The sequence below is a fragment of the Aplidium turbinatum genome, chromosome 3 (genome assembly GCF_918807975.1).
Source record: "Aplidium turbinatum chromosome 3, kaAplTurb1.1, whole genome shotgun sequence".
Classification (NCBI taxonomy): domain Eukaryota; kingdom Metazoa; phylum Chordata; class Ascidiacea; order Aplousobranchia; family Polyclinidae; genus Aplidium; species Aplidium turbinatum.
In genome coordinates, this window is record NC_137474.1 from 39,733,467 (window position 1) to 39,796,576 (window position 63,110).

Sequence of the window (63,110 nt, forward strand, 5' to 3'; positions counted from 1 at the left end):
AGGAGCAAATGACTTGTGTGAAATAAACTGGCAATATATATTATTAACCTTTAAATATTAAAATATAATATATTAATATTTAGATACATGAAAAATGTCAAGGCCTACCGGTAGTCATTTGTTAGAAGCTAACCAAAAACAATCAATATCTACTGGCATGACTATTAGAGCTTGGTTTGAATAAAAAAAAGTAGCCAAATCTAAAAAATATTATTGAAATTGCCTGGGTACAGCTTAAATTCACTAATCACTAAAAACATTAGGCCTAACATGTAACTTAGAATAGCCTAAATCTTAGCCTTCATAAGTTTAATTCTCAGAAGTCGAGCAAATTGCCTAGACATGCCAGCAAGGGCATAGTCATGGGGGGTAAAGGGGCAATTGCCCCCCGAAATATTTTGAATAAAAATTTTACACTCTCTCTCTCTATTAGTATTACATTATTTCAGGTTTTATTATTGATTTAAGCTGAAATTATCCTCAGAATGGGTAATTTAAGGTATTTTTTTCAAAACTTTCTAGGGGAAGCACCCAGCTTAGGGTGTTGCATTTTAAAAAAAAATTTTGATTTTAACTTTGGAAATATAAATGGAAGGTGGGAAATGGCCAAAATATGAGGTAGAAAAAATTTTTCAAAAAAATATTAAAGTTTAGGGGTCCCACGCTCATCCCGAAATTTTGGGGGGCTCGCGACTAGTGAAATCTGGATATTTTAGTTAAATATGTATTTTTTGGATTTAATAGGGTATGCAACATATTGCTGCGATCAGAATTTTATGAGGAATAAACTGATGTAAAAATAACATTCACTTTTAAATGTTTAAAAAAAATTTATTTACACATGCCACAATTTTAGGTTATAAAAGTGCAACAACAATGATATTGAAAGTCGGCTATTCAAAGTTTGTTAGATGAGCAACCAGCAGTCAAGCATTATAGTTAAAAGATCACAGTTATCAATTCCTAAAGCAGTGGTTCCCAACCTCTCGTCTGCGGACCCCTGTATGTCCGTGAGAAAACATTACGAGTCCGTGATTACCTTGATGAATTTTGGAAGAAAAAAAAAACGAAAAACAATCTTTTTACTTTCATTTTTCTCATTAAATTTGCTTACATTGAAAAAGTTACGGCATGCCACTTTGGGTCACCTTAATATTCAAATACTGGTGACATTCCTTTAACAATTCATTCATTTTCTTACTTGAGCAACTGTTTAACCTGATATTTGCCGCAGGAGTCATAGCCGCAATGCAATATGACACAGTACAGTAGTTGAGAAGCATAATTATTACAATAGTCAATAGTATGTTAATTGAGTTTCAGGCAAAATTTAGGTAGGGGTCAGCAGAATTAATAATTTGTCTAAAGGGGTCCGTAACAAAAAGGTTGGGAACCACTGTCCTAAAGGAAAGTGAATAGCTAGGGCACAATTATTGAGCCTTGGAAAAATATTCTTCACACAAATTATGTTATTTATTATCATGTTTTCGAAAAGTAAAGTGATGACTCCAGAAGCTGTTAACATTGCGACAGCATCGGTTAATACAGAAAAACTACTTTTATCCAATCCTGCATTCTTTGACATTACCAGTCAGTGCTCTCCTTGCCTTTCAGTTGGTTCACCAGGCCACTGGATGTCTTTTAAAGACAATCAAATGGCAACTGAAAGGTTGATAGGAAATTTGACCAGATGCATTCAAAACAGAAAGGTGAAAGACAGCGACGATAATATGACAGATGCTGAGATGAAAGCAACAGACAATAAAGTTAAAGCATAATTATGTTCTCACTATGACGTCAGAAGCAAGTCATAAATACTGTGAAGACTGGAGACACTTGATAAAACTTGTTTTTAACACCTTTCTTAGGACTCGCTTTGCATTGGATCGTGTATTTCGTTTGTTTAATGTAAGTTACAATTTTTTACAACTTTTACAATGGTTAGCTGGGTCCCTGTGTGTGCTCCGCCTTGTTGCTGGGCTCACTGGATGCAACCTAATTCGTACCATGAACAATTCGTACCGTCAGTTTGTACCTTGAAAAGATCGAGGGAAAAATTAAAAAAAGCCGAAGTCGCTGATCGGAGTTTCCGCAAACAAACAAACTGAAAAGATCAGATAGAAAAAAATTGAACAAAGCCGAAGTCGCTGATTGCAGTTTCCGAAAACAAACTGAAAAGATCGAGAGAAAAAATTAAAAAAGCCGAAGTCGCTGATCGCAGTTTCCGTTTTTCCGCAAACATTTTAAAATTTCCGATATTGATCCTAAGAGTTTGCCGAAGTCGCTGATCGCAGTTTCCGCAAACAAACAAAAACTCTTAGGATCGTTACCGGAAATTTTAAAATGTTTGCGGAAGTTGCGGAAAAACGGAACTGCGATCAGCGACTTCGGTTTTGTTCAATTTTTTTCTATCTGATTTTTCAGTTTGTTTGTTTGTGGAAACTCCGATCAGCGACTTCGGCTTTTTTTAATTTTTTCTCTTGATCTTTCCAGGGGGAAAATTTTAAAATATTTGTGGAAACTTCGATCAGCGACTTCGGCTTTTTTTAATTTTTCTCTTGATCTTTTCAAGGTACGAACTGACAATACGAATTGTTCATGGTATGAATTAGGTTGCACCCGGGCTCACTCACATCTACAAAATATTTAATTGCCCCCCAAAACCGTAATACGTCTCCACAAAAATAAGTTAGTCCGATTAGCCTACATTTTTTCACACATTTTCAAGTTTTCAAAATCTTTACAAAGGGCCATGCTGCACGATACAACTTGATTGGGTCTTCAGCCTGCCCCAATAACTCAGTTAGTTAGCTCGTGTCCGCCTCGTGACTTCTGGAACGAAGAAGCTTCAAGATCAAGCGGTGCTGATTCGACTCTCGGGGTGTGCGCTTGAGCAACGCACATTAAGGACTGCTCTCCATTCAACGGCACACCTAATGGATGTAATAATTACCTGGCAACAAGACTTCAACAATCGAAAAATTCCCTCTATCAATCTCGGTGACTGGGCTTGCGTCAGTGATTTAAAGCCTCTACAAGTATGCGAAACTACCAGGATTAAGCTCTGCAAGAAGCTTTCCCAGATTAAGGATAAAGATTCAGTTAATCAATCAATTTCTTCAATTTAGCATAAAATAGGCTACCGGTACCTTTTCATTAGCAACCACCAACAGATATTTACTTTAAGAATCATGTTTACTGGATTGGAAGTTGAAAAATGGTGACCAAGATTAATGTCATGAAGAGAAAAAAACTACGAAATCAACTACAAACTTCATTCAATTGACTTACAATCTTTCCCTTTGTTTACGCTTTATAGTTCCCAGCATGAAGAGTAGACTTTTTAACTTTAGTTAGTCACTTAGAGTTGCCAGATGTTTTAGAAATTTCTAGCCAAATACTAGCCCAAAAATAGCGCAATCACTCCATGCTAATCAATCAATCAATGTTTTATTTGTCAGTAACAGGAACATAGGTACATGTTTGAAATATGCAATATACACAATACAAAAGTTACACAAGTTCCCATACCGACAGGGAGACAACGAGACGACCATACGGTCTACTTGTCAATTGCCACCCTACGGAAATTACGATTTTGCCATTTAAAGTAAGCTTACAAGAGAAAAAATAAAACGTTGAAACGTTCCCGCGCTTCAACAACAACATACGCAGAAAAAAAAACAAAAAACAATAAAACATATTGATGATAACGTAGGCCTAAACACAAAATTCCATGAAGCAAGCAGAGAATAATCAAGTTTCCGAAGAAACTGACAAGTTGGTTTCCATAACATATCACTTACGATGCACTGTAGCTTTGTAAAATTAACGTTTTGATCTCTTTTTTGAAACAATGAAATGATAAGTTTTTTTAGCCTACTTGGAACCTCTGACCAGAGCATTGGTCCCAATACCTGCATGGACTTTTTGCCATATTCTGTGTTAGATCTATTTATAAAATAGTTGTTGCTTGTTTGATATCTTGTGTTATGCTGATGAATAGATGAAGCATTTGTAAATAAATCACAATACGTAGACGGATACTGATTCATATGAACTTTGTACATATGTTTTTTTATTTCAATGTTATGTATGTCTTTTAGTTTCAAGATGTTCATTTTGAAAAATAAAAAATTAGTGTGAGCATAGTAATTTTGTTTCGTAATTATTCTTATAACCTTTTTTTGTAATTTTATTAATGGATCCAGTGCACTGTCACAGGCCTTTCCCCAACTTGAAATACAATATTGCAAATGACAGTAAATCAAAGCGTGATACACATCTTTTAAAGTGTCTGTGTTGACATAATTTCTGAGTTTATGCAACGCCCATGAACCTTTTGCTACTTTTCCACAAATTTTATCTATGTGATATTTCCATGTTAATTTGTTATCTATGTAAACGCCAAGGTATTTTATTTGGTCTTTTTGTTGAATGCTTGTGTTACCAATGTTAATGTTAAAATTTTTTAATGTGTTTTTTATTTGTTATTAGCATGTAGGCTATTCAGTTTTAGAGAAATTCAACGATAATCTATTAAGCTTCAACCAGTTGTAAACTTTTTACATTTCGGCATTCACATTGTTCTGCAAATTTATTTCACATTTGTCGCTCATGGTAAGATTGGTGTCGTCAGCAAATAGTTTAACATTCATGTTTGTTGAATTTGGTAAGTCATTTATATAAAGTAAGAAAAGAAGGGGTCCCAATGTCGATCCTTGGGGCACACCGCAGGTAACCTGTCTTGAGTTTGAAGAGATTCCATTGACGACCGTGTGCTGTAGACGATTGCTGATATAGCTTTTTAACAATTGTAATGGAAGGCCTCGAAAACCATATGTTTGCTGTTTCTGTATGAGAATAGTGTGATCAACTGTGTCAAAGGCTTTTGCTAAATCAAGAAACACAGAGCAAGTTGTATTTTTATTATCTAGGTTAGTTAAGATGTTATCACAAACGTTTGACACAGCTAACGAAGTGGAATATTGTGGTCTAAATCCATACTGATGTGGTGTGATCAAGTCTTTTTTTGTTAGATAATTGAACATTTGTTCATATAGGCATTTTTCGAATATTTTGGTGAAAGGGGACAATAGTGATATGGGCCTGTAGTTGGAACAATTTTTCCTGGAACCACTTTTGAAGATTGGGGTAACTTGAGCTAGGTACCTTTAGTACATCAGGATATACACCTTTATCGATACACTCATTGAATAAGTTGGTGAGGAAAGGGGCGATTATTGGTGAGGATAGTTTGACAAATTTTATAGGTATTCCATCGTGTCCTGTACTTTTAGAGACAGAAAGATTATTAAGATGTTTTAATACTTCTTCTTGAGTGACAGGTTTTAGGAAAAAGGAGAATGGAACACTTTGCAATTTCAGTAATGAGCCAGGAGACGGCAGAGGGATTTTAGATGCCATGGAAGGACCAATGTCTGTGAAATAATCATTAAAACAGTTACTTATTTGTGCAGGGTCAGATATTTTTTCATTGTCAGTGCTAATTATTTCTTCTGGTATGTGAGCTGTGTGCTTATGTTTGTACCTGATGATGTCATTTATGGTTTTCCATATTTTTCCAGTGTTGTGCTTGCTTTGCGTAATAAGAAAACTGTAATGCATTTTTTTGCTTGCTCTTTGGTATGAGTAAGTAGGGTAGGTGCGGGACCCATGGGACAGATTTTTTTATTTGTTAATAGCGACTCCAACATAAATGCTACGTCGTCCATTTTTTCATAGTTTGTAGATCCACAGACTTACAAGCTATGATGTAAAAATTATTGAAATGTTATAATTAGTTATTGAATTATTCAACATTTTATCAATGTTGTTGGTTGTCCCATGGGTCCCATACCTATGGGACCGATGGGACAGTGTTATGGGACCGATGGGACATATCTAAAATTGCACAAAAGAAGTACAAAAAATGATTCTATGAACTGAAATTGGTTATTTACATTAAAAGTGAAAAATCAACATGAAAAGTCAAGTTCCTTTGTCAATGTTCGTAAGCAATTGCAATATCCATGTATAGATTGTCTATACAGACGAAACAATCTCTGAGAAACGTAGAACGCCGCTTAGGCGTGTTGTTATATCAACTGGTTGTGACCAGGATTATTTTTTCTATATCTTTTTGAGAAACTGAGGCAACATCCTCATTGTTTGAAAAAACAAATTAAAATGCCTATTTAAAATGCCCTTGTCCCATCGGTCCCGCAATCAGCAATTTTGAGAAATATTTTTCTGCTGTCCATGCTGTTGACATCTGAAACTCCATTAGTATCACAAACCTTGCTTCTTATATCACTGATTTAAAACAACTTTATTGTCAATCATTGTTATTTCTGATATTTTCCACAGATTTTTTTTAATCCTATAGCTACAATTTATTTTAGGGTCTTAAAATTAATATTTTGCCGCTATTGTTTACACAGTTGAGCTAGATCCTACTCCTTTCACGTGCGCAACCTGAGATACATATTTCGTGTCCAAAATCAATATTGCTAAAAACTATCCACTAGAGGGCAAGATATCGCGCTGTCCCTTCGGTCCCCGTGTCCCATCGGTCCCGCACTTCCCCTACATTTCTGTACTTTTTGTATGTTGCTTGTGCAGAAGTGTTTGTTGGGTCTTTTATTTTTAAGTGATATAGTCTGTTTTTAGTTTTGATGGAGTTCAAAATTCCTTTTGTTAGCCATGGTTTGGTCTTGAGTTTTCTTTCTCTTCGAGACAACAATCGTAAAGGTGCATGCTTGTTTAAAGTTTCATTAAAAGTATCGATTGCTAATTGCTAAGAATTGTCTTAAAAAAGAAATATTTGCTGATTTGCACAAATTTTAAATTCAAACTGACAGCTCAGTTGGTTAAGCACTTGACTTCACAAATGAACAATCTTCAGGATCAAGCGGCACGGGTTTAACTCTCGGGGAATGCGTTTGAGCAACGCATTTTAACAATTGCCCTCCATTTAGCGGCACCAATTGGATGGAATAAATTACGGACAACATTTCAACAACAATTGGAAACTTTAATCTTTCAATCTCCGTGACCGGCCCTGCATCAGTGGTTTAAAACCTCTATATAATGGCGCTGCTGAAACAAACTAAAATAAATTGACTTGACTCTACAAGTAGCCTACTGTATGCGAAACTGCCAGGAACAAGCTCTCAAAGAAGTTTTCTCAGTCCTGGATAACGATTAAATCAATAATCCAGTAAACTTTAAACCTTACAGCTTGTAATAAACATCAAGTTGTTCATGTTATGCGTGATACAACTTGATTGATGTTCATAAAATAAGTTCATTGTCTGATTGATGTTCATAAAATAAATATTAATGCCGGTCTATTTTCTGGAAGAACAGTGCTATTAAAAATATTTACCAAAATGAAATTAGTATTCTAACTTCGTATAAAAGTTTGCTGTATTTAGCCCACTTTTCCCGGCCCATTACCTTTGTCAAAGCATATCTAACTATTCTGAGGTTGTTTAGTTGTAACTACACTTTCAATAAAAAAACATGACGCCACACGCAATCCAAAAAACTAGCCCAAAAATCGCGACCAAAATCAAAACTAGCCTAAAAACCCGCAGCCCACGACTTCTGAATTTTTCCTTAACTCCGAGGCAAAACAAGCCCAATTCTGCGGGAAAAAGGCAGAAATGGCAACTTTGTAATCACCATCTCGTGACGTCCATTATATATTGGAATCGACTATTGTAAAGCACTAACCACAGGAAAAAAGAAATTGAAGGGGACTGAGGGTTTGTGGAAGATGTGATCTTTTTACTATCCTATAATTGGCAAAGTTGATCAGAACTGGGATGACAGGGAAATACAGTTAGTAGTCTAAATTAGAGAGCAACCAGTGTTTGGTTTTACTTACAAAACTTTGATAGTTTGGTTTCTGTGATAATTAAAATCAAGCGACAAAATAGCTTGTTTGTGACAAAGCTCATGAGCTTAAATGCTTACAAGCTGTGAAAATAAGAAAATTGTCCACTAATGAGGCGATTTTGGCTAGAAAAATTCTCTACACACATAATGAGGTTAAGTGCTTTGATATTGTTCCATGCCTTCGATGTGAGTGTGAAAAATCGATGATTTGGACAGCTTTATGTTCCACCCTTCAAACTGCTTTGCATTTAACCGTGCATAAATTGACTGAGTGAAAGAGTAAAATAAGCGATTCAAACTTCTTTAAAAAAAATCTCCACCAATAAAAGCAATTATTTAACTTTTAAAGTAGGTTAGATCTAAGTTATTTCAAAACTTTAATGTGAAATCAAAAATTTAATGTTGTGACTTGCGCTTGTCATTCAGCGATGAGCAGCTAAAGCAAATTGTTCAAAGAAGTTCCTTGTGGTGAGATGTGAAAGCTCTGGAACGATCCTCGAAAGGACGGATACGACAGAAAAAAACTTAAATTGATCATGAAAACCCCTACTTCTCACTCGGGATAAACATGGCAAAGAACCTGTTATAAAATCCAGAAAAAACAACAAGACAGCCATTTTCCCGAGTAACTTTTTATATTGCTTGGTTTTGGTTGGTTGGTTGATTGGTTCTTGACGCTCTTGACGCAGGACCGGTTACCGAGACTGACAGAGTGAAGTTTTCGGATTGTTGAAGTGTTCTTGCCGGGGAATTATTCCATTCACTAGGTGCCGCTGAATGGAGAGCAGTCCTGAAATGCGTTGCTCAAGCGCACACCTCGAGAGCCATACCAGCGCCGCGTGATCTTGAGCCGGGCGCGTAACCACTGGGCTAACGGTAACCACCGAGCCAACGGGATGATACAATCCGATCCCCTGGACAGACAGGAATATAACACAGATCCTAATGCAAAGAGCAACGGGACGTTTTCTTTCCTAAACGGAACAAATAAGTTTGAAAAATCAATGGAAAAGAAATTCTGATTGAAAAGTTGATGTAAATTTCAAAGTTTTTTCTCTATTAAAGTCATTTTTGGGTCATTTTTGTATTTCTCACATAAACTCATTTTAATTTTATTGATGTAGCCTAATGGTTGAGTCTTCGTGGCATGCCACATTTATGGAATAGATTAGCCTATAGACCGCTCCACTGCAACTACAAACTGGAAACTTTTAGTCCCTATTCAGATCAGACTTGGCTCATTGATTCATTCATCTAAATTCTACAATTTTGTGGTAACCTGGCAAGATGCAATTTTAAATGAAGCTTCGTCGATCTACCAATCTGGTATTGAAACTTTTTGAACGTTTTCCAGCCTTCTAAATAATAAAGAGCCTATAATATGCTTCAATAGAAGCTGATAGTTTTATAAAGATTATAAAAGTTTCTACTAGCAGCACCTGAATCTACCTAAAGTTGCTACTTGCAGGGGCGCCAGAAGCGGGGGGGCAAGGGGGGCGGATGCCCCCCTGCCCTCAATTTTTCTGCAGATGGAGGGGCAGGGGGGGCAATGGTGCCCTTTTAAAGTCATGTAAGCTACTGCACATTTTGCAATATAGCCTAACAATTTCTGATATTCGCTTTTAGCCTAATTATAATCTTTCATTTTTGCCTCAAAATAATATTTACGGCACAAAATTTTGCAACACAGTACAGGCCTTAAAACTCGTTTTTTTCCGGCAGCCATCGTGGCCTACCGGGAGCTCCTTCTCGGCGGCCAAATCTGCGTGCTTGGAGGCCAAAATACAAAATAAAAATAACGATAGCACAAGTAAATAGATTAAACTTGTGGTCACAGCGGTAAACCATAATCTCTTCTTGGGAAAATTTTAACATAAAGTTCCCGAATCCGTTCGTCTGTATATAATGACCGAAGAAACACACACTTGAACTTCTTTTCAAACAGTGTATTTCTGTAAAATTAGCCCGAGGCTATCGAAAATAGGTGTAACGCCTACACCTCTAAAAAAACTGTCACTACAATACAGATTAATTGGATAAAAGACGGAACCTTTGTCCAGCTAGCAAGCACTAAGCCAACAGTTAAAAGTGCGGCCAACTTTCAAACAATCATTTTACGAATGACCAGAATAGATAGCAATATCTCAAATTCACGTATGCAGTACTGTGACGCAATAATGAAAGACAATTATGAAGTCATTCCAACAGGTGTTTAAAGCTGATGTAATATTTCCTGTTTAAACAGGCCCAAACAGGCCCAAACAGGTTTGACACAATTCTTATGAACGCTGGTGCAATTTTGGCTCATGTTTTAGGAATTTCCATGACGTAATATTCAGTAGACTTGAACGGTTTTTATATGACGTTTGATTTGGTGAAAATTGTCGGGAACAACTTGCAACAATGCTAAAATGATCACTGAGCGTTGTTGAAGTTTAGGCCTGGGCGACGTCCTACAATAGAATCGTTGCACCACGCAATAACTGCTTTATCGGGATTGTAATCCAGTACTGCGGGACCATCTAACGACACTCGCACGAGTGTCTCCAATGTGGCTGATTTTAAAGAAGTTCGCCACTCCCCTAGAATTCTGTTTAGCAATGAAAAACAACGTTCGACATGTGTTGACGATGACGGCAAGGTAATAAAATAGGTATTTCAATGATGTGAAGGACATTACTAAAAGAAGCATAATTTTTGCAAAATATGATCAAAAAATGTTTTCCCCTCGGATGTCAACTAACCTAGTTCTCCTTTTTAACAACGATTCAATGTCCGACAACATCGAATCGACATAAAAACGACAATATTGCCAGCCGATGTGAATTAGCACTTCGGATTAAGACTTTGTTAAAATAAACGTCGGGAATTACAAACAAGACTTACAGCGCTGGTGATCGCAGATGAATATATTCCATCAATAACAAATATTCCTGCATAATGCAACAGTGGCTGGCGATTATGACGCGCCGACCTAGTTTTGCGTCACTTTTTGATACTACATATTTTCGACAGCTAATCCACGATCATTCTATTGCGAAATTAAATAATTGGCTAGAAGAGACCGGCGGCCAGACTTGGCCGATTGAAGAGGTAGCACCGGCGGTCATTCAAGCACTACTTAGCGGTAGGCTTACCATACGTCCCGTTTTAGGCGGGACAGTCCCGCTTTTTAACGTCTTGTCCCGGTGTCCCGACCGGCCAGCCAAACGTCCCCCTTGGGCGTTCAGCCAGCCAGCATAATACACGAACATTACCAATTAGCATGTTCTCGTTACTGTTGTTGCTGTGTAGTGTGTAGCCTACTTGCTAAAGGTGAATTTTTTCCATCATGAAGAGCATGTGGTCTGAGAGCAGAAGCAGGATGCTGGAGCAGAACGTGAAAGCAGTTATCACATGTAAAATCAATACTGATTGATCCTGCTCTGACTTTTACGAGAATGTAAAATTGAACAATGTCTTTTTGAAGAAGGTGTTATCTACAGAAAAGTATGATTGGGCGAATAAGAAAATTCGCAAATGCTTGTACGCAGTGTTGGGTAAATTCAGTGCAATTGGGAGTTACTTATCGACTTGAAAACCGCAGGCTATTGTATTATTCTTTCTTTCATTTTGCTTTATAGAAAAAATCTAAACTCGAATTATTTTGTATCGTTAACGTCAATTTCTTTCTATTTTTCGAACTGAAACCGATATTTAGACAGAGAATATGCGCATGAACTCTCGATGACAATACGGTTAATGAAGACAACCGGGATGGCTATGTAGGCCTATGTAATAATATCGGAAAATGTAAAGTTAAAAAATCACAGCTAAGTGGTCTTGGTCTTTGGAGGCGTCCCGTTTTGAAGTCACAAAAATACGGTAAGCCTACTTAGCGGCCATGGCCGCAGGCTGCTTTAAGGCTTGACAGTAGGTTACATCATTATAACATAGAATGATGCCATTCTTTGTATACCGGACACTTGTAGGCTATCATTACTCAATACATAGTGAGCTGATAGATTAGCATTCTCGCTATATCTTATCTTAAAACTTTAAAAAAATTGGCCTTTTAGTAAACAAAAGTGCCCTTTTTTCGTAATCTTGCCTCCCAGTCAAAAATCGTTCCGGCGCCCCTGGCTACTTGTATCTGGAAGCTTGTTGATAAACATGGTTGACATTGACATAATATCTTTGCCAACGAAAGCTTCTACGCATTTCAACATCTACATACTGTTACGGACAATCGCTCCCCATCCCCAGATCAAATGTCACATAAAACTGTTCGACCATTAAACCTGGCGTCTTACGTCATGGAATATTGCTAAAAAATGAGCAGACATTTCATCATCCTTTTGTAACACCTGTGAAACATTGCATAATCCTTTTTAACACCTGTGGAATTGACACCACAATCATAACGACTATTACGTCACAGACGAAAGATATGTGGTTTGAAATAACTCAAGTCAGTTTCGTCATTTTAGAATTGTCGATCGCTAGAAAGGTCGGTCGAATATTAAAACTGTTTTGCTTGTGCTTACCAACTAGACGAAATTTCCGTCTTTTATCCCAGAAATCTATTTTGTGTTGACAAGTTTTCTACTGCGCAGTGCATAGCCTACGTGTTGCACTAATTTGTAACAGCCAGTGTTACAGATGAAAAGATTCGGGAATTTTATGTCACAACTTTCTCACGGAGATGTTATGGTTTTTCGCTGTGACCACATAGGCCTACAGCTCAGACAATTAAAAAAAAATTAACATCAGTTGTTGTTTTTATCAGAGGTGGGCACCCGCTACTTTTAAAGTAGCGCGCTACCCGCTACCGCTACTTGGACCAAAATAGCGCGCGCTACCGCTACCCGCTACCAATTTACAAAAGTAGCGCGCTACCCGCTACCGCTACTCGGACCAAAGTAGCGCGCGCTACCGCTACTTCTACCGCTACTTTTGTCTAAAATGACACTAGGAAACACTGTTCAAGTCCCTAGTGACGAAAAAATGACAGTGTAAACGAATGCTATTAGTCGTTTACAACGAATGCTATCAATCGTTTATACTGTCATTTTAACGTCGTTATAGAAAACACATAAGGGAAATTTATTGTCTTTCAGAAACAGGAGCATTTCAAAGCAATAACACATCTTTCATAAACACGAGCATTTCAAAATGGGTGTCACTAAGTCCTGCCCGCTTTGGCTTGAGCACATCCTTTCCAACAGAGAAAAGTCTCTCCACCGCAGCACTGGAAGGAATGGGGGTGTTGTACTTAATGAAGAGACGTTTCAAATCGGTATTCGAGAAGTTCATGGACTTGCTCCTGTCCGAAAAAAAGGTGTCAACGATTGCTGTTTCCTTCTGCAACGACGTTTCACGGGATAGCGCCAACACACCAAAAAATTCATCTTCGGATTCGTGACTGGTGTTGGTGTCACTCTTCTCGGTTTCAACCTGGCTTGATGTCTCTCGCAACAGTCGAATTAAATCCGTCTTGACTTTTTCTCGCAGTGCGTCAGCATCATCCGTGGAAACGTAGTGCAGAAATTGTAGCCACGACGTCTTGAAGGAGGGATGAAGACATGATGCCATAACGCACTTCATGTCGTTGAAGCACTTACTGAAACGTTTCTTCACTCCTTCAAGGACTTTCACTCGCAATTCCTCACAGGTCACAAGATCACTGATCTCGGTCAACTTCTTCGCGCAAATTATGATGGTTGGAAGCAAGACTACGAGTATTATTATTACGAACAAAAAAACGAGTATTATTTTCACTTTAAATTAAAAAATAGCGGGTAGCGGGAGTGCGAGTGCGACTGAAAAAAAGTAGCGCCTCTCCCGCTACCGCTACATTGGAAAAAAAATAGCGCCGCTACTGCAGCCGCTACTCCAACTAAAAAGTAGCGCCGCTACCGCTACTTTTACCGAAAAAGTAGCGCCGCTAGTAGCGCGCTACAAAAGTAGCGCGCTACTGCCCACCTCTGGTTTTTATAGATAGCCTACTGTGATAGACTACGGTACTTTATTTTTTAACATCAGAAGCGTACCGGAAAGAGTTTCCTACAAGTGAGCAGTCGTGACCTGAGCAAATGACAACTGAGCTAGCAGTAGCCTATTTCAGCAAGTGGGTAAATGATGAAACTGAGCAAGCGGCAACTGGGCATGTCACAAGTCAGCATACGGTATTTAGTTCAACAAGCGATAACCAAGCAAGTCCGATGCGAGGTGAAAATCTCATTTGCTGACTTGAACAGTAGCTGAAATTTAAATGTTGAGTTGAAAAACTTGCTGAGTTGTCGCATGGTCTGACGAACTACCGGGAAGCGCAACTTACGCCGTCTTGGTTCTGAGAGTTGGGTGTAAGCATAACAAGCCTGTTTTGCAAATGTTGCAATAGACTCATCAAACAAAAACTGGTATACTATTGATATATTTAAATAGTATTTTTATGTCAAAAATAAGTAGCAACACAATTATCTAATGTGCCCTATACTTTGCATTTCGTACTTTTGGAACTTAGCCTACTTCATCAGTGTCTGGGCAAGTGGTGCGAGCACAGGCTTAATCACCTGGTTGAACCTGAACATGGCGTTTGACTTCATTCGCTTACGATATACCTGACTTACAGTATATCGTCAGCTACCGAACAGAAACCTGGATAAAAATAACCAAAAAAAAAATAGACCAAAGAGTAGGCTACGCTTTTTTAAATTGTCAATTTTCCCATTACCAAAGTGTTCGCTTTCCAAGTGTCTACTGCACACTGTCTATATTTCATTCATATTTCATACGGAAAGCTAGTTGGACAGAAAAAAAAATTTTTTTCTACAAGAGGCCTGCCTCTCAGAAAGCGTGAACCGTGGAAGTGTTGGCGATGCCTCAACCGCCTAAGAACTGGCATTGGCAAGTGTAAAACTTTGATGCGGCACTGGGGATATTCCATGGGGAGCACAAGTTGTAAATGCGAACAGGAGCAAACAATGCAACATCTACTCGAATGCCCTGACCTAAAAGAAAGGTGCTCTGCACAGGATTTGGCCGAGTTCAACGATTAAGCAACGGCACTGGGGATATTCCATGGGGAGCACAAGTTGTAAATGCGAACAGGAGCAAACAATGCAACATCTACTCGAACGCCCTGACCTAAAAGAAAGGTGCTCTGCACAGGATTTGGCCGAGTTCAACGATTGAGCAAGAACTTGCGTAATGCTCTGGGCTACGGCCGTGTGGCACACGACGAAAAAGAAGAACCAATATTGCGCATTTGAATATTTATTTTGAAAGATTTCGACAAGCTGACGAGCAGGCTTACTATGGCTAGATACATAAAAACTTCATTTTCTCACAACATTTTCAAACATGAAGATTTTCGGTATTTATTTTCATGCTCGTCTTTCACATTGTAAACAAGGTGCTTGCCTACAACAAAGCAGAGTGGTTAGGAACAATTAACAAGGCATGCATGGATATATTGTGTAAAACAACAAGTACTATAATGCGTGCTTTAGATAAAAAATCAGCTTTGGTGACCTTTTTAAGTTCTCGGACGCCTAAATCATCCCCAGTCAAAAAGGACCCCTGTCAAAGCTTACTGATCACCACTTTTGGTGTAAATAATTCAGCAATCATTTCTTCATAATTATATTCACGGACCTATTAAGTTTGAACTGCAAACTAACTTTTACACGCATCAATTTAAATTTATAATTAAAATTTCTCAAACATCTTTTCAGAAGGTTACAGTAGTGATAGATTACGAATAAAAACTTATAACTTTACTATACAACACGAGAAAGATTTCATTACATAAACTAACATTGAATTCGCATAAAAAACGTGTTTTCATTCAACAAATTCATGATACCAATTGAGGTGCTTTTAAAATACATATCGACACCTACAGTGGTGTTGCCAATGAAAAAAAAAACAAATGTATAAAAATAAATACAGGCTGTTACAAAAACAACCTAAAGAACAATTGAAAGAAAGCAGAGAACCAAGCAACAGCGAAATACAACGCAGAGCTAAACAAATATAGCGTACACATCTTTCGCAAAACAAAAACAAGAGAAATCTTGCTTTTAAAAAATATAAAAACATACAGCTCATCATTGCGTTAACTTTATTCAACCAAGGAGATACAAAGCGTCTCTTAGTGAATATAGTTTTGTAATACTTTTACAATAACAAAGCATATCGTTCATTACATCTCGATTTAAGGCAGGTTCGCATGCTTGTTGAAGAGGCTTTGTACTTTTGCCCAAGGCGGAGATCGAACTAAATGCTTGTGTTTTCCACTTGCACTATCGTTGAATTCATGAACTGGGTGGTAAGTCATCATAGGGCGGTCATTTTATGAAAACAAACTACAGAACTTGTATATTATTGAAAGCATTGAATGTAAAACAAAATGGACAGCAAAACTCTTGTATTTTGATTCTGACTTGTAATCGTGTGACGATTAAAGTTGCATTGTTTTTCGTAATTTTTTACTTTGCACAACAGCAAATTTTAATCTTGGTTGTCTTCTCCAGTTGCATCAGATTTCATGTTCTTGCTGACTACAGGATCTGTCTCAGAAGGTTCATTTTCGGTCTTATCACACAGCATAGTAACAGCTGTGGCTGCCGTTTGAGTTTCGAAACTGTTCTGATTTGAGTCGTGTTCGTTTTTGTTTGTTGTAGAGCTATTTTTACGTTTAAAGATGGAAATACCGAAACGCGCCAGCAGAGAAATCCAAGGCATTCGCTTGGACAGGCTTCCTCCATCTTGTGAAGGCGGAGAGCTAATCGAGCTGTTGCTCTTAACAGTGGACCAGGATTTACGCTTGAAATTGCGGCTATTCCATTTTCCTGTTGATTTTGCTGCGTTTCTTTGCAATGAGTTGTTCCTTGAAGTAGAAAAATGACATGAGGTATAAGATCCGCTCTTCGATTTCACAAACGTGGTTCTGGCACTGTAGGAATTGCTTCTGGGGCCAATAGACATAAACTCGCCACGATGGCTCTCAGCATCCCCATCAACAAAGACTTGTATCGTCTTCCGTCTCTCCTCCTGTCTGCATCCCATCTCCAACCTCTTTTCAAGCATCTTGCTCGTGATCTTGTGGCGATCATCTCTCTTGGAGCAACAACGCTTCAGGGATTTTACAAATGATTTAACGTCTTTTCGGAAAGATCTGAAAAAAACACCGATATTCATTGTCAAACAATAACTTACGGTAGAGTAAAATTTCTTGGTTATATATTAGTAATGTTCTTAATTTTATTAACAATCATTAAAATAAAAGGTTTCTGTAAAACTGCAATCAACTCAACAAGATAAATCGGAATAAAAATTACAATGCCGGACATACGGCTGTCATTCTTTTTTGCATTATTCACGACTTTGCAAGCTAAATAACATTTTGGCTAATACAACATAACAACTCTTCTTCCACAGTGGTTGATGTTAATTTTTATTTTAAATTTGTTTAAAGGGAATAGATTTGTCTGTCTCGTACGCTTCTTACTTATTTCAAAAGATTCAAGCTTTTAAATGTCAACCTACGAATCACAAACAACAAACAAATTCGTCGAGGCTTACTTTGTCAAAATAGCGTATATGAACGGATTGCAGCAAGCGTTAAATGGGTAGCAGGCGATCAGCACTATCTTTGCGGTCGACATGGACACCAAAGGAAAACCGGCAAGTGCAAAAAGTGAAAAGAAACATATAGGGAAGAAACAAGTAAAGTCGGTGAAAACGAGCACAGCCATTCTTTTGGCAACCCTTGCGTCTATGGTTCGGTTGTCGTTCGCTCCATACCCGCTGCTTCTGTTTAAAAAAGATGCTGTCAAGCTTCGATAATGCCATCACAATAACAACAAAGCAACCATCGTGATATTTGGCCTAAGAAGAGAAATGCAAACTACGTAGCATAGCCTATACTGTATAATCAAAAACTGCAGTGTAGAAATAAACTTCCATCTGCAAACCACGAGACATGGATGGTTGATTAAATTGAAGATACAATGAAATTATCCTGGAACTGAAAAAGCGTCTTTTGAAGCTTTATTCTGGCGGTTTCGCATGCTTGTAGAACCTTCGACTCAATGACCCAGCCTCGGCTACCCAGGTTCAAGTTAAAGTGTTGTTGTCTGTAAATTATTCTGTCTATTATACGTATAGGCTACCGCTGAATAAAGAACTGTCATCAGCGCACATCCCGAGGGTTCAGCCAAGTTATACAGCAAATAGGCTACATAACATCTTGCTAATGCTATGCCGTATGCCACCGCGTAATAGTAATTACACGACAATGTGCCTGTACTGTTACAAGACATGGCGACTGGCGTATGCTGTTAAATTGAATTACCGAGGGTTTTAGAAGTCGTTCTGGAGTAGATTAACACGATGCATATAGCAACCTCAGAGCAGTGCACTAGCAAAGTATTTTAACTGCACCGAAAATGCTGCCAGTGAGCACAACTTACTTATTTTCCTCTGTGACTCAAACCTCTTGTCACCCTAATGATAAAGATTGGCTTAGGTTACATTGAAAATTAGAGAAGAATTGACAACGCGACAAATAGTCTGAAGTGTCTTACCCTCTCTTGAAACTTGATTTATTATTATCGTTCCCGCTTTTCTGTTGCAGTCGAAATACTTCAGGTAACGTTCCCCGTCTTCCACCGCCAGTCCTGACAATCATATACATCGACACGTAGCTACCGACTACCACAAGAAACGCCATGATGTCCAAGGAAAGAAGAAGTGCCACGTATACCTTTCCTGAAAAGGAAGTCGCATGTTCAAGATTATACAAAATTTACAGTACCTTGTTGCTTAATGAAGTAAGTACCAATACTTTTATTTCGATGTTGGTGAAATTTTAATTGCTTATGAAAGCATTTGGCAAAGTATTTCTTAACTTTACCAACTAGAAACCAAAATTATTGAAGAATTAACGTTATTCTTGCGATTAAAGACGAAAATCTGAAAAATTGCGTCAACGAATAGAAATCTACTCAGCTAAAAGTCAGTCTTTTTACATTTATAAGTTTAACGTCTTTTGTACATTAGCAGACGTTGAATCATAGAAAAAAAAACGACTCACCTTTGGTATCTTCCACGTCCATAGGAAGACAAATTGCCGTTTTCTTGTAACTGTTGACACCTGCTAGTGGAAGCACAGCCAGAAGCAAGCAGATGCACCATCCAACCAACATCACTATCCCCCCGCACCTCAAAGTCAAACGCTTATCCAACTGTATGGCGTAACGGATTGCGTACCTAGAAAATAAAGCCAAGTTGAATGGAAGCATTTCACGTTGTTTTCGGTACCGGTAAAAATATTGCTTGTTAGTTTTGCCCAGCCACAATTCTCAAACAAACGGAGTGTAGTCTTCTTACGCAGGTCTACTAATAAGACAACGTGAAATTTTTGCACTTACGAAACGGACTAAATTAGAAAAACAAAGATGGCAACACCTACCAGCGCTCCAGGGAAATGACACTCAACGTGTAGATCGACAATTGCGAGGCAAAGATTGAAAGGAAGCCCACCCCATCACATCCTCCTCCAGTTTGCCACTCGACTCCGTATTTGTAATATTGCTCACTGCTCACACCGTCCATGACTGACAATGCAAGAACATAGATTCCCATGCAAAAATCAGCGATCGCCAGGTTCAAGATGAGAAATTTTGGAACAGAGAGATGGCGCTGTTGAGCGCGAGAATCGTCCAACGTGTTGGCAATCAACATAAATATCACAAAGAAGTTGCCCAGAACAGCCAGCCAGGCGACGATCCATGATATTGCCACGAGGCTTTGGCTCCCCAATAAATTCTCACAAGGACTGAACAGATCAGCGCCTGGGGTGCACTTCAAGGTGTCTTTGTGAATCAATTCTCTCAATTTTCCGTCTTTATCTTTGTAACAAAGACGCACTGTGACGGAGAAACTCCCATCAGAATCGAAACCTTCCGATTGTGATTCGTTACTAAAATACAAAGAAATATTTATGTTATAATAATGTACATTTACAAATATAACATTTATTTTTTTTAAACTGACTACTTAAAATTTTATACGTTTTGGTCAAAAAACCTTTACAAGCTGTTTTACTTCACAAGGTTGCTGAAAACAGAACATCTGCTTGAGATCAGTCGTCCAACTCGTCCATAACTTGCTATCGGCCTTATCGTGACCGATAGTGAAACGAGGGCTCCGTTGACGTTTAAAGTATAAATATTTAGTCCTTTTTTGTTCACGCTTTACACCAAGACAACAATATTGAAGCTTGCGGCTGGTGTTGCAATTTTAGTAGTTTCCTTTTTGTTTTCTTTTCTTGGACAGAAACTTTTACTTGTACAGTAATAATTTGACGTTCGAAAGGGCGTTGGTTCGAAACCGCTCAAGAGCATGAGGGTGTGTCTTTAGAAAGACACTTAAAGGCATGCCTGAAAGTGGACACGAAGATTGGTTTCCTTGCCTTTGCGTACACTCAGTGCCGGTCTTTGGGGTGTGCAAACCGTGCGATCGCACAGGGCCCGCAAATTAGGGGGCCCGCAATTTACTCAGAAAATGCAGTAATTTTGTCATTTCCAATGGAAACATTCAACAAGTGAATTCAACAAAGGAATTATCAACAAAAAAACATAGAGACTCAACGAGTGCAACCTATTTTGTCCCCTGAACATTTCGTATCCTGAAAAGATCGAGAAAAAAATACAATATAGCCGAAGTTGCTGATCGGAGTTGCCGCAAACATTTCAAAATTTCTCTCGATCTCTTCAGGGGACGAAATTTGATTTTGTTACACGATTTCAGGGTAAGAAATCGGGGTACAAATTTTTCAGGGGACGAAATAGGTTGCATCCAGACTCAACATAGAGACATAGCTTTATTTCTGAAAAATGCCAAAGAAAGCATGATCTTATCCTTTTGCTATGCCACCGGACAGCAATATTTTACAGTAATATTCACACCCAAATTTTTGTTGAACATGCTCTCAGAATGCCCCAAATTCAAAGTAATTTTTCAAAATTTTCTGGGGGAGGCCCCCCAGACCGCCTGCCGCTGGGTGGCGCATTCGGCGGTCACGCCACCACCCCCACTCCCCTTTCAAAATACCTAGCTACGCTACTGAATTGGATCATTGTCATTGGGGCCCGCAAAGCATATTCCGCACAGGGCCCGAAATACCCAAAGACCGGCACTGCGTACACTTAATCAAAATCTTCAACTACGCGGCGTAAGCCTGGACACGACAAAAAATGTATACAAAAACAATGCGAATGTACAGTAAGATATATTGGTAGAAAGTATTTTTTATCTACAGCGAACTTACTCCGCAACCCAACTTGAAGTGTCATAGTTTGCCGGGTTCTCGTCAAAATTGTAACCTTCATTATAATCTACAATTTCGTTATAATAATGTGATCCAGATGCTTCCTTCCCGTATTCATACAGACCAATACCCACTGTGGTGTCTGAAATAAATTGACATGTATGTTAGTCAGTGCTGCTTGCGTCTAAGAGGTCGTAAACTACTTTCGAAATAGGCCAAACTAACTTTTACCAATAATTAAAGTAAAGCCACTGAAAATATTAAAAAATAACTTCAGAAACACTTACCATTCGATAAATCAATAACACCATCGTGGTAATAAGAATCTTCTACATATTCTACAGGTGGCAGAGTCGCGTGGTATTCAAACGATTCAGGGCGCATTTTGTTTTTGGAAGACCACGTGTTCTTCGTTGACCTGAGCTCTCCGGTGTCGCAATCGTAGATCTGTGTCGGTGTCTCTGTTATGTCCGGTAGAAAAACTTCTCCGAAGCCATATCGTTTGTTCAGCGCACAGCAATGGTACGGATAGGTCAAGTTGGCCTCTTGCAAGCTCGGAAGATGATCGGAACGGGGAAAACGGACCATTGTTGGCACTCCACGAGCATTTAATGTCTTCAGTTGATGAAGATTTGCCGTTGGAAGTGATCTTACGGCTGTGTTTTCAAATGACCTATACACAAAGTTTAAACAGTAAATACAGCTGCTTCAAAACTTACCGTCAAATAACAAAACAATAACAGGGTTAGAACTGATTTTGCTTTGCAACAGATAAAAATAATTGTTTAAATGACTGTAGGCTACGTTTTCAAGCTTGTATCATTTCGACAACATCGTTTGAGATCAGCGATAAGCAATTCTGTGCTACAAGTCTAACATAAGATTGAAATATGTAGTAAATAATAAAAATAAACGACAGTTTTTATCCATATGCGCAGTTGGCTGTTAAAAAAAAGCGGAAAAGTTAATAATCTCTTGGTTTTTATCATTTACTTCCCAGTAAGTTCAGTTTTATTACGCAAAGGCTCAATTTGTGATACAAATTCCTTGAACCTGAAAATTTTCCCGATTCTAAATTCTGGTCCCCAATGACCTTGATCTTTCCTGTCTGGCGACATGCATTTTAAAAGAATCAACAAATTCATGGGATGTTTTGTTACAAAACAAAGCTTTGTGACAAGCATTAATGAGCATTATTTTGAAATAATGCTGGTCGCGAATGAATAAAATTCCCCTCCTGGTTATACAATACTTACAGTTTATGAAGAGGCTTCATTCCTGCAAATGCAAAAGGAGACAAGACGGCCAAAGCTGGATTGTCGTCAAAGATCCTAAAGCAATTTACGTTTTTTTAGTGATTTTCGATGCTATATCCATATTTTGATGCTACAAGGTAAATTTTGCACTCAAAATGTTATATTTAAGCCACGTAGGGTCGTAGGCCTATTAAAAGTTAATGTCAAATCACCACGTTTTACTTTTATTAACTGAAGTACACTACAAACAGCAGATTCTCACAAACACTCGTTTGATCATCAGGAATTTTTAAAGTGAGAATCACGACGTAATAACTTAGAATTACATCATGTACGTTTAAACACTGCCAAAGTGCAATTTTGCATGTAAAATTGCAGCAGCTATTCCATTGACCTATATATACTTACAGAATATCTAATTGACTTTTGTTAAACGCGTAGTTTTCAACAACAGCAAGAGAAGGGTTCCATGTAATTTTTCTGCAATAACAATATTATTATTGGGAAAATGTAGCTAGGCCAATTTACAAGAACAAACAAAACATTTGCACAAATACAAAAAATTGCCACAATATACTATTGTAGAAATTGAGGCCCTAAAATCTAAACATAACCCTTGAGCTCCTGTCAACGTTAATGTTGATAAGCATGAGTCCAAAAGAAATAATAAAAAGGTTTTAATGCGATTTTAAGCATTTTATTCAAAATAGAAATCAAGGTTTTGCCTTCGCGAGACCATGTCCACCAACTCTATCAAACTCAGTGACCGTTCTGCGTCAGTGGTTCAAAGCCTCTACGAGTACTCGAGTAGGCTATGCGAAACTGCCAGGATTAAGCTCTCAAAGAAGTTTTGTCAGTCCGAGGATAAAGATTCAACCAATCAATCAATCAACTACTCACATCATGGATACCCGCTTGGTCAGATTGTTAAAAGCATTGCTTTGGATTTTCCTCAGCCATTGGTTGTGGGAAAATGTTCTGGAAAGTTAAAAATAAACGTCTTATGTAAGTCACACATAGAAATCTGTTTCCGATTGGCCAATAAATTGCTGTGTGAATTGGTAAGAATACATTTGATGACGTAACGCGTCTGAAAATATCAATTCAAATGGACTGGAAGTTAGCAAAAGATTTAAGAGAAAACTTCTATTTCGTCTATTGTATCACCCGTACATGCCCATGACTGCAGAGACTAGCTACTGGGGACTTGGGAGAGCAATCGCCCCCTCTCCCAAATAAATTTCATCATGACGCCTAAAAATGGGTTTTTAATACTATTACAACGTTTTAATGATATTGAATTAGCCTACATGCTGAACGACGTTTTATAAATGTTTAGCTACTTTCAGCCGATATATTTTTAAACAAACAGTTTGTTTGAAATACTAAAATGTTTGCCCCCTTAAAATTTCTTTTTAGCTATGTCACTGACATTATGCATGTAATGAACATAGCACCATAAACAATTAAATCTAATGAACATATAAGTTACAGTGTAGAAAGCAGCAAAGCATGATAACAATCGCAGGCTTGGCTGATTCTTATGTCCATATCATTGAACTTTCAATAAAAGTTATTTTAAAACCGGATGCCCTTTGGAAAAGCATTTCACACATACAACCACACTTTACAGTCGCTTTTTGAGTATCGAGTTCCACCTTTTGCAAAAAAGCTAGCAATGATAGGCCAAATGTTAGAAAATAATTTGAAATTAAATCCAACAGGATAAAATGTCAGAAAAAAAAAATTGTCTGGTATTTTGTTTAGATAAGGTCTAGTCAAAATCGACATATTCAAAACAAAAATATGGTTTGCACTCACATAGTTAAGTGGGATCCAGTTGGTTCCCCTATGTCGCTGAAGCCTTGTACATAATTCAAACCTGTTCTCTTGATAATCCTGGAACAGAAAAGACTCAAACATGAAAATAACCAAGCATGAATAAATTCTGTCATTCAGTGATATTTAGTGAAAGCCAGTGACATGTGGTAGCAAAACGTAAACAGCTATTCCTCTAAATTGCAGAACTTGAGATTATAAACAAGACATGACAATGAAACATGTTTAAAAATAGTCGGAACTGGAAAAAATGAGCACGGAACAATAAATTCACAAATTAAAACAAAATTGTACTTGGACTCCGCCTAGCTACAAAACACATAGAGCAAAGACTTCATTGTCATTGAAACTAAGCTCCATAATTTCTAAACCAACAGAAAAGCATAATACAAAAAATTAAGTGATTTTTAACCAGCATTGTAATTACATAAGCTAAAACTAAAGCTGTAGGCCTATTTGCAAAGGCAAGACAACTCATAGACAAAGTTTACATCCATTTCATAGTCTACAAGCACTTGGTCGATAGTTCGATTCCAGAACAACTCAAAGTTTATTTTTTGCTTGATAACATGAATGCTGTTGATTTTTTTTATTTTTGTTCTTATGGCACAGCTAGCAACAGAATTTATAGGTTATTTATAGAAGATTGAGAATTGACTAACAGCCCAACAGCAACTTACAATGTTCTCAACTTCGGCAAGCCGGAAAAGGCGGATTCGGAAATGAAAACCAAATTCCTCACCGAATCCACATAACTGCAAAGCGGAAAAAAGTTAGTTACTCTCTTAGTCATCCATTGCAATTTGTGATCGATAAAAAATCTCAGGCTTTTCGAACGTCGTGTTCAAGGTAAGATGCGAAAACTTTGCGTAAGTCCGTCACTTTTATAGCGGCCATTCGTACAAATTCTACCAACCGTGTTGCAATGAACAACTCATTGCTTTTTTTTGGAAGAAGCTGCAGTGATCATCTAATGTTATTAATTCAAGTTTTTGCTTTTAATTTCTAATTATTGGAACTGACACTGTAGCCGCTGACAGAAAAGCAAACAAATTTTGATAAGCATCTCAGTTCTTCACATTGAAAAATGATGTTAAATGCGGAAAAGGTTTAGATTTTTAAGCCAAGAATTCAAACTTTTTCAATCAGGGCCTTCTCCAGGAATCATGTACTCAATGAAGTCTTACAACCTTACAAAATATGTTGACTTGATAAAAAATAAAGTTTTCATTTGTCTTCATCTCAAACAAATATACCGACCTTGTGACCCCTTCCAAAACAAAGTTACAATATCAACAAAAATTAAGGTCCTATGTTGAAAATGACTCAATCAAGAATATTATTGACTCCTACGCGTTGTTAGTAGACCGTCGTGGGCCTACCCAGCGGAGTGAGAGCCAGTATATTAGTTCTCACTTGACGAAGGTTTAAGTTAAAACAATGCATACTTTTTTCTCGTACAAAACTAAGTATCATTCCTGTTGGTCATGAAAGAAACTCTTTACAACAATTATATTCGTTGACAAGATAGATAACAAAAACTGCAGCAGTTTTTTAAGGCTGAATGCATGTTGTGGTGCCGTCGTACTTTGACTCTGGTGGCATTGTGTTTACAGCTTTTTTAAGTGGTATTTTTACGTAATTACAGTCCAGGTGCGAATGAGCAAGGAATTTTGTTAATTCTCTTCATGCCGTGTGGTGTATATGTATACAATGAGTTTCATATTTAGTACGGAATGTCGCTCGGTCCGAGGCTAATCCTTATACATTGCAACAACACCTTGTTTAGGATTTTTTCACTTAATTAGACCTTCTTGTAGCAGCTTGTTCTGTTTTGGCCGTCCACAAATCATCTGGTAGTTGCGTTAATATACGTTATTTCAACAACACGGGACGTCAAATAGACGCAAAAGGTGAAAAGTGGTTAAGTTTAAAGTTTTGATGTTGATTAGCAAGTTCTGGAAATGTCTTGTGTGATAAAACGAAACGGGGTCAAGCTAACGCAGTTCTAAAAGTAGTAAGCAGTCAAAACTCCATATGCAAGCAAGGATGTGGTCATGTATGCATACAGCACAAACCAGACTCTCTTTCTGATTCAGTTGTAACTTAAATCTTAATTTGCTAACGAAAATATCACGTTTAAGCTTGTTAGTTTAAGCGTTTGCATCCAAAGAGCGATCTTTCTGATGCTGTTTCATAGTAAAAATACAACTTTTGATACCTACTTAATTTACAGGATGTATCCAGTAACCAAAAACCCGGATGCGATGCATTTATTTTCATATCTCGAGATTAATCGCGCAGATGAGTGACGCAAAATGTTGTAAAAGCTTGTTTTCTTTCAAGCGAATCACGAAGACTTAGGGAACGTTCAAATATTACGTAACGCCTTCGAGGGGGAGGGGGGGGGTTTATGCAAAGCGTTACGTTAGCGTCACATCGGGGGGGAGGGGTTCAAGCAAAACGTTACGTAACGCTTTCGAGTACGGAATGGTAGTTTTTTGTGCTGAATTCGTAGTGAAAAAGCGTTACATGGGGGAGGGAGGGATTGAAAAAAACGTTACGTTGGCGTTACATGGGGGAGGGGGGGTCAAAAATTCGGAAAAAAGGCGTTACGTAATATTTGAACGTTCCCTTATAGAACAATTCTAACTGCAGGTAACTGCAAGCCTTGATTTAGTTTTACAGTCAAACTTGTAAAGCAAGGAATACATTTTGTGCAAGTTTGAAGTCTTGACAATAGACGATTGCACAATCAAGACGCAAGAAAATTTTCCCTTTTGGGAAATTAATGCCAAATGTTATAACCACCAAGGTTCAAAAGTCCAAAATATTATTCAAAAACAGTCCTTCCATAAACCAAGTTTTTCCAAGTAGAAAAAAAAAGGTAATTTCAATGCTTCAAGACGTGTCACCAATGGCAGGTTACAGACATCATCAATTATATTAGATTATATCGAAAACTTTTAACATTACAAAAACTATCTTTTGTTGATTTGTCATTAATTTTAACACTTAAACTTGGAAACACTGAAATCAATTTGAGACTTTTAGTCTTCCTTGTAAATGCGAAACCCCTTCATGATTTTGGATGTTTTGTTCGACAAAAGCAGCATATTGCGCCAGTATTATTTTGATATGTATATGTTAAAATAGCTTTTGTTTTTAAGAAACAGTCATCGTTAAAACATCGATAAGCCGTCAAAACAGCTATAAAACTGTCAACGAAATTAAACGTTACTAAAATTCTTTTTCTAGCAAAAGCATAGCCTACTACTCTTTCTCTCGTTTTAGAGATTAAGCCAGTTGCAGATACGTGATAAGTAGATTATGTTGGTATATAAAGTTTCTAAATGAGGTTTTAAAAAAGCTTAATCTTGGGCGTTTTTCGCTGCTATACATTGTCACTTGGCGTAAGTGATTGACTGATCTGGCAAGCATCGTCAATAAGAAGTTGTGTAGCTTCCTGGAGACATAATCGAGTTCACTTGTGGGTATTAAAGTTAAATAAACAAAACAAGATAACAGAGGTGTCAAAATCGTAAACACTTTTTAATTACGTGATCATACAGCGAAAACACTTTCATGAAATATTTCGGATTGTGTTATCTGCTTTCTAATTTTGCAGAGTTTACAGCTCGACTTTGTGAGAATGTAATTACTAAAGCTATTATGTACAAAGCAAATGCAGTATAATGAACCAGCGTTGTTACTTCAAATTCTTCTTTAATAGCTAGGAGTTATGAGAGGTACCAGTCTCTTGTAATAAACTGGTTATGTTATGTTACAGGTTACAGCGAAGACTGACACTCTGACCAGTTAAGTCCAGCCAATTTAGAGTGCATTTGCCAACAAATGACCTTTTCAGACTACTTTTACGGTGGCAGGTTCCTGCAAACATGAAGCTGTAGTGGTCTAATTGACTGGTCTAACGCAAGCACTGCACCTGGTATCGCTGTTCATAACACACTAAGTCTGAAATTAAAGTTGACACTTTGCCCTTGTGTCTACGACATGAAGTGCCTTCTTTGGGAAGATATGCTTTTTTGGTAATGAATATGTTAAACGGGCCACAGATTTCAAAACAAATTGATGCCGGTATGAGCCTCAAAGTTTCGTAAAAAAATAATTCAAACGTTTCCATAAAAGCATATCCAGCATACCTACATTTAAAGAGATTGCTTCAACAGGTGTAATATTTTTTGCAAGGTTAAGAAATTTTTGAGCAAGATTTGTATCTTAAATTGTCACACGCGACAGAAGTAAGACGTTGATATGAGGCGATGATGCGAAAAATAGATTTATTTATTCTTGATACGCGTCAAAAATCGTGAATCACAGCAGTGAATGGCACTTTGTATCAATGACCTTCTTGTCAGACATTCTTCCAGCTCCTTCGGTATAGTCTATAATTCAAGTTAAAAACGTGCCGTTTCGTACCTTACTGGATGTTACAGCTAACGTTTTTTAGTAACTGAACATTTTTCATATTTACATTATTCGAGTATAATGTGACAAAAGTAAAATTGTATTTTAAGTAGTGGGCCACTGATCTAAACCGATTCAGTAAACATTATTGTTTTTATATCGTTTCGATGGCGGCAAACGCGGGAACGACGTAAAATGGAAACTTGCATTGGTTGGGAACGTGAAGGGGACATTTAAAGGAATCACAAAGCAACACTTTTAATTTGTGACATGCAGCATGTCAATCCCTCTCCAGCAGTTTTACGACCAAAGAAAAAAGATGAATTTTAGTTGTTAACAAATAGCTCCAGATATTAGACTTTAGGTTTGTGCATGACTTTAACCCTTTTTAAACCTTAAGTGATGGGAGTATTAGCTAGGAGTGTAGTTGTCAGTCGTGTGTGACAAGTGTGCGTGAGGAACCAGCTAGTAAAGTGGCAGCTTCGCAACAGTTTTGGCAGAACTAATGCTAACAATACGAGCTTTGCGTTGAACCTCAAAACTAAAAAGATTAAATGTCTTTCAAGTTAAAAAGTTAGTTGGAAATCTCCCACTGATTGGCAAGTGACCTTGTCACTTTTAATATAAGTAAAATTTCAGAAAAACAATGGTTCACGCACGCAATCTTGTACGGTTGTTTGGTACAGCGTCATTCCGAGGTAATTTTACGTAATTAGATCAAAGCAAAAACATCGTATTTTTTTTAAACAAAAATTAAAAATCGCTTGAAATTACGAAGCGGAAGTGAGACTTTAAAATGTTCCAGACGAATTCGTGACGGATTCGACACGGGTTGTAGGTCGCAATGACAGTTTCTTAAATCTCCAGAAATCAATGTCAGCAGCAACAACAAAGTAGCTGAAATCCTGTTTTGCAAACGAATCGGCATTAAAGTTTAAACCGAAAACGTGCACTGGAAATCGTAACAAATCGACCTATCCTGCATTTGGTTAATCTTTACCTCAAAAATACGGCATTTAAATCATTTTTTGTATTCGCTTGACACTTCTGCTTGTCTGCCAATTAATAACAATGCTTGTTTTTATATTGCGCTGTATCTATCGCAGCATGGGTCGCTCCTCAGGGCTTTACAAAGCAAAACAATGTCAATGCAGCCGTATAGAGACGCAACTGAGCATCAAAGTCCGGCAAATTTCATCCCATTTATGCGTTAGTTATTATTGAATATACGAAAAATAAACTTCATTTTTATTTTCTCAGAACGTAATAAACTAATTCTCCTCAAAACCTGTCATAGGCAAGATGTTTTTAAGTATTTATAAAAATAAACATTTCTTTGTTGCTTCCCCCATCGTCATGACAACCAGTGGGAAAATCTTCACTCCACGCTTGACTGTACCCAAATAATTTGCATGAAAAACAGCTTCTTCCATGAAAGGATTTGTTGCTGTCTGTGGATCTTGTGATTACTGCCGATTGACAGTCCATTTTTATTGAGTCACTTAACTGACAAATAGATTTTGAGCGGCTTCGACGCAATTTAAAGATTTTCCAAACCGATAGACCTGGGCTTGAGTTCTTCAATATTAAAGCTGTTGACATACAGTAATCGCTAATGAAAATATACTTTAAAAAATTTCTTCCTTTGGTTGAACGACCCTTTGTTATATCTTATGATGACAAGCTTGATAGCGAATCATATATTAAGTCGTGTGCTGACATATTTAAAAGGGTGTGTCACGGCATCCCCCCAAAGTACCTTTGTCCTATGGAGCCATTTTTAAACTACACACGAAAGTTAAAAACAAATGAATTAAAACATTGAAAGCTTTAGGTTTTAAAAAATGAACAATAATTCACAAACAAGCACCACGCCGATAAATGTAAACACAAAAAACAAATGACCCCATGAAAATGTTTGAAGTTGCATGACTATTGTTTCAGAGTTGCCCGACGTTAATGTAGCTGGTAAGCAAATCGCAACCGTTACGAACCAGCTGCTAATAGGCTTTTGCGAAATATTTACAGCTTGTTTTTTTTTGTGTTTTACGCTGAACATATTTTGGAGCGATGCAAGAAAAGAAAAGGAATTTTCTTTTTGTTTGGAAAAGTAGTAAAATTTTTCCGAATCCTACATTAGCATTGAGCAAAAGTATAAGATTTAGTTTGGTAAGAACGTATGTAACTTACTACTTGTTGTAAACTATTGGCTTGGCAACGGTTCATTTGCATGGAAAGTACCTGATGTATAATTAAACATTCTCTTACAAAAAGTCGAAATCAGGGCATCTTTGGAATAAATTTCCGGGCAAATTTCAGTGATATTCTTATTGATTTAATGCTACACGTGACCTTATAATGACTGCTGTCATGCTCTACGAATCAATATAGGATTTCTGATTAACCTTTTCAAACTAAAGGTGAAAATAGCTAAGCGAAGGGAGATTAGTCATTTTAAAATGACGCTATTAATATTAATTGTCAAAGTCACAGTTTTTACTGGTCAAAGTTAAAACTAATTCGAGCAAACTCTCATCTAGAAAGAGTTGAATTTTTACATTGCTTCAACATCGTAACGTAAAGCGTTAAATTGATGTCAAAATATACATAGCCAGGCAATTGTATGCAACGTGTATGCAACGTTTTTTTTTAATGAAAATGAAGGACAACAAAAGTTAGGACACGTGATCGTTTAAGATTACTTCCAAGATAGCACTAAAGAAAAATGAAACTGTGTCAGTCTCACTCACCATAGCCCCAATAAATGCTTCCGGGTTTTTATTTGTTTTGCATAAAAATTTAATAATTTTCAAATTTTGTAGTTTTAAAATTCTTTAAGTGGCTCATTGGTGATAACCATTAAATTGCCAAAGAAATCCAATTTTTAAAATCGACAAATAATTTAACGAAACATCTCGCACACATTAACGCTTTGAATGCACAACTTGAACTCACATTCGTTGAAGTTCTGATATGCCGCTGAAGGTTCGAGCATCTAGTGCTTCTAGTTTCTCGTCGTGTGTAATTGTGCTGCAAAGAAACAATATTTTTAAGAAAAAGTTTTGAAAAGCAATATTGTTTATCACTTGGAATTTAAAGCAAGTACCCAGCTGGTAAACACGGCCTTTTTCATGTTGATTCAACTTATGAACGTTGAATCAATATAAAAAAGACCATTTTACTAGCTGAGTTCCTCCATGAGGTCTTTCGGCAATTCGGGAAACTAAATTTGCTACAACTGTCTCTAGAGAGCAAAACTGTCTGCCATAGAAAACTCATAAAGCACGTTACAATGAAACGGGTTATTGAACATATGACAGGCCAGAAGAAGAATTTGGTACAGAATCTCAAATCCAGAATCACATTTGGCTCGTTGAGAGGTGTCCCAATACTGCTTCGGGGTGATGACCCATATCATTCCGTTTCTTGACCCTCATCCAAACCCAGCAAATGGCAACGTTTGATGGCTAGGGTTTTTCTTAAGTTTGATGGCTAGGGTTCTTCTAAGTATATGATATCAAATTCCATATTTTAAAATAAAATCTTTTTTCAAGGTTTAAATTCTTTTTGAAAACGTCAATTCAACGATTAAAAACTCAATTTTAGTGTAGCCAATATAGTTTATTACCACCACAACATTCAGTCATCACTTTTCGAGCTTCATTCCTGAATAACATTGAACTCTGATATTTTTCGCTTGATTAAACCAAAGCTAAATAAATAAGCCAGACAATATTCACACGTAAATGGCTTTGTTTTCTCCTTATTCCTGAAGATGAAACATCTTATTGGGCAAAAACTCAAAATTTTTAAAACAGTTAAACATATATTGGATGGCGAAAGCAAGGTTTAAGGTTAAGAAAGGAATTTTAGAACGGCTGAGGTCAAAAAGGGCAGTGAGCCACTCGGAAAATATTTTTTTGAAGAAAATATCGTTGCTTTTGCGACCATTATTAGGTTTTAAGCTAATGTTCAAAAAGCTGATTTAAGAATGTTTAAAAAGGATCAACGATGAGATGACTTGACGTTCATGGATGATTTCACGAAGCTGTAATGATCCATGTTGAAAGATGCAGATTTGAAATTTGTTCAAAATGTTTCAAATAAGCGACAGCTTACACAAAACCGTTTGGTTTAGGTTCGCGGAACGGTAACGTTCTTTTTTTTAATTCAACATTTAATAACAACAATATTAGATTTGCAGCTATTTGAGTTTGTATTATTTTCTTGTTTGTCTGTTTATTTTTTAGTTTTATTGATATGTGCTGAAAAGGTATAAAAGCTACATTTTCATTTTGCAGCAAGCCTATATTATAAAAAACAAATTTCTACGTTTCCACTGTAGCTTACCCACACCAAAAAAAAAACTTTCCAACTTGTCAGTAGTTACTGCACATAGTTATATTGTTTCTGCTTATGACGTCAATATTGCTGACGTCAACATTACTCATGCTGTTTTTTTTCTGAGCTCGTGCGTGGCAGCCAGGCTATTGCAAATGTGATTTCTACAGATTTTGTATAAGATGCAAATATACATTATAGGATTTTGTCGGCAACACTTAATTTCGATTTGAAAAAATTTGAAATTTCTTTCAAGGTGTTGTGACTGTGTCTTATTTCAAACGTGTTATCCTGTTTCGGTATCAAGAACATTATAACCAGTGTTGGGCGCGATAACTCATTTTTCAGTTAAGCGATAACGATAATCGATAAACGAAAAATGCCTAAAGCGATAACGATAAACGATAAATCAAAAAAAAGTTAAGCGATAACGATAAACGATAAATTATCGCCGATAATGTCCGATAACGATAATTTTTTTTTTCGATTAGCGCTGCCCCATCCCATGCAGCACAAACTGTTTTCATCAACATGACGAAAAATCGAACATAATATACTGTAAAGGGACAAAACTTTTTGTAAGTTATGCATGAGTAGAATTGCAACAGCGGCAGTAGGTATCAATCTTCAACCTCTTGATCCAGAATCAAACCACTGAGGTAACCGCCGTGCTTATAATTATACCTTCAGATACCAGTTGGATGCTTTTCTCAATTGAGTTACACTGCCGCTTACGTGCAGTAGGCAAAATAATTAAATCAAATGAAAATACCATAAAAAATTCCAAACTTTGTATTTTGCTTTCTACGGGCTGTTTACAGCAAAGTCAGCAATAATTGAAAAAATTCCAAAAAACGCAAAATGCTTAAAAATTTATCAGTAATTTTAAGCGTTATTGGTAGCCTAGTAAAAATATGCATACTGTGAAATCCATCAAGCTTGTCAAATTAGTCGTGTTTGTTCAAGAACAATAACATAATTATCGTAATTTACTGATAATTTCAGATAAATTTTTCTGTTTTCTTTGTGAACACCATCAAGCAATGGCAGAACGCTGAGTTGTTGAGATAAGAATTACAATATAGGCACTGTATTATCAGTGGGAATAAAAATATTTGATTGAGCGTTGGCTATGTCGCATAGGTAAATCATCGTCGTATTCAGGCTTACGCCCGGTGGTTGAAGATTTAGATTAAGTGGACGGGAAGGCAAGGAAGCCAATCTTCATGTCCACCTTCAGGCATGCCTTTAAGTGTCCTGCCCTTTCGATTGCCGTTCCAGCGCTCTCACCACTCGGCTATGCAGCATAGGTAAATGAGAAAGGTTATACTGTATTTAGCATAATTTTACCACGCAACTCGAACTCGATGCGCCTATTGTCATGCAAAACTACTACAAGATGCAAAAAGTGTGATGTCGGTCTGCATGTCAAATGCTTCAAGCAATATCATAATTTTATATTGTTATTACAATTTTACCACGCAACTCGATACGCAACTGTATGCTCATGAGCGGTGTCGAACCGGCGCCCTTTCGATTGCCGTTCCAGCGCTCTCACCACTCGTCTATGCAGCATGGGTAAATAAGAAAGGTTATACTGTATTTAGCATAATTTTACCACGAAACTCGAACTCGATGCGCCTATTGTCATGCAAAACTACTACAAGATGCAAAAAGTGTGATGTCGGTCTGCATGTCAAATGCTTCAAGCAATATCATATTCTGCAATGACTTGTTTCAGTGTTGGTGGCGCGAAAGACCATGTTTCCGATGAAAAAGTGGCCTCGTATTGCGACACTTTCATAAACCACTTGCCAATTTTTCTCGCTTCGCTTCAAAGGAATCTGTACCGCCTGTGCGCTTACATTTTAATTGTAAAATTTACTCGCGATTGCCCATTGCAGCAAAACAACAAGAGACTTGTTGCATGCATTTCATTGCATTGCAATTTGCAATTCTAAAAATTATTGTGTTGTCAGGGCCGTCGCTGCAGGGGGCGTGCCCCTCCCATGACAACGACCTGTGCACACACACTTCAGGCACTGAAGAAGAACTGGTTTTAATTTTAGTTTCATGAACTAGGTGGCTAGTAAAAATATTACTTTTCATTGTCTTTCCACTTGTGTGTTGATCCGAAATAAAATTTATCGGCGATTAATTATCGGCGATAATCAAATATTGCCTTTGGCGATAACGATAAACGATAACTGAAAAAATAATTGAGCGATAACGATAAACGATAAAAATTTATCGCCGATAATTATCGCCGATAAATTATCGGCGATAATGCCCATCACTGATTATAACAGTTCGCGTTTTGTTGCTTCTGTCTTTTAGACCTCTATAGTGTTTGGCATATGTTGTTTTTCGTTGTGTTGGTTAGGAATAAAAAACAAACTGAATTGAACTGATTTGAACAAATTTAGAAATGAATGACTTTTTACATTTATAAGGTCCATGCAATCTGTTGATTGATTCCCCCAAACAACGGCAAGACTAAAGAAGAAGACTGACATCGGGATTTACACCGAATAAAGAAGTGTAGTTTATTTTTGTTTTACCAAACTGACACCTTTCTTCACTTAATTAATCGTCTTTGGAAGCCACAAAAAGTGTATTTTCTACCAAAATCGCTTCTTGCATTTTAACCTGCGTTACCGTTTGACCATTTTTGGATCGAATATCGGTAAATCACAGCAAAGAGTGACATTCTTATGTTAAGCTGGGCGGTGTCCTGATGGCTTACTGCTTTATTTTTTTGTCCTTTGTTTTGCAATCGTTAAGCGAGCTCTAAAGCCACGCACCGCCACATCTCGCGTTTTTTGTATCGCAGGTTATAAAAATTGTTAACACTAGTTTTTTTTCAATAGTGTTTAACAAACAACATATGAGGTTTTCAAAAATAAAGTATTCGAAAAAAACTTTTTTTGTTAGGCATACCCCAATCCCATGTTCGTGTGTCTGAAAACAAATGTTCAAATTGCCCTCTGTCTACTCAACTAGCAAAGCAGTCTTTTCATAACATTGATTCAACGTCTGCAGAAGCTGACAAAAAGTAGCTGTCACTCACAAAAGAGCTCATGCAAAAACAAAATTTCAATGTCAAAAATATGGTCATTTTTAACAATCATCTTTTAACACAAGGTTTAAAATAACTTTGAAGCACACGCGGTGTTTATTTACATCCAACCCCCCATGACAACGTTACACAGAATTTGATTGATCTTGAAATTATATCAACAGTCTTTCCACGATGAAGACTTGCGGGTTACAATCTTCTTTTTCAACAGATTGATTATGCTTGATCAGCTGTGAACTCTCTTATAAAATCCCTGCATTTGGGATTTTATTGATACTTCCAACATGTTTTCCAGTCTTGTACTGTATTTGCTTGATATTGTTAAAAGATTTCATTTCTTGTCGTCCTTTAGTTCGTTTGCCTTGCACCATCCCAGTCAACATTACATCTTCCAGTCAACTGGTTCTTGCAATGTGTCCGAAATATTAGGTTGATGCTGTTAATTAGAGTCCAGTTATTGTCTATTTGTCGGGTAAAGAATTCATCTAGTGACACCAAATTTCAAAATGTTTCAATGTTTTTACGTCACGCCTTTTGGAAGTATTAAATTTAACTGTTGTAGTGTAAAAGCTTTTTGACCATAAAGGATCACTAAAAATGAGACATTCTAATGGCCTTTTTCTGGTTGCAGACAAAAACGTTTTCCATATTAGTAGCCTACATCAATATACCTTTTTCTTGTGATGAATCGAAAAATCCAAAATGCATTGAAAAGCAAGCTTTAAGAACACAAGGCTGTCTAAAATTCTTGTAGCAAACTGTCATATATCATTCGACTTTGGTCTGACTAAAGTAAACAATGCTGCCGCAAATTAAAACTAAGCTAAACCACGGTTTGCTTAAAATAAGCCCCAAGACTTCGAACAACGAAGCAATTGTGGTATTGGGTGAATTAAAACTCCATAAGTTTCATGTGGATTGTTGTCATTATCAACAATTTTATTTCTTATGGAGTCTGGTGAATAATGTTTTGTTGACGCAGGAAGCAAAATCTTTTCTTTCTGACTTTTCTCCAAAAGCATGATGAAAAAAACCAATTTTGTCAAGTTCATTATAAGGAATGTGGTTGATTAGTGTAAACATACAGTACAATTGAAGCTGTGGCATTATGACCATGATCTTAAAGCCTTGATACTTACGTCAGCTATAATTTGACTTCCCATGATTTAGTAATGTATAATACTCGTCATCTTTTATGGTAAGAAAATAAATTGTGATTTTTCAATGCTCTCATGGAAAAAAAAACACGAAATGATTGACTAGCAATTCGAACTATATTTTGAACAACCTCAATGAGCCTTGCGTTTGCTTATGTAACGTAAACAACAAGAAACAACAATACAAGTGACTTAACATGTAATTTTAACTGAGGTCTGTTTAAGGCAGTGTTTCTCAAATTGTGTGCAGCAAGAGATTCTCAATTGTACCGCAGAACTTTTTGAAATTAAATAACCAATCGCTTCACAAATAGGCAACCTGGCAAGCTTTTGAGGCTTGAATGCACATTACCAGTTAGATAACTGATAATATCATAATATTTGTCTATTGTCTTACCGATGTGTTGAAGGTGACTACATCTTTGTATTAAAATTTACGTAATAATTTTTTTTAACCCTATATTGCCCAGGTGGTGCTGAATCAGCACCAAGTACTTCAAATTTGCTGTCGCGGTCTAAAGTAAATTTGTTTGGCCGAGGTGTGCCGCAATCTTTTTAGTGCGCCACAAAGTAAAAAGTTTGAGACCCACTGGTATAAGGCTTGACGTTTCATTGTTCAACTCAGGGATATCTGGTTTAAGCCAATAACTTTTTTTTGATATCAACTTACAAGTACGTCAGGTCGGAGAGTTGAGTCTTGTTGAAGGAAGTTGATCTCAGAGTTTTGATCCTGGTCCTACGAAGTATCCTAAAAATACACAGTCAAATTAAAGTATATTTCGTCGTTTGAGTTTTCCTTGTCTCGTTCTGGAACTGATGATGCATCGCTTTCCCACCGCAGAAAATGATGTTGCGAAGCTCTTTCCCTCTCGTCAGCAGCGGTTCAAAAGATAAAATTAAAGTATACATTAAATATATTCAAGAAATAACAATACTTTGTTCTATATGGATGGAGCCACACTATGTTGAAGGATGCATCTAAACTTTTAGAAAACTTTCTACACTTATTGCTTTATCGATGATTTGTTTTAATACTTTGTTTATATGTTGCATGAAAGCGTGGTGAACAATTATTTTCTCTGATTTTGTAGCCGAATGATCCTTATACCTATATTAGCATGCCAAAACAGATTTATTGAATCTCACATTGGTCAATGTTTTCTACATGGCTTTATTTTTACTTCTTGTCCGTAAGAGTTTGAGGCATTCGAGTAGCGTTGTATGTACTTTACAACACATATTATATGTATGTCTTTTTAGTACAACTATATTGAAGAGAAAAGAAGCATTTTTGGTGCATAAAACCCATAGGCCTTGACCTTGACTGTGAAATTATTAATTAACAACAAGAAGATAAACTTGATAAAATCAGTCTACGCGAACGCTAACGATCCTTCTTTTTAGGCCAGGTGTTAATTGTGGTGCCATTGTACCTCTCTAATCAATGAAAGGTAACATCAACGTCTAGCAATGTTGGGATGCATCTTTGATGGTTGGACATTTAGGGGTGTTGAGGGAAATTCAGGTTAACAAAAAATTGTCATTTTTACATACAAAATACGACAACATTTGCTGGTAGGCAAAAGTAAAAAAATAACGTTTTTTCGAAATGTTATTTTATTGCCGCAATAGGCAAGAGTTTGGGTGGCTTGTATAAAGAAACTAATTACATCCCTCAACCATTATCATCAACGGCAAACCATTGCAAGACGTAGCAGTTAAAGGTTGTTGCGGGGGCCACTGGAAAAGATTACGGTTGATTTCACTTGGTAAGACAATTATTTATTGATCGAATACGGCAAGACGTGTTTTTGACACGTTCCTTAATCAATACGGCAAGCAAGCGAACTGGAAGAAGATACTGGAGGATAATTTCTCTTTGCCTTAGTCCGTTGTCAAACAGTAATCTGCAGACGTTAAATCAATGTAAAAATGGGACTATTCTTTTATCTGGGATATCAACCCAAATGTGCAGCTCAACCCCAATGTGGGTGAAGACGGTTTTGAAATTTAAAAACATGAGGACAAAAAAATTATTTATCGATGAGTTAAGGTTATTGTAATCAATATCCCCATTTTTATCGGTAGGCTTCAAAGCTTAAAGGTGACGGTCAATGATGATCAATTAATTTCACTTGCAGCCTTGATAAATTGATTTCGACAGCAAAATCGAACAGATTGCCTTTTTAATCTTCTCCGCGAAGGTCTTTTTCAACGACATAAAAAAATTGACAAAATCTCCCTCAAATCATGTCAGAGACATTATGTGCACCAGTTAAGCCATTTTACATATCAACCGCAAGACAACAGATGCGAACTTTTCGCAGAACGCAAAAAAGCAATTTAAAACAAACATGTATTTTTTGTTTGCGTGTCATCTGTCATCGTTGTGAGATCACAACATTCGCCATTTTGTCAAATCAAAACAATAAATAAATCAAAACAATAAATCGAAATTTCATTTACGTAGAAATGACATTCCTCTAGGGCAGACATGTGCAACCGGAGGCCCGTCATGTTGTTTTGCGCGGCCGCGTATTACTCAGCATAATATTGAAAGTGTATACTAGCCTTCTCAAATTATTATATTTCATTGTTTCAGTCCTTGGCGGTGGAATTGAAATGAGGAAGCAATGAATCGTAAAAACATTGTGAATAGCTGAGCGCACTTTTTGATGCGGTTCACATTGAAGCAAGTGTAAATTTTTGCGCGCTGTGTAATGTTATGCAGAAACTTTGTTGTACGATAATGCTGGCTTGCAATTTCACAAGGCGAATTTAGCACACAGAAGTGTATTGCCAGCCTTGCAGTTTTCCCACAAACATGGGCTTTTATTTTTTTGAGTTTGTATATTTTTTTTAAGATTGCAGGTCGTTTGTTTTGGTGCTTGGTTTTTTCAATAAGTTTTTTTCAATTTTTGGGCTTGATTTAGAGGCTGAACTTGTAAATGGTTTGCTGTAGTCAATATTCCGCCATTTCCTAATTTTTTTGTTTTGTTTTCAAAATAATGACTTCGTGAAAAGACGTCACAGTATTGCTGTTGCAGTGCAGAGAGCACATGCTACCACCGTTTTCGAAAAGCGTTCAGGTTTTTGGGAACAAAAAGTTGTAATGACAAGGTAAGGCGCATGTAAATCTGTTTTTTGACTTACTACCTGCGGCCGCGTTATCATTCAAAGTTTTGTACTCGGCCCGAGAGTCAAAAAGGTTGCACATGCCTACTCCAGGGTACATTCTTCTTTTTGTGAACTCACTCAATTTATTTTACAAAATGCTGCGAACTTTATAAAAAGCAATAGTAGATATAGAAATATGTCAAATTTTAAGAGAAAAATAAGAAAATTTTGACAAGTTTTTACTGGAATGGGGAAGATCTTGGCCAAGAGAACTGTTCTGTTAAAACTGCGACAGCGACATTTCATTATCGACTCAACAAAAACGATGGCCTATACACTATTGTTATTCAGTGCAAAAAATCACAGCTGCGACAAAACACAGCCAAAACTACTATTAATATCGTTTTATTCCAAGAAATTGATAATAAATAGTAAAGGCTGTGTTTGGCAAAGAAATGAAGGTTTATACTAGGACAATCAAGATGACGAAAAAAGAATACACAAAGATGATGTCAACATTACCAGTTTCACTTTTTATGACACCCATACTAAAATGTTCTTGCTCTTAAGGATGAGTTACTTTAGAAGCTACATAATATGATCATATATCACGTTCGAGCGAGTATGTCACATATTTCGAATGCGTTCTTTGTTTATACGTACCACAAGCGTTAATCTCGTCGCCGTATTCCAAGAACAGTCTTCGAGTCCAATACAGAGATTTCTACGTTTACGTGACGCAAAAAAGACGAAAATTTTTCAGGAAAGAAAACACCAAGTTTCTCTTGACAAAATTTCTAAGCTTCACACAAAATGACATGTTCTTCCTATGCTTAATAATCTTATGTTTTGAACACAAGCACGCTGGCCAGGCCATTGTTGCTTGCAATAGCTGAATAGAAATATACGCAAGTGACACTTTTTATCTTTTTCGTCTCCAGTACGTCAAACCTTCACAACGCAATACCATATAAAGCCGTGAAATCGTTAAAACGTAGTTGTTCTTCCATAATAACAAGTTTAATACTGTGACAAAACCACACTATTACTTATTTTGTATCAGAGCGCTAAAATCACAAACCGCATGTTGCTATGTAGCATTTCAAAGGGTACATTTTTTATTTTGCCGGAACGTAATGTCGGTCAAAGCATTACCCTTAAAGTAACGTTTCGATAAACGTGTATTATTGAACATTTAGATGAACGATATACAGTTTATCAATATACACTCCAATAACTTGCAAATTGCACTAATTAGATTTTAAACATAGGCTTGGAATGCGACGGTTTCACAGTAAATAAATCAATTCTCTATTTCAGAGACATTTTAAGTCAAACATAAAGCGACTCATATCTTAAGCTGAACGTAATTGCTACAATGCTACACATGGATGATGCTTTGATATGCCAGAAATGAAATTCCTTTACATTTACTGCTTAGTTCTAAATCTAAAAAGTTGAAAGTTACTCGGAGGCTGAAAAGGATAGCTTTGGTTTGCGTTCTAAATTTATTCTAAAAAGAGCCCTACTAAAACATTTTGTTGTGATAGATAATTGCCACAGTTATAGATAATACTGTTGCCAGAAAATGCCAAGAAACATGGAGTTTGAAAAGTATCAGCAAAAAAGCAAAATCCAACGTGGCCAAGAATTGCAAAAAATTTCGAACAATTTGCAGTAAATTTCATGATTTATGCGCGAACGAATCGCCGATCCTGTTTAGAAAGCGTTGAACATAGTTTTTAAACACATATCGCTGAAAAACGTACAAGGCAAAAACACCTTTATCATTTCTGAGTGGAAACCTAGTCAAATAAATGCAACATCACTGCGGCAATTTTTGTGTTGACCTAAAGATGTTTTTAAGTTTTAAGATTTACTGCATTATGTATGTGACGTCTTGATGTACAGAATCTGGTTAAAATGTTGTTGCAGAATAGAAAGTTTGCGTAATTATGTAAAGAGTTACACACTCCGTTATTATCGGTTTAGTGAAATGTCGGTTTGTTGCCAGTCATCTAGTTGCATTTTTAAATAATAATAATGATTTTTAAAATGGCAATGGAAGAAAAAGTAAAAACTACATAGCTATGGCTACATGAGAATATTCACAATATTAAAAACTGTTGAAAGTCAAATGAATATACCAGATATCATTTCTTCTGTGAGTAAATGTCAATAAGACGAGGTCTTAACAAATTTGATTGTATTAAAAATATTTATTTTTGTTCATGAAAACACCTCGTTTAAAAGATGCGTTTGTGATTAGAATGAGCATTAGTATGGTCAACATTTGATGACGCAATAAAGGCTTGAAAAGGTTTTGGGTCATTGCCTTTACGCCTATCGCAGTTGAAGTGAAATGCAGTGATGAAAAGCATTTGGAAATAGATTCTTTGAATTGAACTATCTGTCAAAAATCACTTCTTTTCTTTACATGAGAATCTCAAGAGGCACAAAGGTTGTGAACCTCCATTGCCCTGTTCATGACGCGGCTAATAAATGATTCATTAAATTGTAAATTGATAATCGCTTTCAATTTATAACAAAATCTTTACCGCTAAATAAATTCACATTGGATTTTTTTTAACAACAAAAATTGGAGTGCGCAATTTAACATAATAGAGAACAACTACACGCCCAGTCAAGCCGGTGCTAGAGAGAAGTCCAATTACCGATCCGCAGGATGCAATACTTGGCAATTCTACAATCAAATTTAATGTACGACAAAGTCCAAATAACAAATTAGCATGTTATAGCTCGCGGTTTCGGATATCGAATCCTCTTCAGTACAAATGTTTTTGTGGCCTCTTCAGTACAACAGTATATATTTTACATGCTTGTGTTCTCAACAGTGATAGCAACTCGCACAAAGAGTGTTTTAAACGCACAAGTTCGTCTTATTTACATTTATTCAACGTCTGCAGGCGTTGTAAAAAAGACGAGTTCTGTCTGTTAGCTGGACTTCTATCAACTTTCGATTTTCGGCACAATCATCGCCAGTGATGTTAAAATGTTGACAATCAACAAACACAATTACATGAAGTGGCAATTTACCAAAAAGTACGCTCTTATTTATATTCCTTTAGTGTCACTTATCATTTGCATGTAACCGTCTATCAGCTACCGCAAGAAACCAACGTAATGCTCAACTTTTTCACCAAGTCATCATTAGTGGCTGATATCGCAATAGCTCAGTCATGAAATATAGAGTAGATCATGGCCACCTAAAGCTACGGCCTGATTTGTCACATTTTGCAGAAATTTCTAGGTTTTTCTAACTTTGGGCTAACGTTTAAATAAATTTTTCTAAAAATTAGATTTTTACGCTTTCTTTATTCTTTTCCCCAGATGACACAATAGGTTTTAACATCCTCACATGTTGAAAAACAAAGAAAATTTGATTTCGAAGATTTTAGTCAGACTGTTAATTTTCAATAACAGTCTGATTTTGCGTTTTTCAACTTACTTTTTCTCATTTGCTACTGCTTCCCCAAGGCAACAAAAAAGTTTTATGTCATTAGGAAACCGTAAAAAGTAAAAACATCTCAGAAAATGTCAGTCAAGCACTAGCAGTAGCTGAAATCAAAATCTGCAAAATGTGACAAATCAGGCCGCATCTCCAGGTGGCCATGAGTAGATTATGTTTATTTCTAACTTAGATTTAAAGATTTATCAGTATTAGTTTAGTAGGACATAAGCCCAAAAAAGGGCCGTAGGCATTTCTTTCATATCATGATCATGAGAAAAATCAAGAGCTATAATTGTCGAACGGGAGCCACTGCGCACTTGACGGTATGCCTTTAAGTGTCTTGCCAAAAACATGCTTTTGAGTGGTGTCGAATAAGCGCCCTAACATCATGGTATAATAACACTATAGTCAACTTAAAACAGCGTTTTCGCATGCATATATTTCCAACTTAAACAAAAATGTGTGTAATCTATTTCTGCTTGAGTTACACTCACAGTTCACTCGGCTTTATCCACACAGAAGGAATGTGAGATATTGCGGTACAGAGAACAAGATACTTTGATTGCGGCTCTGCAGTGACTTCAGAGTTATCTAACACAATATACGAAATGTCATACGATTGATATTTTAGTAAATGTTGCTTGTGCTTAAAAATGTTCTTTCTAAGATTGCAGATTTCTAAAAACGTCACGAAACGAAAGCACAATGATGCCAATATAGATTATGGATTAAAGAAAAATCTTAGTTTGTCAATGTGGGCCTATTGTAGCGTGTAGTGAAGCTGTGCAAAAAAAAAACTAAGTTAATGCAATAATTCATTTCAATTATCTCTAGGTGAAAATATGTGCATTAAGATATCCTTAATGTAACTATACAAACACCTAATGGGAATATATGTTTCTGTAAAATAATGTGGATATATAAATATGCCATCGGCATCTGAAGGTAACGTTTTTAACGCTGATGACAATATTCTAGAATATCAATTTGTTCCAAAGCGAGCATACCATGATAGCAAAGGTTTAAAAGCAAAATAATTAAATTATCAAAAGCTATATGGAGCAAAACTTTTGCAATATTTAGTCAATTTAAATAAAAGATAGGCTACTGATGATAATAATTAAGTTAGAAGATGCTAAGCAATATTTGTTGTTGCAACATATGATTTAGTTTCAACTTTTTGGGCTCTGGACTTTTCCGTCTTTTTAGAAAAAAGGTTAATTTACATATAAAATAGTGTTGTTGAAGTCCGACGAATTAGGAGGATTTAGACAAGTAGGTATAGTGGCTATTCTAGCAAAAGTAATATCTTTAATTAGTCAGATTACAAATATATGAAAAGGAATTGTTTTTTAAGCTACACTTACAGAAGTTAGAACGTGAATCCGCAGATATGTTTGGTTGCAAAGTAATCCAAGGGTTGTTTCGAATGCAACAGCAATTGCGGGGAAGCTCTGGACAAAGCAGTCTGCTTTGCTCCATGTCGTCACAATATCCCTGATATAAGAATAATCTACGTTTTATGGTTTTCTATAACGCTACAGATATACATTTCTTTTTACATTTTACTTGGCAGACAGTTTCAGTGTAACACAGTAAAGCAACAGTGAGTACCATTATTTCAAGTCCATTGTAAAATGAAATCTATACAATTAAACAAAACAGAAAATCAGAACTAAATTTGTGAAGTTTGATTGGACTATAGCTGTGATTATGGAATCTACAACTAAAGACTCAACTACTACAACTGGAGACTCTACAGCTAATGATACACTAGCACGTTTGTATTAAATATAGTCGCATTCTGAACACCAGTTAGCATTTATATCCATCTCTGGTCTTCCGGTCTGATATCAATTATTATCTCAATTAAACATTAATGGACAAAATAGGGTGATCGAGGTATAAAGAACACATCTAAAATTGTGATAAGCTCAAGTCTGGATTTTAAAAAAGCGTTGGGACTAATAACTGACGGCTTTGTTTTAAGTAAATAAATAGTTTTTGAGACTTCAAAGATACATGTTATATCCATAGTATCAATCAAAAATTCTCGTTAATGAAACAGTTTAAAAAGTATTAGAAACAGCAATTTTTGACAGACTACTTTCAACAATTTGGTTAAACTGACTTTTCTTGAAGGAAACGTTTGGAAAGAATTTGTTCTTGCGAAATCAGTTTTTTTGATAAAAAAGTTTTTTTCGAAGCAAAACAACGACAGAATTTTTGTCGCAAATCAACATCAAATTAAAAAATGCATTAGTTTTAAATCTCCTTCTTGTACAATTATATGAGAATAGGTTGTAACAGAGTTTGCACTACAGCCATCCATACCCAACAACAATAAATCCATGTTGCTAAAGATTTTACTAAAGAATGACACCCACATAGTTTTCAATTTGGTTACACAATGAAACTTAAAATACAAAATAAAATCGGACAAACATTTTCTCAAACAAAATTTCGTTTGGTTCAAAATAGTTTAAGATCGTGCCAAACACTTTAAAAATAATACCAGTTGTGCTCTTTTCGCAGAAAAGAGGGTAAGAGTAAATTGAAGGGACTTCTTTCAATCGACTCCAGATTTGTGCTAATTGGTAACGATTTTAAGTGCAAAGGGATGCAAAGATGCTAATCTTCGTGACGATCTTCATGTATGTCGTTTAATGATTTTTCAACACAGAACCGTGCTTTTAACCATAATCGAACACGCACCCTTTCATGCGCTGCACACTGCACAGTCGCGCACCGTACCCTGCTTCAAAGGCGAGCACACTGAGCACATGCTGTGGGGATATTGAAAAAAATGACACAGCATCAAAATGTGGCTTAACGGTTGTTAATACATTTCACATTCGAAGAGTAACAATACATAAACCATAAAATTATCAATGGGATTGACTTACTTCGCCGAAGACGCTTTGTAATGTTGGTTCTTCTGAGACGCTGGGCGGTCGACTAGAAACGAAGCGAATAAGCAGAAGCATCAAATACGCAACCTTTGCTTCAGGTAACATTTCGAAATCCAGACAAAAATAAGCCAACAAGCACTTCGTCAAATTTTACATCCAAAATTAGTGTCCTCTTACATGTACAATACTGATTACTGAGGCCCTAATTTGGTTAGGCTTCCATCTATATATCTAGTTTCATTAAAACTTGATAACAATCAATTTAACATCACTATAAAAATAATAATAATATGTGCTTCTGCACAGCCCTGTGTTTATCGCAAATATGCGTTGCTCTCATCATTCTGCAAGACAAAGAGTGTCAGTGCAGGGGTATTGAAACGCCCTCAAGTAGGCTACATTATTTGGCCTAAACTGACTCCCTTTTCTGAAAGCTCAGCAAGAACGAAGTCTTGTGCCAGTTTAATAAAATGTATTCAGTCCACTCCGTTAGCTCAGTAGTTACGCGCCAGACTCAATATCAAGCGGTGCTGGTTCGAGTCTCTGGGTGTGCGCTTGAGCAACGCATTTCAGGACCGTTCTCCATTCAGCGGCACCTTATGGATGAAATAAGATTCTCCGGCAACAATACTTTAACAACAAGAGCCAAGACTACTCTTTCGATTTCGGTAATCTGCGTCAGCGATTCAAAGCCTCCACAAGTTTTTCGAAACTACCAGTAATAACCTATCAACACTTTGTCAGTCCGAAGATAAAGATTCAAAACCAACTAACGACCCGACTAGGTATAAAAATATAGATTGCTAACAAAGTAGTACGGAAACACTTTTGGTTTATGAAAATGTGTCATTCTGCTATTTGGAGATTAGTTTATAAGTTGAAAGAGAGCTCAGCCTATTCAAATGCATAGTCTACTTGTACATTGCTATTTCATTGTTAAAAAGACTACAGTGCTTTAAATACAAAATTAGTGGAAGCAGATTAAGAAATTCTTCAAGTATAAAGCACACTGACAAAGCTGTTTTCCAAATTATTGTTGCAACACCAGCTATTTAGTTCGTATGAAAATCTACTAATTAAACAAAATTAAAAGTACTTCAAAGCCAATAGCGTAAAAAATACTAGCAAAACACTTGTTTGTAAAATGTCATGTTTAAGCAAATTAGCCGAAGTCGGAATGACTAACTTCCGCCTACACGCCAGCTCAACTAACAACTGCAACTGTCGAAGCGAGCCATTTTTAACTGGCCTAGCTGCTCAAGCGTGGCTAATGTGTGGAATTAAAAAGGTAAAGGAGAAGTATAATCCGCGGTTTTCAAGTTGACTTACCTCTTTTACAGATTTAACTTACTTTTTTAAACTTCTTGAAAGACGTGTTCAGTTTTAGTTGCAAATCTTTTGCGTTTGCGTCAATGCAAGATATTTCACCGATGAATCAACAATTTGTTAAAGTCATAATACTTCACCCATAGATCCTTAAACTCCATTTCCTAGCTCAACTTAATGAAAATGTAATCTTTTTAGGCTTTAACTTGTCTAACTTTCTTGGGTGGGCAAAAAGTTTTAGCTCATTATAAGCAACTTTACTCTCAGACTTAAAAATGAGCCTGCCTCAATTGATCGAGCTTTTTGTATTCTCGTACCATAACAGGCTTGCAAGCTAACACTTCAAACGGTAGCGTACTCCGATCTACAACATGAAAGCGTCGCGAGATACTGAAAATGTCAAATTCACAATTTTTTTTTCTTCTGCTTGCTGCTCTGACGTGCCTAGCCTTGGTTTTGGTTTCTTATCTATGATCTTGCGGGGCACGCTCTTCGCCGATTCATCAAAGAATTCATGTACCAGATAAGTGAGAAAGTTTACCTGTTTCAGTGACACTAATATATAGCCTGCTCAATATTGATAGGCCAGCTTTAAGTTTAAGCGATAATTTTTTATAAATACCGTTATAAAAGCTTTTACTCCATGTGATGTGGCATTTTGTGGAATTGGCAGCTCATTTTTTTGCAAGTTCTTATTTCAAATTTTACTTAATTTTTGTGTGGCGGTGTATTGGGTGAAATTGATGCCTGAAGACGTTCTTTGTATGAGAATCATTTTACACCAAGTGTAGGATTTAGATCATAGTTCTAAATTACAACCAACTCTATACTGTGTTAAAATCTGAAGTGCTCACAAAAGTGGATATTTCAGGGGCTCTGCACTTGGTTGCGATTTTGTAAATAATGCGCATTCCACACCAATACCCTCAAGTTTTACAACTTTTTTAAATAAATTGTCTTCGAATGATGAAACAGCCGACCCTGTTTTGATTTTATCAGTAAAATTCAGAAAGTTTTTTTTTTTCTTGAGCCAACTTAATCTTAGACATCGTGAATCTAACTAAAGAAGGGCTTTAGGCTATTTAACTGTTAATGTGTTAAAAACAAACGAAGTGCGAAGATAGTCCTAGAACCTTATTGGCAGTGGAAAGCATATTTTAGTCACGATTAATTCACTGAGCGTGTGTGTACGTTAGAATAATTAAATAAGCTACTATACCATCATTGTTGCTTTTTTTAAAAGTCATTGCAAACTCAATTTTTTTTTTGTGCCAAAAATGAAGAGTTTTCGATTTTAAAATATATGTCGGCCTACATGATTTTACAGGAATGCTTTTTTTAACTTTTCAGCCGTGATGTTTGATGAAGCACAGGGCAGTGCAGTCATTTGAAATCTGGGCAGCTGATACATTTTCAATGGCTCAGCTGAGAATCGTAACTTTTCTTGCAACTCAAAAACCGTATAAAATGAAAACTTTTGTTGGGTATCGGCAGTTTTTTAAAATGATAAAACTTGAGAACAGTATTGCCTTGCAAAAAAAGTTGTGCTTCGTTTTTGATCGACAAAATGCAATACTTTTCTGGCAATCACGAACGATTTATCAATGCAATCAAGTTCAACTTTTGGACGCTTATTTTCTAATTTGACGGAAACAACCTTTTCGGATGTGATTTATGTTTTTGCGTAGCGAGTCTTTAAAAAAAAAAAAAGCGATAAACTATTTTGATATGTTGAAGAACTGAGAACTTAAACTAAACAATGCCTAAACTTCTTATGACTATCCTACACTTTCGTACTCGGAAGCCAAATACATGTCATTTTCAAACGGGAATGGGAGTGCCCAAATTTTTATACTGTAAGGCGTAGGCTATACTTGCACCTTTTCGACACAACGTTGGCGCTCATTGCTGTCTAGGGAAACCAGCTGCTCAAGCTTCTAAAAAGAAAAAAAAAAAGCCAAAACGCCGCAGACTCTTCGGCACAAAAGTTAGGTCTGTGTACCCCCAGCCCGACACAACGGTCAACGGTCATTGATTCAACGTCTGCAGACGTTGAATCAATGTCAAATTAACAGATTTTGCTGTCTAGGTATTTTTCAGACTAATCTCACGGTGTGAGGTCGTTGTTAAGGACATAATTGTAATTGACTGAAATATGCATAAAACTGGCAAAACATCTGACAACTGCCTAATCTCACAATCAAACTTTCGGACTTGAAACTAACAGTTCAGGTCACAAAGTTGAGGGTTTTGGAACTAGTTAAAGTTTGCTCTTCATTGAAATTATGTTCTTCGATTTCATTTCCGTTTAAACCTCAATCAACGTGCAGGTAAAGTTTTTAGGTCAAATAAGTGTCAGATTGAACTTTTTGGCAAGGACAGAAAGTTGCATTCTTAATTTGCGTAGAAAGCCATTTTTTTAAGTAGTTTCGTGACCGAATGGGACGGCATGTGATTTTCTTGATGCAAATCGTATGCTGCGTCATCCCACTGGTTCTCATTTTCTAAAATAATTAAGCGGCTAAACGGCCATTTTCTGCTGCAAGAGGCAATAGCAAAATGTCACTCAAAATTCAAAATCGTCATTTGTCATTGCGGTTTCAAGTTCGCTTCCGTTGATCGCACAAAGATTTTTAACTTGTTGTACAGGCTAAGTGGTTGAAATTCATTGATTTCAGCACTTCCATTAAATACCGATCAGCTTCGACGATAAATGTTTGAAAAACCACTCGTTCTGTGAGGTGTGAGCTGCAGCTTCGCCCGAACAACATTCTTCAGCTTCGGCATTGACTAAAGTCCTTTTATGATTGTAATTTATGAGAATTTCAATTAGTTTTAAATCTTAAATTAGATTAAACTGAGTGCTAAGAATAACGCCTTTTCAATGTGACTTAATTTCCACCAAAAGTTTGATTCCAAAAATTGCACTTTTGATTTTCGCAATACAGTTTAACTTTGCTTTATTTGCCAGTAGTTAAAGATTTTCATATTTGTTGAAAAATAAAATCTTACAATCCTAACTTCGCCAGGCATAGCCTACCATTCACAACATTTCTCATTGCACAGAACGTACGTGCGCGGCTTCTCTGACAAAAAAAAACAGCCAGAAAATCAGCATTTTTTGACATTGAATTAAATACGTTGAATCAATGTAGAAAAAGGACTGGTTTGATGACCGAGAACCTCTTGTTGCAAAGAAAGTTGCAGAAATGCACAGAAAGAATGCATGGAAGATAACCAGTTCCTGTTTGATAAACCCAGCATTATTACACTTAACGTATCGCGTCAAAAAAATTCCATAAGTAGAATTGAACAGCATTGTTATTCCCGATAAAAATGCCGTTTTCACATTGTTTCAACATTTGTCGACCTGGAAGTGACGCGAAAAGAACGACTTTTGTTAGTTGGAGGTGGTCACTCCTCCTTTATCTAATTTCCTATTATCGTTATCAGAAGTGGAATGGCGCTATCTTGAAAACTATTCCAATGGCAACTGTGAAAAATGATTGCACGTGCTCAACCACTTCTCAAAACCTGACGTTCATTCTACGACTTTTGCTACAAAATTTGCATTTTTAAAATTTCTTTTGCGTGTTGAATGAAAACCAAAAGTGATAGATATTGTCGTTCAGCTCCAGCATAAATTGCTCACCTTAACAAAAAAAAAAATCGCCAATGACCGTAAACGCACTTGGAATTAAATAAATTAAAAAACAAAGCGAATGAAGCTTGTTACAAAAGTATTTGAATGTCACCAGGCATCGAATCATTAAAACAGCATGGTGGCCCACATTTCTTCAGTGTACAATCTTAAAACAACAACACTGTGGATATTTTTACGTTGATTCAACGTCCAGGCGGAAACCTTCTAAAAGCTGACGGAAACCTTCCTTGGTCAAAAGTCAATTCTTAGCAGCCGCGTATTTGTAATACAGATCGGTTTCTTTTGAAGTTGGGACACGTCAGCTTAAAACTCATTTCATACACTCAGGGCGGTTGAGACGATAATTTGGGCCGGTACCAATGACATACTTGGGCCCCAAATCAAGATATTCATACGAAAAACGCACTGTATCTCCTTGTAAGAAGCTGCTAATGCCACAGGTTTTGAATGTTACGGCGAGAGGATTGTACGCTGGCATCGCAATACCTGACTCCCCAGACAGCAAAATCAGTCATTTTTACATTGATTCAACGTCTGCAGACGCTGAATCAATGTAAAAATGACTGATTTTGCTACCTGACTCAATGCCAGCAAGAAGTTCGGTTTGAGTTGATCGAAGGCAACCAGTCACGTCTCACAGGAAGTTGTTGATTGACACATCGACGACATCTATGTGGGTAAAATAACATGTGAAAATGATATACCATAACATACTAAAAAACTATAAAGTATCATATAATATAAAGTATCTTATAATATCATATAAATGATGAGGAAAATTAACCATTAAGCAACAAAAAAATATAAAAATGCCTTTCAAAGTGATTTCGTCACAATGTTTCTTCAACATATTTCATTTCATTCAAAAATCGCTTTATTTAACAATTTCAAGAAAGGATATTTTCTTGAGTTCAGACTTTGGCTTTTAGCCTTACATTTTTGCGTTTAAAGCATGCAAAAAATTTATGAATAAGATATACTTTTCATGGGTTGCTTTTCATGCGGCATCAAGCCAAGGGGTAGGTTTATACTGTTGGTTTCATCCTCAAGTTGGCTCGTATTTTGATATCACGAAAAGCCTTGTCACTCAATTCAACAAACAGTTTACCAACCTCATTTTCTTTATCATAAATCGATTTCGCTATCACAGCATCCTCAGTGTGATCATGTCAAGAGCCCAAAGTTATTTTGGTATCATTTTTACCTTGAATCTTCAGACTTGTCTCCTGGTCGTGGCTGTAAATTTCTTTACAGTATGTCACCACATCCGACTGTGGCATGAAATACAGAATGTACGCAATAAACAAAAAGGAAATGATGCTAACGAGAATTGTTTGTATTGTAAACTATCTTGGTAAGACGAACATACAAAAACAATTATGCGAGTCTGAGACTACTTTCTGGCGTTCGTGACAAGTTCGTGACTTGTGACAACTTTCCAGCTTCAATAAATTCATAAAATTCATATTCACATAAATTCACATTCATAAAATTCAAATAACATGTTGAGATTAAATAAGGTTTTGATTATTGTCCCAGAGTAACATACTGTGTTTTATAGGCCTGTGTTTTATAGAAGCAAATAAGAAATGTGAAGTTGGTGTTATTTTGCTTCAAACTCTAAAAAAACTTGTGAAAAGCAGCGCAATTAAATTGACAAGACTATCGTTTTGTGGCACATGTTTATCAGATGCTAATAAAAAGAGCAAAATGACTTAAAGTTGTTATAAACCGTAAAATTCATTTTTGTCCTTAATCCAACGGACATTTAAACTGCCTGAATGATTCACTAATGCTGTTTATTCATGTTTGCTTTTTTACCAAGACGAAATCCCTTTTTTGGATTACAAAACAACACCAAATTTTATGCTTAGAATCTTAATTTGAAGTCAAACCAAAATTACGGAAATTTGCAACAAAACTAATTTGGAAATTTTTTTGCGACAGTTCTATTTAGAACAACCCTAGTTTGGCTTTGTCAATTGATGAATCGTAACCGAATGGCTCACCACCATGTACATGTATTTTTGCATTCTTTAAAAAATGTTTTAATCAATTTAAAGTTTTCGATATTGTCATCTAAATTATTTTAAATTGTTAATGAGTAGGTGCTGTGACCATGCAAGCTACAGTTAGAGCAGCACTGTTTAACATAAAGTTTAGTATGTTTTTGACGCTTTTTTTCTTTTCTTGGTGCCAATTCGTCTGCTATTAATCCATTTGTTGTATGTTTATGCCAGCAATGAAAAACCAAATTAATTGAATTTGGGAAAAATAGTTTTCTTCTGCAACGGAACAGGCACAGGGCCTGCAACCTGTCAGCTGACTTCATTAAACAGACTTTGTAAACACGTAAAAATAACCGCAAAGGTAAAATGGTGTGTCTTGACCGTTGCAGCTTGAAGTAATCATGTTCGATTTTTAAGAAGAAATTCGAACAATGAACTTCTCAGTGCCGGAGGCTAAATCTTCTTGAAGTAATAATAAAAACTTAAGGTCTTCCCAGAAATCTTGCTTTCGCGATTGAAAATGTTCTTCCTTTGCCAAGATAATCTTCTGACAAACACCTTGCGTTGTTTTTTTGCATCACGTTAATGTTAGAAAATGTTTAAGAAATGTTTAGACCTAACTGTAGCAGAACTTCAAACTTTCAATCTGCTTGCTATGTTTACAAAGCCGAAAAAAGAAAATAAAGCTGACATGAAACAAAAATGGATAAGTAATGTTAATCAATGATAGCAAAAACAATAGCACTGCGGTACTTTTTGTTTATCAGAAAAGTAATGATTGTCACAGGCAAAAAAGGTCAACAACAATAACACTAAGAAAAAAGAGCTCGTCTGAAAATTAGGAAAGCCAGAATTGGTGTCATGTCTGTGTTAGATAAGAATTTTTTTGTTTTAAAAATAAGCAACGTTTCTAGGGCTTAAAATAAACGTTTCTATTGGCATCCTCCGCAAAATGGTCCGCGCTGCAAATGACTGTACTGACTCAGCCCCTAAAAATCTAATTTAGGCCTACCGGTTTTTAACTATCAGCTTCTAACAGATGCTGTTTTGTGACTCTTCAGAAAATAGACGCATAGTCAACAGTAGATGAAGGTTTCACCAGCAAAAGCTGAAAAAAAAATGTTGATTTTATAATGGAGAAACCGCAATTTATTACATCCTTGAATGTAAAGCAAGGTCTTTCAGTGTGAATTTGAAGACATTCTTACAACAAGCCCAAAACTTACAAAGGACTAATTCAAAGACCGCTCCAAAAAATGGTTCGATATTTATCGAATTTCCAACATGTTAATGTTTTTATTTCAAAATGATTTGTCAACAATTGTGGTGCACTTTACCTGTTGCAATGTTTTCTATTGAATGCACTGCTTCTTTAAGGAAATGCTTTTCAAAATATGATGACAGTGTTTATGATTTAAACATTTTCCTAAAAAAAATGTTTTGAAAAAAATTGGAACGCTGGTCTTATCATCTCATAGCTGAAAAATTTGAGATTAGATGATTAACATCAAAACGTGATTTTTTTCAACAGAGACGCAAATTAAACTTATTCGCTCAGGAATTGCGTCAAACTATAGACACAAAATTGCCAAATCGCTCACAATATAGAACTTGAACTTTGTCGACACCACAAAGATCTTAAAGATCCCACCTTGTTGAAGTTTCTCTTCCTGTCAGCCACGAATGCAGGGTCGTTGGGGCTATTTTGGCCCAGTAGCCTACCATTGACAATCCAGGGACTCAAAAACAAGACACCACTAAGAAACGCACTATAGCAAAAGTTAATGCCAAGTTTTGTTTAGCTTCATGGGCTTTGCCTTTTGAAAAGGTTTAGAGCTCTAAAAACGGTGGGTCCCTTCGGTCGTAGTGAGTCCTTTACCTCCCTGGTAGGTATCTTCCATGTAAGTATGGTGTGCCTGCTGAGTGTTTAGGTGTGTGGACGGCTCCCGGAGGGGACGCACTAATGATGAGACAGGAGGCAAATCCATTTCATATGGACAATTTGTAAACCTGCAAGATGTGGTGGTATCCATCTTGAACTCTGAGCGTTGCGCGATAAAAAAAAAGCTCTAAGAATCATCCTAAATCTGGGTTCAAAAGTACTTCCTGGACCCCTTGTCAACGCTACCATGCTCGCAAGGGTTAAATTTCAAAACAACCTATTGAAACGTTTATATAAAGATTTCATAAATAGAACACGAAACATCACTTTTTCTCAGAAAGAACCACAGTTAAAACAATATGTCTGAGAGAAGGATTATCTCAAGTTTAGTTTATTGTAGATTCGACAAAGCACCTGTAGGCTACAATAACCGTGTTGGTTTGTGTCTGTCTTCTGCTTCCTGTTGTTTTGAGAATTCAACTATTTCTCCTGTCGTGAAGCTTTAAATGCTCAGAAAACACGCCAATGGTGTTTTTTCTGACTAGTACGATTATTACGTTTTTGCTTGAAAGTTATTGGCTGATAAATTTGCTTCGTAACTCAAAACGATATAAACTGCTACGTCATATAGACCAGTGCTTCTCAACCTTTTTCAGTTTGCGACGCACTTTTAATGCAAGTTTTATTGTGCGACCCACAATGAGATATGACGTCTTCATTATGGCATCTTTCCTAGTTACTACTGGCTTACGTACTGAAATAGTTAATGCCACACAATACATCTAGTATTCTAGTTGATACATAATCGTTACATTGTTGCATAATTGTTACGTAATGATAATGCAATAATTTCCCGATCTAATAGAAAATAGGGTGCTGCACTATTCATGAACATGGAAAGTCAACAAATGAAGTGAAGATAAGAGTAGCGATGAACGATGGTGAAGGCGCAGTAGGCCCATAGGCGTAGCCAGGGGGGGGGGCGAACGGGGCCATGCCCCCCCCCAAATTTTCAAAGTTTTGATTCCGAAGTTGAACCCTTTGTTGAAAATATAATATAATTTGTATAAATTTATATTGTTTTCCAAGACATCTGGCTATTAACACCCCCCAGGACTTGTTTTAGACACACAGAAAGACACCAATAAATTTTGCAAATCGTAAATCGCGCAAAGTTTACGCGATTTACGCTTCTTTTAACTAATCTGTGGAAGCAATTTCAGAATCGCTTACTCTGTAGGGTTTTTGTGTAGCTGAGTTTTTTGTGTTCTCTAATTTTAGCCGCAGTTTTTGCCCGTTTGTGTGTAGATAAGAGCTACCTTTAATAAGTTAATAGCTGTTTATCTGCTAATAAGTTTCATACAAATATTACCCTGAAAGTGTTTCCAGAAAGCGTTATAATCCATTATTTAAGTGTAATTTTGCAAAAATTTTCCAGGGGAGCATGCCCCCGGACCCCCCTAGAATACGCGTGCCTTCGGCACGCTCTAACCCCCACCAGCTTTATTGCTTCCCTTGCTTAACCCACCAGGATGCGCCACTGCACATCAGGTGGCGATGTCTTAAATCAAACATTTTGTCGTTCTCTTCAATTCATCAAATATTTGGCCCCCCCCAAAATTTTTTTCTAGCTACGCCACTGAGTAGACCCACTGTTCAAAACCAAACTGCGGCTTGTGAGATCCATATGTCGGTATTTTTTAGAAAATTTAGCATTCAGTAACATTTAGAAATGATGTTTCTCGGCAGCCGATTTGTAGCAAGAATTGACAGCGATAGACACGTGTTTCGCCCATGAGGCTGGGCTCATCAGTATCGCACCGTAGTGTTAAACTGTTTTATTCGCATCAACAGCGCACGGGTACAAATAATTGACACGGCGAGAGAGCACAAACAAACATAGCCAGGTCGAAGATGATGAACTGTTTTATTTTGATCAACGACGCACGAGTACAAAATAATTGACACGGCGAGAAGAACACAATAAACATAGCCAGGTCAGAGACTTTAAAGAACCGGCCTGCCACGCCCCGTGGAGGCGGGGAGCGGCGTGATTATGGGGTGGCGATGCACCCGGAAGGGAAGTCCACCAGCTTAGGTCGCGGGGGCCAGGCTGGGGAGTCTAGGTACCTGTGGAAGGAAAGTGTGGATCGAGAATTTTGTGCGACTCGTCCGCAAAAGTTAGAATGGCGGAACGGGCCAGGGAGACGGGCTTTGCTTTCTGCAAACGCAAAAAGGTCAGCTCACGACGGACCGGGCGACAGAAGTTTTATAAAGCCAGGCAGCGCCCACGTCTCCATCACGTGACCATAACACAGGTACGTTTAACTCCTATACCCGGTCTGCCCGTAGGCAGAGCGGATAAACTTTGGGGTCTCCCACGAGGAAGAGAAGCTTAGCTACAAGGACGATTTGAATACTCGTGGGAGACGAAAATTATATAAAATCTGGAGCAAAGGCTCAATTAATTGGTGTAAAAAAAAAAGATGGTAAGTGGGAATATATTGTATGCTTTACCTACCGAAAAAGTGTTGACGTTGAACCAACGAGCTCGGATGTGCACTAGCCAGACGTTGAGGCAGGTTCGCCCAGATGGGTCGGGGGGACTAGCGATCGAAGCGTAGATATGACTAGGCTACGTTACCAGGAAAAATATAGAATAGTGGGATGAAACTTTGGAGGTTGCATCGAGTTGATCAGGAAATCATGTTTATCGATGAGTTAAAAGCAACGCGAGGTTGATCTGAGCGGGAAAGAGCAGCATATCGGGAGAAGGTAGTGTGTGATAATCTAAAATATTGAAATATGAAAATACAGATCCAGTGTTGTTAATGATATTACGTCATTGATAGATGATATGAGTCCATTCACGATATGCAATATATACTTAATTCATATATTGCTATTTTATTTTATTGATGATGATTGTATTCTTCATTGAGCTGCAGCATGCTGATGAAACAACAATTGTTTACAGGTAAATTGATAATGAAACAATAGATTTAACATACTATGACGTCACACAATTACTGGCGGGTTTTGAGGTTTGCTGTCTTGCGCGCTCGGATGCTTACTGCAGAGCTTCTGTTGTTGGGGAATTGAGCTTCTGATCGCTGGAATCGTCTTTTCTATGACGTAGCCCCTCCACGAGTGAGCCCGGCGTTCCAAGCTTTCCAGACACGGAGGGAACCTTCGATTGAGAGGGAGGCCACTTGAGTGTTGAACTGTTTTATTCGCATCAGTGGCTCACGGTACAAAAGATTGACACGGTGAGAGAGTACAAACAAACATAGCCAGGTCGAAGACTTTAAGAAACCGGCCTGCCACACCCCGCGGCGGCGGGGAGCGGTGTGATTTATGGGGTGACGATGCACCCGGAGGGTTAAGTCCACCAGCTTAGGTCGCGAGGGCCAGGCTGGGGAGTCGAGGTACCTGTGGAGGGAGAGTGTGGATCGAAACACTATATGGCCCGTCCGCAAATTTAGAATGGCGGAGCGGGCCAGGGAGACAGGCTCTTACTGCATAGCCCAGAATGAAGCCCTGCGACGGACCGGGCGACCCGTCGCGTGTGGACGCTGGAACCGGCAGTAATTGACCGCCGGGCAGCGCCCACGTCTCCTTCACGCGTCCTCGCGCAAGTACTTTGACTCTTATACCCGGTCTGCCAGTAGGCAGAGCGGATAAAATTGGGGTCTCCCACGAGGAAGAGAGTCGAACCATTTAAGGATAATTTGGATCTCGTGGCAAACGAATATTCAATAAAAATGTGGAGCAGAGGCTCGATGAATCAATATACTGTAATAAAAAAATATTGGTTGGAGTGTAATTAATACTCACTGGAGAAGAGTAAGCTTTCATTCGGCGAGTACGGATGTGCACTGGCCAGACGTTGAGGCAGGTTCGCCCAGCTGGGTCGGGGAGGCTAGCGATCGAAACCAGAGGCACTGATAGGCTACATTATCGGTAAAAATAGAAAATTGGGGTAGAAGTTTTGAGGCTGCATCGAGTTGACCAGGGGATCGTGTTGATCAATGCATTGAAAGCGGAGCGATGTTGATCCGAGCGGGCAAGAACAGCGTTACAAGGCGAAAGCAGCGTATGACAGTTCGAAACAATTGATTGATTAGCACATAGAGAATCTAGTGATGATTGAAATTGCTTAATTGCTATTAAACCAGTCTCAAGTCACAATGTACATGAGGTATTTTATTTCCTTCCTTTTTACTTTAGAATGATTGTTTTTGAAGAGACTGGAGTATCATATAAAAGAAATGGCGCAGGTTTATAGAAATAAGGTGATCAATTTTAAGCCAATATTGTTAAGGTTATAACGTCTAAACGGTTTGCTGTCTTGCGCGCTCGGATACTTACTGCAACGTTATGGGAATAAGTTTCTGATCGCTGATGTCGTCTTTTCTATGACGTAGCCACTCCACAAGTGAGCCCGGCGTTCCAAGCTTTCCAGACGCGGAAGGATCCTTCGATTGAGAGGGAAGCCATTTTTCTAGCCACCTCTGCTACCCCACGAGAAGGAACGCCCAAGAAGGCCGCCAAAGCCCGAGAGCTCAACGGAGCATAGCTCCCCAGGGAGCCTACGACGAATGGAAGTGACAGGACGTCCTTGCAAGAGCGCTTCCTGTCTTCCAATATGTTTACACATAACTCGCCGTACTTGTCGTGTTTCCTGTCGGCGGCTTTTCGAAGGGAATCCGCGCCGTAATCGAACGGGCAAGCTGCCACACCCCGCGGCGGCGGGGAGCGGCGTGATTTAGGGTGACGATGCACTATTCGACCACCGCTTTACCAGTCAGTTTAACTCTTATCTTTGTGGAAAGAAAAGAGCCAACAAAACCAGCAGGCGCCAGGGCAGAGGACATTGTGAAGAAAGGGGCGTTCCACCTGATTCGCGATCCAACCTGAAATAGTTTTTTTTTATTTCCACCTTTTTGATAACTTGTCTTGAAATTTTGTTTTAAATTTCGTCTTATCCACTTAAAAACTATTAAAACTATTTCATCGCTTAGATGTAGGCTTGACCTAGCTTACATGAGGCAACAATTTTAAATTTGGATTAGTGGTGGGAATCTTTTCCCTAGTACTGAAAAAGTCTCTTCGAAAGATCAATACTTGCAGAGGTTTTAAATCACTGAGTATACCTGGTCACGAAAATTATTGATACAGTGAACTTTTAGTTTTTGAAGTGTTACCGGTGAATTATTTCATCGATTTATATTTCAAAATGTTTTCAACAGACTCTGGTAAAAGTGCAATATTGCCGCCTCTACTTACAGTGAGCTTATCTTTGGAGGAGTGATTATCGTTTTAATGCACATTGTGAACGTCTGATCAATCTTACAATCCGAATGTTTTGCTTTCGTAATTCGATGGAGCGTGTTAATCAAATGAGCTTACAGGTTATCAATAAGATAAAACTTTCCTCCAGATGAATTGCGGTAAATTTTCCGGTAATGAACTTTGTCATGTTTATTATCTCTGTTTACTGGCGTTTCTAGGAAGATTATTTTATGATGTCTGTTTTTGAAGCATAAGACTGTTTTATTTATCACGTAGGGTGAAAGACACATTCATACATTGGGGCTTCACTATATTTTGAGGGAGTGCTAGTTGTAGAATCCGATCGTTTTGAGTTTCCCGAAATTAACTGGTAGACCCTTATTTTTAATGACTGCACCTGAAATGTTTTGCGGTGCTGTTTCCCAAAATATAAGTCTGAGAAGAAAACAAAACAGTTTGAACGGCAAACTCTTTCAACGTAGGATAAAAAAAATTAACTTTCATCATTTTAGCAAATGCGTTTCATCACTGCCAGCTTCCTGTTGTTTTCATCAAGCCAATTTTAATAACACACTACACTATCGTTGTACTTTATCTTCAGGTAATGACAACCTAGTTTGGTTTGCAATATTTTATTCTCGGACTGACAAAGATAAGTTATTCGTGGTAGTTACACTTTCCAAGAGCTAAACCAGCGGCGCGTGATCTTGAGTCGAGTGCAGTAACCACTGAGTTAACGTAGGGGACTTTAACCTTTCCAACATCATGTCTCAACATCTTCCTGTATGTTCCTTCCCCTTCCGCCTCTATGTTCCAGTGGAGGCTACATGTGTTAGTGTTACCATATATGCGGTGTCTTATGCTGCAATTGCATCTGTTGCAATGGTGTCCCGAGTGAGGTTGCAATTGCAGCTAAAACACTATATATGGTAACATAGGCTAAGTAGCCTACTACTGGAGCATAAAGATGGAAGGATGTGAACATGATGTTGGAGAGGTTGTCCTGTTGCTGATGGGCTACAACGACAGCGTGGCGTGTTGTTGAAGTTGGCTTGATGGCTAGCCATAGCCTAGGCTACAGCAAGGAGTGATGAGTCTCCGTGAATCACAAAAGCTTTATTTATTTCGTGGTCTGAAAAGTCGTTGAGTTAACACATGGCAGCCATGACAATTTGAACAGAAACTAGCACTTTCTGTTGGAAACAAAAAGAAGAAAAAATTATTATCGACTTATCAAGGCATGTGAATTTATATTAGAAAAGCAGAAAATTAGAGAGCTGTTTTTTTAAGCTCTTTCATATCTAGGGACTTTGTACTAATAGGCTATAAGGTCCCTATATAACATATAGGTCCTATATATAATAATATAAAGTCCGTATCTCGTATCATGAAGAGATCAAATCGTTTTTTTATGACTACCTTGAAGGAAGATATCAAAAATTTGCTTGAATAAGGCTGATCACGAAGTTGTGATTTGTGAATATTGGGATTTGTAAGAATCCAGCGTTGAAATTGGTGCAAGCCTAGAGATTGTGTTCTTCAGTAATAGTGGGATAAATAAGTTGGATAGGCTGCAAATAAGCGATTGCTCTCTGGGGATAAGAATGATAACAGCTATGAAAGAATAATACATTAGCTGAAGAATTCGATGATTTTTTGTAGGAATGACAGTGAGTAGCCTATAAATTGCAGTTTATTATTAAGATCTCATAGTTAGTCAATAACTAGGTTTTGTATTTTATGTAAATTGTTTGCACATGCTGCGAAGGTTATGACTATATAACTTAATAGTGAAAAACGAGAAAAAATGAAAGAACTTGCTTCAAAATTTCAGTGTAGGCTATACAGTAGGCTATAGCCAACTTTGTGAAGTTTTAATTTTATTTATTTACCTTCTTCTTCTTTCGTATGAGAGGTTGTTTTTTTGGACTACATTTCATTGGGGTCAAATGTCCGGGCATTCTTTGAGCAGCCACTTGATTGTAGAGTCCTCCAGCGTTGACAGGCCAACTACCCTTGGAGGAGTAAACGTCGGGCAGTGGTAGAGGATGTGATCTGCTGTCTGTTCCTCTGCACCACAGTTGCATGCCGCAGATGTTGATAGGCC

The 63,110-nt window shown here is 37.2% G+C and overlaps 2 protein-coding genes across 2 annotated transcripts in view; both read right to left on the reverse strand.

Annotated features, from left to right (window-relative positions):
* LOC145766177 (charged multivesicular body protein 1b-like) overlaps positions 1-3,341 on the reverse strand; it is a 15,053-nt gene extending 11,712 nt beyond the window's left edge. Inside the window, exons 1-2 of the mRNA XM_082577834.1 lie at positions 3,292-3,341; positions 1-48 (exon numbers count right to left, since the gene is read on the reverse strand). The exon at positions 1-48 is cut by the window's left edge and continues 34 nt beyond it. The gene's annotated coding sequence lies outside the window, so the exon portion shown is untranslated. The remainder of the gene's footprint in view (positions 49-3,291) is intronic.
* Positions 3,342-15,154: 11,813 nt separating this feature from the next.
* Positions 15,155-46,987, reverse strand: LOC145766884 (lutropin-choriogonadotropic hormone receptor-like). Its single transcript, XM_082578584.1, has 17 exons — positions 46,822-46,987; positions 45,283-45,412; positions 44,410-44,506; positions 37,997-38,074; positions 31,705-31,779; positions 25,002-25,076; positions 24,304-24,381; positions 23,383-23,460; positions 22,891-22,962; positions 22,483-22,557; positions 21,514-21,899; positions 21,227-21,368; positions 19,367-19,876; positions 18,989-19,164; positions 18,480-18,663; positions 17,476-17,706; positions 15,155-17,068 (listed from the first exon to the last, which is right to left on the reverse strand). The coding sequence occupies exons 1-17, from the start codon at positions 46,930-46,932 to the stop codon at positions 16,402-16,404; spliced, it is 3,165 nt and encodes a 1,054-aa protein (XP_082434710.1). The 5' UTR covers positions 46,933-46,987; the 3' UTR covers positions 15,155-16,401.
* Between the last annotated feature and the right edge of the window lie 16,123 nt (positions 46,988-63,110).

Bases quoted from the DNA above. Each gene is read 5' to 3' on its own strand.
- LOC145766884 (XM_082578584.1), bottom strand. From the start codon at position 46,932: ATGTTACCTGAAGCAAAGGTTGCGTATTTGATGCTTCTGCTTATTCGC. The intron at 38,075-44,409 runs GTGAGTGTAACT...GTGTATTTTTAG, and splicing joins TGGATAAAGCCGAGTGAACT to GATACTTCGTAGGACCAGGA. The intron at 17,069-17,475 runs GTAAGCCTCGAC...TGTTTTTTTCAG, and splicing joins ATATACGCTATTTTGACAAA to ATCTTTCCGAAAAGACGTTA.